The 72,089-nt window shown below is 37.7% G+C and overlaps 1 protein-coding gene across 1 annotated transcript; it reads left to right on the forward strand.

Annotated features, from left to right (window-relative positions):
- The first annotated feature begins 19,005 nt into the window (after positions 1 to 19,005).
- MMP13 (matrix metallopeptidase 13) lies at positions 19,006 to 29,322 on the forward strand. The gene is made up of 10 exons (XM_036861070.1): positions 19,006 to 19,125; positions 19,214 to 19,455; positions 20,137 to 20,285; positions 20,452 to 20,577; positions 22,534 to 22,695; positions 24,132 to 24,249; positions 25,250 to 25,383; positions 26,348 to 26,507; positions 28,357 to 28,460; positions 29,127 to 29,322. The coding sequence occupies exons 1-10, from the start codon at positions 19,006 to 19,008 to the stop codon at positions 29,225 to 29,227; spliced, it is 1,416 nt and encodes a 471-aa protein (XP_036716965.1). The 3' UTR covers positions 29,228 to 29,322.
- Positions 29,323 to 72,089: the final 42,767 nt, after the last annotated feature.

The raw sequence follows: 72,089 nt of genomic DNA on the forward strand, positions 1-72,089 counted from the left end.
CTTTCTAACCCACCTCCCTTCCTCCTTACCTTTTCTCCTTCCATCTTTTTCTATTATGTTGCCCCTTTCCTTTTTTACTCTCCTTCCTTCCTTCCTTTTTCTTCTTCCTTTCTTCCTCCCTCCCTCCTTCACTCCTTCTCTCCCTTCCTTTCTCACTCTATTCTTTGTTTCCTCTTTCCCTCCTTACCTTCCTTCCAATGTCAGAGGGCAAATTACAAGATCCCTGTTGCTCAGCCAATTTTAGTGATAAAATCCTCAAAAAAAAAAAAAAAAAAAAGAACAAAACTTACATTCTACATTTAAACCACTAAACAAGGAGTGAAGCCTTTGCTTCTATCCATAAACTTTTACTTTGGACAAAAGAATGGGTTATACTTGCTCTGTCCCTGAACAGAAAATAGTGCAAAAAAAAAAAAATAGTGATAAATGAATCATCTGCCAACATTTTGATCCTATAAAAGAGGCTCAGTGAGGCAGAGGATCAAAGTATCTCCCTCCAAACCCCCACCCTCAAGTGAAGGTCTCTGCAGAATCCCAAGCATCAGAGACCACCATATTTGTGCTGATGGCCTTTCTGTTCTGGAATCTCGATGTCTGCAGGCCCCTATCAGTCCCAAATCTATTATACTTGTAGAGAACAAGATCTCCTCACCAAGGCAGAATTGCTTCTCACAGAGGTAATATCTCCTTCTCTTTTAGTTTTCCAAATTTAGCATGTAGTTGTTACATTTAATGGGTAAAATTGTGTGCTTTATTTCTAGCACTATTTGAAAGGCTTTTATCAACTCCCCTTGAAATGAACACATGGGAAGAAGAGCTCCTGGGGAATAGACTTCAGCACATGCGAGCCTTCTTTGGTCTACAAGCAAAAGGCTAACTAGATGCTGAAACTTTAAACCTTATGAAGCAGCTAAGGTGTATGTGTATGTGTGTGGGGAGGTTCCTGGCATAGTCGAGTATAATTTTTTCCTAAGAAAATGAAATGGCTAACTGATAATTTGACCTACAGGGAAAAAAGTGGCTTATAATTTTTTCTTTGTGCAATGTGTAATATTACTTTAGCTGGCAAGATCAGCTTTAGCAGTTTAGCATGTATTAAGAAGTAGTTGGAGGAATACATAGTATCCTAGACTATCCCAGCCAGCAGTCTGAGATTCTAATCCTAGCATTAACTTTGTCTTTTGGTGTGGTTTTGAGGAAGTTTCTCAATGTCCTTGAACCTGTTTTCCAGTGTAATATAAAGGGATTAGGTTAGATGATCTCTAGGTGTACTTTTGGGGTCTATATAAGTCTGTTATCCCTAAATCACATTCTTGTGTGTTCCAGGCCAGGCTAGTCTGGTCTGGAATATTTGAATATTGACTTAGTAAATCAATATTGACTTAGTAAATATTGATACTTGAATATTGACTTAGTTACTTGAATATTGACTTAGTAAATCTTCTCGAAAGGGCTTAACATATCTTAGAAGAAAATAATTTTGTAATTAAAAAATATGATGGAGAACTAATGATTTCATTTTTTCCTTGTGTAATAATTTTAAATGAAAATTGAATTTTAAAATAGTTAAAATCAGTTGTTTCTTGAAAACAGTAGTGTTAAGAATTTTCCTGCAAATTTAAAGAGCTCAAAAACAACAAATATTGAACCTATGTTATTGGGCGGAACTGATTCTTTTTTTTTTTTTCACAACTCACACACACACACTTTATTTTATTTTTACAAGAGATAAATAAACTGACACCAAGCATTGTAAATGGATGACCACAACAAAATCAACAATGATTGCAATTACCAAACACGAAACACACTCATACTATGTCATAATATTGACATTCAGTCCAGTAATCCTCCAATGTAACAGCTCCTTTACTTTGCAGTGAAAATTGGTTTGTATATTTTTTGCCTTTGAGTCCTTGTGGGATTTTTTTTTATTCAAACAGTCACAAAAATTATAATCATCCTCATCAGTTCACTCAGTACCATGTAATTAATTTTTTTTTAATCTTGATCTTTTGTTAGCACTTTTATGAATTCATCAGTTTTCCGTTAGAGTTCTGAAAATGCTTATTCATTCAGTTCAGCAGTATAGTCAGTTACCAGAAACCTGTACTTGTCAGAGTCTTTTCCATGAATTCCTTGAAGATGAAACCATTTTATAGGAACAATTTTGCAAAAGCATCAGAGTACACCCAGAACTGTCTGTAAATGACAAAAGACTTAAAAATGACCATGGTTAACAATTTGATGAAAGTTCATAATAATGCAATTGACAAGGAAATTTAGTTATTTCTGAGATATACATTTTAAAGTAATAACTAGAATTGTGACTTATATAACATTATACCAGACCATATAAGATTTTTAGAAATTTCATGTAACGTCTGAAACATTTATATTAACATATTTCCATACAAATAACCCAAAGAAAGTTTAGTATTAGTTGTTGGTTTTTTTTTGTTTTTTTATACTGCAGGTTCTTATTAGTCATCAATTTTATACACATCAGTGTATACATGTCAATCCCAATCGCCCAATTCAGCACACCACTATCCCCACCCCACCGCGGCTTTCCCCCGTTGGTGTCCATAGGTTTGTTCTCTACATCTGTGTCTCAACTTCTGCCCTGCAAACCAGTTCATCTGTACCATTTTTCTAAGTTCCACATACATACGTTAATATACAATATTTGTTTTTCTCTTTCTGACTTACTTCACTCTGTATGACAGTCTCTAGATCCATCCACATCTCAAAAAATGACTCAATTTCGTTCCTTTTTATGGCTGAGTAATATTCCATTGTATATATGTACCAGAATTTCTTTATCCATTCGTCTGTCGATGGGCATTTAGGTTGCTTCCATGACCTGGCTATTGTAAAAAGTGCTGCAATGAACATTGGGGTGCATGTGTCTTTTGAATTATGGTTTTCTCAGGGTATATGCCCAGTAGTGGGATTGCTGGGTCATATGGTAGTTCTATTTTGAGTTTTTTAAGGAACCTCCATACTGTTCCCCATAGTGGCTGTATCAATTTACATTCCCACCAACAGTGCAAGAGGGTTCCCTTTTCTCCACACCCTCTCCAGCATTTGTTGTTTGTAGATTTTCTGATGATGCCCATTCTACCTGGTGTGAGATGATACCTCATTTTAGTTTTGATTTGCATTTCTCGAATAATTAGTGATGTTGAGCAGCTTTTCATGTGCTTCTTGGCCATCTGTATGTCTTCTTTGGAGAAATGTCTATTTAGTTCTTCTGCTCATTTTTGGATTGGGTTGTTTGTTTCTTTAATATTGAGCTGCATGAGCTGTTTATATATTTTGGAGATTAATCCTTTGTCCGTTGATTTGTTTGCGAATATTTTCTCCTATTCTGAGGGTTGTCTTTTCATCTTGTTTATGGTTTCCTTTGTTGTGCAAAAGCTTTGAAGTTTCATTAGGTCCCATTTGTTTCTTTTTGTTTTTATTTCCATTATTCTAGGAGGAGGGATCAAAAAAAATCTTGCTGTGATTTATGTCAAAGAGTGTTCTTCCTATGTTTTCCTCTAAGAGTTTTATAGTGTCTGGTCTTACATTTAGGTCTCTAATACATTTTGAGTTTATTTTTGTGTATGGTGTTAGGGAATATTCTAATTTCATTCTTTCACATGTAGCTGTCCAGTTTTCCCAGCACCACTTATTGAAGAGACTGTCTTTTCTCCACTGTATATCTTTGCCTCCTTTGTCATAGATTAGTTGACCATAGGTGCATAGGTTTATCTCTGGGCTTTCTATCTTGTTCCATTGATCTATGTTTCTGTTTTTGTGCCAGTACCATATTGTCTTGATTACTGTAGCTTTGTAGTATACTCTGAAGTCAGGGAGTCTGATTCCTCCAGCTCCGTTTTTTTCCCTCAAGACTGCTTCAGCTCTTCGGGATCTTTTGTGTCTCCATACAAATTTTAAAATGATTTGTTCTAGTTCTGCAAAAAATGCCATTGGCAATTTGATAGGGATTGCATTGAATCTGTAGATTGCTTTGGGTAGTAGAGTCATTTTCACAATATTGATTCTTCCAATCCAAGAACATGGTATATCTCTCCATCTGTTGGTATCATCTTTAATTTCTTTCATAAGTGTCTTACCGTTCCTTGCGTACAGGTCTTTTGTTTCCCTTGGTAGGTTTATTCCTAGATATTTTATTCTTTTTGTTGCAATGGTAAATGGGAGTGTTTCCATAATTTCTCTTTCAGATTTTTCATCATTAGTGTATGGGAATGCAAGAGATTTCTGTGCATTAATTTTGTATCCTGCAACTTTACCAAATTCATTGATTAGCTCTAGTAGTTTTCTGGTGGCATTTTTAGGATTCTCTATGTGTAGTATCATGTCATTTGCAAACAGTGACAGTTTTACTTCTTCTTTTCCAATTTGTATTCCTTTTATTTCTTTTTCTTCTCTGATTGCCGTGGCTAGGACTTCTAAAACTATGTTGAATAAGAGTGGTGAGAGTGGGCAATCTTGTCTTGTTCCTGATCTTAGAGGAAATACTTTCAGTTTTTCACCATTGAGAATGATGTTTGCTGGGGGTTTGTCATATATGGCCTTTATTATGTTGAGGTAGGTTCCCTCTACGCCCACTTTCTGGAGAGTTTTTATCATAAACGGGTGTTGAATTTTGTCAAAAACTTTTTCTGTATCTATTGAGATGATCATATGGTTTTTATTCTTCAGTTTGTTAATGTGGTGTATCACATTGATTGATTTGCATATATTGAAGAATCCTTGCATCCCTGGAATAAATCCCACTTGATCGTGGTGTTTGATCCTTTTAATGTGTTGTTGGATTCTGTTTGCTAGTATTTTGTTGAGGATTTTTACATCTATATTCATCAATGATATTAGTCTGTAATTTTCTTCTTTTTTAGTATCTTTGTCTGGTTTTGGTATCAGGGTGATGGTGGCCTCATAGAATGAGTTTGGGAGTGTTCCTTCCTCTGTAATTTTTTGGAAGAGTTTGAGAAGGATGGGTGTTAGCTCTTCTCTAAATGTTTGATAGAATTCACCTGTGAAGCCATCTGGTCCTGGACTTTTGTTTGTTAGAAGATTTTTAGTCACAGTTTGAATTTCATTACTTGTGATTGGTCTGTTCATATTTTCTGTTTCTTCCTGGTTCAGTCTTGAAAGGTTGTACCTTTCTAAGAATTTGTCCATTTCTTCCAGGTTGTCCATTTTATTGGCATAGAGTTGCTTGTAGTAGTCTGTTAGGATGCTTTGCATTTCTGCCATGTCTGTTGTGACTTCTACTTTTTCATTTTTAATTTTATTGATTTGAGTCCTCTCCCTCTTTTTCTTGATGAGTCTGGCTAATGGTTTATCAATTTTTTTTATCTTCTCAAAGAACCAGCTTTTAGTTTTATTGATCTTTGTTATTGTTTTCTTTGTTTCTATTTCATTTATTTTTGCTCTGCTCTTTATGATTTCTTTCCTTCTGCTAAGTTTGGGTTTTGTTTGTTCTTCTTTCTGCAGTTCCTTTAGGTGTAAGGTTAGATCATTTACTTGAGATTTTTCTTGTTTCTTGAGGTAGGCTTGTATAGCTATAGACTTCCCTCTTAGAACTGCTTTTGCTGCATCCCATACGTTTTGGATCATCGTGTTTTCATTGTCATTTGTTTCTAGTTATTTTTTGATTTCCTCTTTGATTTCTTCAGTGATCTCTTGGTTATTTAGTAACGTATTGTTTAGCCTCCATGAGTTTGTGTTTTTTACATTCTTTTCCCTGTAATTCATTTCTAATCTCATAGCGTTGTCGTCAGAAAAGATGCTTGATATGATTTCAATTTTCTTAAATTTACTGAGGCTTGATTTGTGACCCAAGATGTGATCTATCCTGGAGAATGTTCCATGCGCACTTGAGAAGAAAGTGTAATCTGCTGTTTCTGGATAGAATGTCCTATAAATATCAATTAAATCTATCTGGTCTATTGTGTCATTTAAAGTTCCTGTTTCCTTATTTATTTTCATTTTGGATGATCTGTCCATTGGTGTAAGTGAGGTGTTAAAGTGCCCCACTATTATTGTGTTACTGTCGATTTCCTCTTTCATAGCTGTTAGCAGTTGCCTTATGTATTGAGGTGCTCCTATGTTGGGTGCATATATATTTATAATTGTTATATCTTCTTCTTGGATTGATCCCTTGATCACTATGTAGTGTCCTTCCTTGTCTCTTGTAACATTCTTTATTTTAAAAATCTATTTTATCTGATATGAGTATAGCTACTCCAGCTTTCTTTTGATTTCCATTTGCATGGAATAACTTTTTCCATCCCCTCACTTTCAGTCTCTATGTGTCCCTAGGTCTGAAGTGGGTCTCTTGTAGACAGCATGTAGATGGTTCTTCTTTTTGTATCCTTTCAGCAAGCCTGTGTCTTTTGGTTGGAGCATTTAATCCATTCACGTTTAAGGTAATTATCAACATGTATGTTCCTATGACCATTTTCTTAATTGTTTTGGGTTTGTTTTTGTAGATCCTTTTCTTCTCTTGGGTTTCCCACTTAGAGAAGTTTCTTTAGCATTTGTTTTAGAGCTGGTTTGGTAATGCTGAATTCTCTTAGCTTTTGCTTGTCTGTAAAGCTTTTGATTTCTCCATTGAATCTGAATGAAATCCTTGCTGGGTAGAGTAATCTTGGTTGTAGGTTCTCCACTTTCATCACTTTAAATCTATCATGCCACTCCCTTCTGCCTTGTAGAATTTCTGTTGAGAAATCAGCTGTTAACCTTACGGGAGTTCCCTTGTATGCTATTTTTCGTTTTTCCCTTGCTGCTTTCAATAATCTTTCTTTGTCTTTAATTTTTGCCAATTTGATTACTATGTGTCTCGGCATTTTTCTCCTTTGGTTTATCCTGTATGGGACTCACTTCGCTTACTGGACTTGGGTGGCTATTTCCTTTCCCATGTTAGGGACGTTTTCGACTATAATCTCTTCAAATATTTTCTCTGGTCCTTTCTCTCTCTCTTCTCCTTCTGGGACCCCTATAATGCGAATGTTGTTTCGTTTAATGTTGTCCCAGAGGTCTCTTAGGCTGTCTTCATTTCTTTTCATTCTTTTTTCTTTCTTCTGTTCCGCAGTAGTGAATTCCGCCATTCTGTATTCCAGGTCATTTATCCGTCCTTCTGCCTCAGTTATTCTGCTATTGATTCCTTCTAGTATAGTTTTCATTTCAGTTATTGTATTGTTCATCTCTGTTTGTTTGCTCTTTAATTCTTCTAGGTGTTTGTTAAACATTTCTTGCATTTTCTCGATCTTTGCCTCCATTTTTTTTCCGAGGTCCTGGATCATCTTCACTATCATTATTCTGAATTCTTTTTCTGGAAGGTTGCCTATCTCCACTTCATTTAGTTGTTTTTCTGGGGTTTTATCTTGTTCCTTCATCTGGTACATAGCCCTCTGCCTTTTCATCTTGTCTATCTTTCTGTGAATGTGGTTTTTGTTCCACAGGCTGCAGGATTGTAGTTCTTCTTGCTTCTTCTCTCTGCCCTCTTGGAACTGATTCTTTCTCAAGTGAGGTTCTAAATTACAACTCAAGTGAAGCAAAGGATTAAGACATGAGATAATTCCAGCATGAAATCTGTAGATACTCACATTGAGCCTGTTTTTATTTGTATCTGTTCATTTAATCATTGGTTTATCCATTCAACACATTTTAATTGAGTAACAAGCATGGGTCGAATCTCTAGGTATATTAAAATGAATAAGAAGCATTTTTGCACTCAACCTCTAGTACATCAGAAAGATATTTCTCCATTAGTGAATGCGTTTTAAAGTAAGACCTCACTGATTAAAAGCCTGCTGATATAGTTTAATATTTTATTTAGTATACGTAAATCTCATCTAGCAAAATGATGGAGAAAGGAAACAATTTAATGTTTTCTGTGCTAATGTTTAGTTTTACTTGAAAGGCAAATCCAGTTAGAGTGCAGTAGCTAATTTTTCCCAAGAATCTATGAACTTAATGTTTCTTTAATTTTTTTACAGTAATATTTTTTAAATGTTTTGCCTCTGAACTATGGGACCACCAATTCAATCATTTAGTGTGTTACTTATTGATATGTAGCATAGGCTGAATGTTAATTTATTAGTTGTACTGAATTATCTCTTGCCTGGTACTCCAATGAAATAAAACAAACATTCAAATATTTTATATTAAGTGGAATTTTGCACCCTTATTTAAAATTATTAATGTCTTATAGTAATTTTTAAATATTAGCTGATTATAGTGCAATTTAGATTTTTTTTAAGTGAGGATACTTGTATCACATAAAAATTAAGCCTGTCTCTAAAGAAATTTTAATATATCATAGTGTACCTTAGATTTCTGATTCTATAAGGAAATAAGAATCATGAAAAGGCTAGATCCAAGAGTACAACAATCTTTAAAATGTCACATTTTAATGTCTCTGTGTGTTTATCAGAATAGCAAATTACACTCCAACTCTTTTCCCTAAAAGTGTGGACCATGCTGTCCAAGCAGCATTCAAGGTTTGGAGTGATAAGACCCAACTCAAATTCACTAGAGTTTTCTGGGACACTACTGACATATAATTGTCTTCAAAAGCAGAGTTAATAATGATGAAAAGATTGTCTTTATTGAGGATGTCTCATTTTTTAATACACTCTACCTGAAGTGATAGGGTTTGTTCTTGTCTTGACAATTTTTCCACAATTATTTTCTGAGTTGTTTCCCTTTTAGAATATGGAGATTTCTTCCCCATTTGATGGGTCATTTGGACAGCGAGCGCATACTTTTTCTCCTGGTGAGGGTCTGGGAGATGATGTTCACTTTGATGTTGATGAACTCTGGACAAATGATTCCAAAGGTAAAGGTGAATGTCCTTCAATTAGAATTGATGTAATCCTATTCACTGAACTTGTGTAATCACTGACCTCAAAGAGTGGTGAAAGTTACAGAAATCCCCCATTTGGGAGAAAATTGCTTTTTCCATTTTATGTAAATAGGTTGTCAAAACATTGAGTTTTCCATCTCATATCCCCAACAGCAATTAAGGCAATAAAACAGAATCAACCAAAATGCTTTTTTAGGTCTTCGATTGTTAAGCTGACACTGCAGGGATTGTGTGGTAACACTACAGTTTGAATTGACCCAGGTTTTTTCGCTCCTATGGTTGAAGAAAGTGTAATATAGTTTGCTAATTGATCATTTAAACTTCCGTATGGTGGAAATAATTTATAGTGATTTACAAATAAAACATATTGTCATATATTCAGATATAAAGCAATGATCTTTATTTCATGTTTTGCTGCTTTATATTATATTCCTATTCTTCACTAACACTTTGACTAAATATCATATCAAGGGGTAGAAAACACAGGCATTAAATATCAATCTATAATCTCTCTTCTTTCTTATTAGAAAAACAATGTGTCACTCTGTCCCCGAGCTGGCATAGAAAATATATCCTTCATAGTAAACTAATGAACATTAGAAAAGCTTGCTGTAAAAACTTCTCTAACTTGGGCAAATGTGGAATTAGGAGGGTGTGTGTTTATATCAACTACATACTAATAGTCATGTTTGCCAAGTACTTTCTGTCGGAAGGCTTGCCTGAATCAACAAGAATTACCGTAATTGGCATGTTTATTGATTTTATGCAAATATTGCTAAATGCTTTAAAACAACCTAAAGCTTTGAACTTGAATACCCCTAGTGTGTGCATTATAGCTTGCAGTTCAGCAATTGTTTTCATAGTGCCAAAATAAACTCTGGATAAACTCCATTATCATTAATTCAGATTTTAATCTTTGTAGCTACTGTACATTAGGCACTTACTATTTGCTGGGTCCTTTGGATATTAATAATATAAACAACAACAAAAGCTAATCTCTAGTACAGTGATTGAATTCTTATAATGTGCCATGTGCTTTACCATTAAATTCTCTCACTAATCCTGTAAGACTGGTTTCATTATCCCCACTTCACAGGTGAGGAATCTGTCTGGCTTTGGGGCCCATATCCACTACCAGTACAGGATTCGTTATTTCTTTTACATATTCCAAACTGATTAAGTTTTTTTAAAAAAATATCTTTATTGGAGTATAATTGCTTTACAATGGTGTTTTAGTTTCTGCTTTATAACAAAGTGAATCAGCTATACATATACGTATATCTCCATATCTCCTCCCTCTTGCATCTCCCTCCCATCCTCCCTATCCCACCGCTCTAGGTGGTCCCTGTGCTACGTGGCTGCTTCCTACTAGCTATCTATTTTACATTTGGTAGTATATATAAGTCCATGCCACTCTCTCACTTCGTCCCAGCTTACCCTTACCCCTCTCTTTGTCCTCAAGTCCATTCTTTACATCTGTGTCTTTATTCCTGTCCTGCCCCTAGGTTCTTCAGAACCATTTTTTTTTTTTTTAGATTCCATATATATGTGTTAGCATATGCTATTTATTTTTCTCTTTCTGACTTACTTCACTCTGTATGACAGACTCTAGATCTGTCCACCTCACTATAAATAACTCAATTTCGTTTCTTTTCATGGCTGGGTAATATTCCATTGTATATATGTGCTACATCTTCTTTATCCATTCATCTGTTGATGGACACTTAGGTTGCTTCCATGTCCTGGTTATTGTAAATAGAGCTGCAATGAACACTGTGGTGCATGACTCTTTTTGAACTATCGTCTTCTCAGGGTATATGCCCAGGAGTGAGATTGCTGGGTCGTATGGTAGTTCTATTTTTAGTTTTTTAAGGAACCTCCATACTGTTCTCCATAGTGGCTGTATATACTTGTACAGTTGTGTGGTGCCCAAAAGTTCTTTTTCACTGAAAGTAAAGTGACCATAGTTTTTCTCTTATTCATTACCACCTAATAACACAGCAGTCAAAGGGCACAACAAAATCAGTAATGGAATCTCAGTGGCTCCAACCTGCACCCCTTGGGCACTTGCTGTGTCAGGGTCACTGACGAAGGTATCCTTACAGATTTTGGTTTTTGTCCTTCTTCATTAAATATGCAACAAGGGAGAGATGTAATTAATAAGGCTTAAAGAATTTGTCCAAAAAAGTCTTTAAAAAAAACTGATTTTGGTGTGGTTCTACTTAACATCATCAACACTGTGTTCCTTCATAGACATTAACCTGTTTGCTGTTGCTGCACATGAATTTGGCGACAACTTGGGCCCCCATCACTCCAGGGACCCCAAGGTTCTGATGTACCTTATCTGATATACACCCACTTTAGCCAGAGGAAGATCTTCTCTGAGGATGATGTCAAAGGCATCTGGACTTTCTGTGGTTTGCTGACATTTGGTTTTCTTCTCATTCTAGAAGTATTCATTTGCCCTGCTAATCTCCTAAAACAGCTTTTCTCAATCTGTGTACTGTGGAATTCCAATGCTGCAAGAAGCAACTGAAAAGACTGTTCCAAGTTCAAATAACTGAGGGACTCATTCGAAGCTCTAGCCCTTTTCTTAGATTTCATAATGTCATGAAGCTCTAGGAAGTCCTCCAGGAAAGAAACGGTTCACAGTTGTTTAACCCAATGTCTCCTAAGTTTATTTGACCATAGACATTTCCCTCTTTTTCTCCCTCCTTCCCTCGCTACCTTTCTTCATTCCCACCATTAATATTGGTGGAACACCTCTGATATATTCCATAGAATGAGGTTTCACATCACCCCCTTTGAAAAATGCAGTCTTAAGACACATAACAGTGAGGAATGATTTTCTCCATGAGTTTGTGGAAGTCCAAATCTGACAGAATCAGGATTACCAGGTTGGCCTCCATTTACTTTTCACCCAAAATTTCAATCTTATTTCAAAAGGCATATTTTATAGTAATTTAGTTATCTCTGTACCTGTAGTTTACGATTCTCCAAATCTTTTTCCCATCTCAGAAGAGAGGCTCATAATTGTATGCTGCACTTTAGCAAATACATGGCTGGTGCAGACTACAGAATACCATTTTATAAAATCCATTCTGTTAAAATTCATATAATTTATATTAAATTCATTCCAAATTTTGTATGAGAAGAAATTTCTGGGAGCTCCCTGGTGGCCTAGGGGTTAGGATTCTGGGCTTTCACTACCGTGACCCGGGTTCAATCCCTGGTAGGGGAACTGAGATCCTGCAAGCCGTGTGGTGCATCCAAAAGAAAAAAAAAACACCCAGAAATTTGTATTAAAGGTGGGGTATTTATTAATTGAAATACATAATCTAATTAAAATATAACTTACCATAGAATCTAATTAATGAAGGACATGGCATCAGTCTTTGGCCAGACCTAGGAGAAAATGTTCCTTACCTATAGGTCCTGGGGACCGGGTAAAATAATTATTACATTTGCTGTCAAACTACAATTTGCATTTCATTTTCTCACTCTCTGTGAAATTTAAAAATAGGGAGCTATTATTATCCTTGTATCTGAAAATAAATATATAATTTATACATGAAGATATACATTAAACTATACAAGAAGATACAGTAAGTCAGTGCTGATTGGGACTGGAAAATGTATTACAGTTTTCCCATTTTAATCCTTATATTGTCAACTTTATCAGTCAGGATCCAACCAGGAACCAGAAATCACTTTAGGTATTAAAACAAGATTAGGAGAGAAACAGAAACAACCCACAAATTAGCAACACCGAAAACCTCTACCAGCCCCTGGGGCTAGAGGGACACAGGGAGCAGATGATGTGACCAACCCAGAACCCTGAGTGATGAGGAGTTAGAAAGCATGGTGGGGCTGCCTGGGAGGAGCTGGAACCACAGAGGGAGGGGCTGTCTACAGAGAACTGGAGACAGCCACCACTCTTCCCAAGGAAGAGAGAGGAGAGGACAAGAAATACTGGCTTTTCTCCTGCTCTCCAGTGCCTCCCTTTGGCTGACCCTACCTAGAAGCCATTTGGCAAGAGGGCCCAGGAAAAGTACTAATTAACAGAGGAAGGGTTGAATATAGGAAGTTAAGAACATCAACTTCACCTTAAAGCTAAGCAGTGGCCCTTCCCCCAGACACACGGAAACACAGGTCAGTATTTGAGACTAAGAATTAGGAATAAGCCACAATATATGATCTGAAGACGTTTTCCTATCTCATTTTAATCTAGACATCAAAACTAGAATGCTAAGGTTATTTTACTTTTGAGAAGAATCTGAAGAAAATCAAGGGACCATGTTGGGTCATTATTTTCTTACTTTTAGGTCCAAGAAAGAGATCATTCGGTGGGCAAACTCCGAAGAAATGTGATCTAGACTTCACACTTGATGCTATTATGCAGTTACGAGGAGAAAAAATTATCTTTAAGGACACGTAAGTCAAATTTGGGGCCTAACATCAGTGGAATACCTGGGAAACACCCCAGGTTGACAGTCTTCAAATTCCCCAGTTCAGCTTTTCCCACCACTCTCCTTGTTGGCTACAGTCTGGCACACGTTTTTCCTCTTCCCTGAACAGAAGCTTTCTTCCATGCTAGTGCCTTTGTGCTTGCAGTTCCTTCTGCCTAGACTAATACTCTGCTCCCAGATATTTTCATGGCTGAGACTCTCTTGTCATCTGGTCTCAGTTTTAAGTGTATCTCCTTGGAGAGGCCTGCCTTGACATTCAGGTGAAAGTGTCCATCCCCCCAGCCCTGCCTCCAACCATTCTATAGCATCACTTCTTTTACATTCTTAATAATATTTCTAACTAGATAAACTTGCCTTTTTTTTTTTTTTTTTTGCAATGTCTACTTTCTCCTTCTAATATCTAAGAGTTCTCGTCAATACTGTTTATGCAATATCCTGTATGCCTATAAGAGTGCCTGGCACAATGGATTTGCTGGGTGCTAGGTAGGTTAGTTATTGTTAATTAATGATATATATCAGGTGCTTCCTGTGTGCCAGGCACTGTTGCAAATGCCCTCAGTCCTCATATAACCTATAACACAGGTACTGTGATGATCCCATTTGTATAGTTAAGATTGAGTAACTTTTCTCCTCACTCTGCTCCAGCCACACTGGTCTCCTTGCTGCTTTCCCCAATTATACCAGCACATTCTTACCTCAGGGCTATTGCACTTGCTGTTCTCTCTGCCAAGAGCATTCTTCCTCAGACAGTTCCATAGCTCATGCCTTCACTGACCTTCCCTCAGGTCTTTTCTCAAATTTCACTTCCTCAGTGATCCCTTCCCTGTCACCATATATAAATTACAACAGTCCTCCCTGAGCCCTCAACTCTCTATCTTGCTCTATTTTTCTCCTTTTCTCTCTCTCTCTCTACTAGAGTGTTCGCTTCATGAGGACCAGGATTTTGATGTGTTTTGTTCACTGTTGTATCATTGAGATTAGGGAGCTAATAAATGGCAGAGTTGGGATTTCAGTTGGTGTAACTGATGTCAAGCCCTGTGCTATCCATCTCTATGTGAGCTCCACAGACTTAGCTAAGGACTGGATCCTGGAGAGGTAAAAGAAACAAACACACATCCTGTAGTCCATAACTTAGAAGGATTTCTTTGTAATTTAGTTTATATTCAGTCAGTTTATTACATTCTTAGCCTTAGACATGTCCCTTGCTTGGTCATAACTTTCCAACCAAAAATAAGGTCTTTCTTTGATTCATTGTTATTAACAAGAAAAAACTTTAGGGCCTTCATGTCGTGCTAGATGAATGTCCCAAGGGAATTAGTGAGCTTGGATTTCCAGGAGACACCTAAGAGATTGATACTGCTGTCCATGAACCTAACACTGGGATGACCACCTTTTTCACTTGCAGACCAGTGCTGAAGGGATGAAATCATCTTAGCAGCCAGGTTGAGGTAGAAGCCTTTGTTGGTAGTTCATGGTTGCAGTGAATTCCTGTCTATACTTTTCTGAAATTAACTAACTAGAGCATATAGAAAAAATTTAAATGTTAACCTCTTTAATGTATAGCATTATTAAGATACATTTTGTGCATTTTTAGTTCATTCTCAATTTTATAATAGACTCAATCAAGAAAGGCAAACTATGGAAGATGGCTACCCCAAATTTATTAAAGATAACTTTCCTAGAATTGAAAATAAAATAGATGCAACGTATGACTAACCTGGCAAGTTTTTCTATTCTAGAAAGTACTGTTTTTAAAAACTTTTAAGGTTGACTGTCATCTAAATAAATCAATTTAAAGGATATATATATCCTTAAATTTTATATATATATGGGGTTATCTAAAAAATCTTGGGGTATTACAGTAAATTTTGTCTTCTAGTTTTCTCCCTATTTTCCAGTCATTATGCAATAAGTTTATTACTTTTTTGTATTTTACTTTTTAAATCAGAAAATTTATTGCTTAAAAATATGTAACAACTTCTACTTTAGTGAATTGAGGTAGCAAGGTGAGGTTAGGTTGTTTTAAAAATAGACTTTTTGATTCATTGTTTAAATATTAGGGATTTTAAAATACACTGAAATTGCTTGTTGTTAAAACCTCAGGCCCCATTTCTCGAGCTGGTTTTCATTTCTATTATTCACTGCCAAACCCTGTTTTTTTTCCTTTTCAGAGACATTTGGACATGTATGGGCTTGAATGTGTGTTCTATTCCTGGTTGTTTTCTCTTACAGTATTTGGTTAAAGCTAGCAGAGGTGGACATTCAGTGACCACCCTTTTGAACAAAGCACAATAAAAATTAAAATTCATTTAGGAATAGAGCCCAGGAAATTGTGTCTTGACTTTCAGATGTCATACTCGAGTAAGAACTGAAAAGACTTTTATTTTTTCTTGCAGATTCGATTTATTTTTTTTGTGGATCAACCCAGTATGAATGCAGGATCTCTGAAGACTATACTATTCAAATGTTAAAAGTAAATGACCTCCTAAATTGCTGACCTTCTGCTTTGTAGCATCTAAAATAGTGGATTATGTCATGATTGTGCATAAGTAGGTTAGGTGGGGCACTCTTACACCTTAATCTAGGGTGTAAATATGATTAAATGTTTAAATTCTAGTTTAGTTTTCTTTTTTTAAGAGCACGTGAGCCCATTTCATGGGGTCATGGGCAAAAAAAAAGGACAGAATGAAAGAAAATCAGAGACTAGAGCAAAGCAACCATCAGAGAGTGTTTAAAAAAATCATTTATGCAGTTACAGAATTAAATCTTTTGCCTTTTAGAAAAATAAAGATACTACTAAGTGTCGTTGTCAACACTGATAATTTACAATGCTCTAAGCTGAAGCCAAATTTTTTATCATAAAGGTTCTTTGATTTACAGAATTTTCATAATTTTAACCCAACTCAAATGGCCCATTGTTCCTATTATTTCATTATTTCTAATCAGGAACACCCCTGTGCTTTACTCAAGCGTTGTTCATAGACATTTTAGGTTCTCTTCTGGGTGATGTTTTGAACTTAGAAACTGATGATGACATATGTTTTAAAAAGTCCCACATTGCTTATATCTGAATCAGCAGTAGATACACATACCTGCACATATCTAATTTCGTCTACAGTTTTGCTTGCTTGTTCTACAGGTTTTCAAATTTCCCAGTGATTCGTAAGCTGCTTAGAACCATTTGTATATACCAGTTCAGCCTCTTTGTGTTTAAGTTGTCATTTGAAACCACAAACCACATCACCAGTGATAACCAGAAGGCCTGGCTTTCATTTTAATAATTAACCCAAGGTAAGAACTTGTGTTGACAAGCAGTTTGTCAACACATTTCCATGTGTGACACATCCTGATCACTGTGTAAAACCAGTCCTCCGTGAACAATAGCCTACAGTCGAGCAGTCTGATGATTTTCCTAAGAAATCAATTTCTACTTTAATCTTCTGAGGAATTTTTATTTATTCCACTAGAGAAAATTGTGAAATGTGTGACAGCATGTTCTCATTAAACTTTCTGTGTTTTATCTTTTGCACTGTTTATATTCTTAAATGAAACAAGAAACTAATAAAATATTAAAGCGGTTTGACATAAGCATAATTTTGAAAGTTGAAAATGGTGACATTTATTTTTATTGTTCATTAAAAATCCTTCTTTATGGGGGAGATAATATTGCAATCACCGCAAGTAAAAGGCTCTTATCTGACCCTTCATTCCATCTTCATAGCGACTAGCATAGTATCCTGCATAGTTGATGCCCAATCAGCATTCATTGATTTAATAATGAAAAGGGCTTTAAAAAAATTCTAGTTTCAGGTGGTAACATTTCTATAAATATATGAAGATCTATAAGTAGAGTTAGCCTATTTGATTCTTTTCAGCCACTTTCAAACATAAAACAAAATGACACTTGTTTTTAAACTTCTTGTTCAAGGACTTCTTTTTTATTATCTAATGTGACCTTAAAAGACTATAAAAATTTATTGGTAAAAGGAAATGCTTTCTAATGAATCGATTTCTTGTAAGCTAAATAGATGAATCAAATTTGTGGATAATTTTCACTTAATCTCAAAGTTAAATGTTATACATGGAAGAGGCTTAAATCAAATTATTATTTTGTATTGCTGATTGAGCCCAAATCTAATATTGAACTCATTGGAAATAATCTATTGTAAGGATCTATTTGGCTCTATTTTGGATAAAAGCATAATGTTTCCCTCAAGTGATTGCTTACATGTGATAGGTTTTTCTGGTTTTCTCTGAGGTACTGGCTAATTTAGATTATAGCATTTTACCCACATGTTGGGATACCCCTTCCCTACTCACCTTAATCTGTCTTCATGCTCCTCCTGTTTGTCTTAGTATTTTCTGACCTAAACTTCTCTCTGACAATCACTTAAATTAACTTGCGTTTTCAATCATTCAGTCAATCTGAAGATCATGGTCCATATTTCTGGTCCATATTATAAAATGGTCCATATTATCCATTTACATCTGCAAGGGACCAGAGATGGCATTCTGATTTTATGGTATTAAATGTGTGAAGTTCTAAAGGGAATAATAGACTAGAGGCCCCTAAAGGACAGTTTTCTGGAGTTAGACCAAAGGTACTTCTATTATTCAAAATTAAAAGTGAAAATCAAGAAACTTGAAAATGGCCATAGAGTCTTAGTTTTCCTGAGCACTCCCAGAGGTGTGGGCACTAAGCAGCTCTGTTTTTGAGAAAATATCTGAGAATGGATGGAGTAGAGGTCATATTCCATGGTGGTCAAAAACATGAAGTCTACTGGCCTGGATTCAAATGCTGGTAGTAGCATTTATTAACCATATCACCTTAAACAAATATTTAACTTCTCTGTGTCTCAGATTATTCATACATAAAGTGAAAAACAAGCCTTCCTACAATACCTACTTCATAAGACTATTGTAAGGATTAAATGAGGTAATACCTTTTAAGTCTAGCATGCAATAATCCCTCAATATGTGTTAGCCATTATACTGTATTCCAATATACTGTATTCTAATACATTCTTCTACCTCTGCCTGGACCTGTAGGGAATTCATGCAGGGCTCCATGTTTGTTGAGAGGTCACACCAGTGCTTTTAAATTTGAGCTGCTGCACTCAATCCTGTGATGAGTCTCCAAGCTTGGTTCTGGTCCATTTCTGTGGCCTTCAGGTATATATAATATTTCCCTCTTAGGTTCTCTGGAGAAAATGAAGTTTAAAACTCACCAGGTTATAAACATTCTGGAAACAAGACTAGATTTCTTCTTACAGAAGTAAGTGTACCATCTTGATATTCTTATCTGAAAACGTAGAAGTAGCTACTTTCCTACAAAGGGGAAAACATTTTTGCCAAGTGAAGTGAAAATTTTACTCTTCCCACAATAGCCATAAATATGCTGAGGCCGTTATTTTGCCAGATGGTTTTTGAGACCCTGCTGAAATAAGAGAAGCCCTCATTTTATATTTCCCTCAAATTCTACCACAAACCACACTTCTTGGGAGGAAAAAAAGTCCCCATGTAAACATGTTTACCTTTAACTGACTAGAAAGTTGAAACTTGTCCACAAATGATGACTCACCATCATAGGCCTATAAAAGTAAAGGTACTTGCCTGTGGAAAAGCAGCAGCCTCCAGGCACAACCATTCAAGATGCACCCAGGTGTCCTGGCTGCCTTCCTCTTCTTGACTTGGACTCATTGTTGGTCCCTGCCTCTTCCCAATGATGGAGATTCTGACGATTTGTCCGAGGAAGACTTCCAGTTTGCAGAGGTAGAGTATTTTGCCAATCCCAATGGTGTGATACATTTCATAAATGTCCTTTTCTTTTAAAAGAGGATCATTTTGGTCTCTTTCCTAGAACTACCTGAAATCATACTACTATCCTCTGAATCCTGCTGGAATCCTGAAGAAGACGGCAACAAGCTCTGTGGTTGACAGGCTTAGAGAAATGCAGTCTTTTTTCAACTTAGAGGTGACTGGCAGACTTGATGATAACATCTTAGACATCATGAAAAAACCAAGATGTGGGGTCCCTGATGTGGGTGAATACAATGTTTTTCCTCGAACTCTCAAATGGTCCAAAATGAACTTAACCTACAGGTAAATCATAGACTATCTTTCTTTAATATTTGTTATATTTTGTAATATCAGATGTCTAATTTTCAGCACAAGCTACAGGTGACAGAACATGTGTGGTCCCATTGTTTTACGTAGGCCTTAGATATTAAACTGGAAGTTAAGTAGGTCCAGGAATAACTTTAATACTGTTGATGAGAATATCTCATAGCATCTATTATTGTTACATAAACCCAGCATTACTTCTCACTGCAAATCTCAATTTATTTCTTTCAGATATGAAATCAAAATAGAGGTAAAAGTAGTTTCAAGAAAATTTGCAGATGCAGTAATCAGGCATATTTATTATAACAGTGCTAAAAATGGAGAGTTTCATTCTCTATGAACTTTACAGAACTATTTCATTTGTTTAGGCTATAGTGATACAGAACTTTTAGCATGCAGTATAAGCTTTATTAAACATCTAAATACTTTAAGATGTCAAATGGTCAAATATTTGGAGATACTCAAATATCTGATTGAATTCTTCATTTTATAGTCTTTCTATGGCATCATAATTAATAAGTTCTTGGAAACAATGGACCTTTAGTAGAACTTTTAGAGAAGCCATTGCATTTTGAGTAGAAAAGCAGTATTCCAAGAAAATATATTCTAAAATAGCTTTCACCTTCCAAAATTTTGATTGAAACTTTCTCTGTTGAATAGAATTGTGAATTATACCCCTGACTTGACTCATTCTGAAGTTGAAAAGGCATTCAAAAAAGCCTTCAAAGTTTGGTCTGATGTGACACCTCTGAATTTTACCAGAATTCACAGTGGCACTGCGGATATCATGATCTCTTTTGGAACTAAAGGTAATGATGCAGAATTTTTATATTCTGCTCCTTAATTGGCTCCATTCTTTTATTCCTTCTTTCAGTTATTCATTAATTTTTACAGAATTCAACAAAAATTCACCAAGCACCTGTGCTAGGCACTACTTCATATAATTAGAGTCTTAACTCTTGTTTTTGTGTATAGAGCATGGTGACTTCTACCCATTTGATGGACCCTCTGGTCTATTGGCTCACGCTTTTCCTCCTGGACCAAATTATGGAGGAGATGCCCATTTTGATGATGATGAAACCTGGACAAGTAGTTCCAAAGGTAGTATTTCTTATAAAGATATAATTCATGATTATCAGATTAGATTAGATTATTAACCCATTAATAAGAAGTTTAAGCATACTGTAAATTATATTTGGTATTTGATCCTATTTTCCAAAAAAGTTTAACAAGTATGATAATCTTCCACTTATTAGTCTCTACAAGTGACATTTCTATAAGCCAATATGAAACATTAAAAATGAGCAAAATCTACTAAGTCTAGTGGCTCAAGGGATACTAGCTAACTTTGAAACAGGATCAGAATGCTTTCTGTCAACCAAGGTATTATTATTGTGGATTACCTTTGACATGTTGAAGAAGTACAGTTTATTACAAATATAAATCTAAAAACTATTAAGGCTAAATATGTAGATCATAAATGAGTTGGATGTGAGTTGGAATTTTTTTTCCTTGTAGAAATATTAATGGCACAAGTGCAGTCAAATTTCTGTTCTCTGTTATATGTTACTTGCTTTAGACTTGTCTATATCACTGATTTTACAAATACCACTCTAACAAATCAATATAGTGTCTTACTTGAGAAAGCATGAGACAAAACAGATTAAATTGTATTTACAAGAGCAAAATGAAACTGACTGTTGAGTGAATTCAGTCAGTAGTTGAATCGTCAAGGCTCAAAAGAATTGGGAATGTTAATTTAGGCAGAAAAGCTAGATTATCCCAACTAGGACTTAATTTTGGAGCTATATGGACTCTTAGTTGTGAAAATTAGAGGGTAGCCTTCAAAAACAGCTACTTTTTATTATTCATTTAAATAAAAAGAATTATTTTTCCAAGAAGTAAAACTGGGCCTTGAATAGTCAATGTCTCAATGCTTACATCTCCAATCTGTCTTTGGAAGGAAAGGTGAGAATTTATATATTTAAGGTCTGAATATTTCACAGGTAAGAATGATTTTAGGAGGAAAGAACAACACATAGTATTGTTAAGACATAGTCACAGTAAGCTTCAGTTTTTGGTTCCTGCATAAATTCTGGGTTTGAAATATTTAAGTGAAATGAATGAAAACATCCACAAGTCAGGATTAATTTTTCAACTGAAGGCCAGGAATGGTACCCACTGCTAGTTATTTCAATGAAGAATTACTTGTCATTCAGATTATCATGAACTTTGATCACTCTTATGGTCTGCACAATTCACTAAATTTGTTATACATTTTCTTCATGTATAGGCTATGATAGCAAAGTGCATTCAAGGTCAAATTGAAACCACTGGCTCCAGCTTTCATGTGTTCTTTTTCTTTTAATATTTTATTATTTTTTTCCAATTTAAATTACCAGTATTAGGAGGCTCAAAAATTGGTGGAAAGAGTGACTAGAGGAAATAATGTAAATACATTGACATAGTAGTCTTCGAGAATAGAGGAAAGTTGGCCAATCACGTCCAGAATTTCTGTTTCTTTAAATTCTAGAGTCTAGAGATATTCTGGAAAGGATCATTTGGTTGGAATTTGCTCCCAAGTAGATTCCTGGAGATCCTGTTTAATGCATCCTCTATGCTTGGTCATTATACCTTTGGATGATGCCTCCTATTTAGATGATGTTCTAGGCAGTACCGTAGATATGTATCACCCTATATTTTTTCCCATGAGTTTCCAGTTAAAGTCATCACTGTCTACTTTCCTCATCTGACATGAGAAAACAAAGAGCAAATCAGGATTACTAGTGTCTTCACAATAAATCTTTTTTGATTACTAATCAATGTGTTGGTACTCTGTGTAGGCAGCTATAATCAAAGACAGCACCAAATTATTTATAATGATTAAATCAATGTTTTAAATCTTCCTTTAAGCCACTGAATATTAACTTTAAAATGTGAGTTAAATAGCCAAGAAAGAGAAATGGTGACATACCAGATAGATGAGGAAAATAATATTTATTCTGTGAATTGGTCATTGGAGGACATTTTTTTCTCAATTTCTTTGTTTTCTTATAGGCTACAACTTGTTTCTTGTTGCTGCCCATGAGTTTGGCCATTCCTTAGGTCTTGACCACTCCAAGGACCCAGGGGCACTCATGTTTCCCATATATACCTACACTGGCAAAAGCCACTTTATGCTTCCTGATGATGATGCACAAGGGATCCAGTCTCTCTATGGTAACTATTAATTTACCAGTTTAACAGCAGAAGAGATATATACATTTATTTTCTAAATTATTAGTGAATTTACCATTACCAATATTGCTGTCCTGGTTTTGTTATTAAAACCTGGGGAAACACGCTCATTTTTTCTTTCCGAATCAAACTACCTGCTCAAGTAGAAAATATTCCATTCTCCAAAGTTTTTGCAGAATGTAACTCCTCATGTTTGTATTTTATACATTGCAAGGTACATTTGATACCCTCACAATACCTCTGACATCAGAAAGGGAAATATTTTATTCACCATTTAACCAATGAAGAAACTAAGCCTGTAGAGTTTAAATAGTGTATCGATAGCAGCACAGCTGGGTGAAACACAGCTGGATAGTAACACAGCTTTTGGGGTAGCTTTTACCCAGCTTATACAGGGAGAAAGTGAGATTTTAACCAGCTTTTACAAAATCTGGGTATTCTTTCAACTACTCCTGTTTGCCACAGTAGAAACCATTCAAGTGGCCTGTGTTAGTTTTTAACCAACATCTACAGTGGCCATTTGTAAGAATCTGTTCCTTTTTTTTCTTCCAAATTTTCAATAATATTTTCAAAATAATTAAACTTCAACCCAAACAAGCAAAAGTACCTACCATAAATGGAAGTAAAACCACAGTACACAGTCATCAGTGTAAACACTTCTAGAACACAGAGCTCAGAAAACTAGCTCAGGCCACCCCAACCTATTATTTTCCCTTCTGGATTTAAATCTACTACAGCAGCTAGTGTAGCCACAGGCAAGAATTTTGCAACTTTTACTATTTCTACAATATCTTGACTGAGGAACTTAATGATAGAACTAATAGGACCTATTTAGGGAAAAATAAGTTTAGAATTATTTTATGTACTGCACCTCTTCTGCACTCACGTGAGCTGGTGGAACATTTCCCAACATGTGGCCAGTCATACCAGAGTGGCTGAAGACCTAGCTTTTCACTGAGATGCAGTTGTGATGTGGTCAACTGATAAAGCGACATGAGCTGATGCTGACAGCTGATAAAATAGGCAAGAGAAAGACCCCAAATGAGGGCTCCCACAGAGATAACATACCACCAGAAATGACTTTGAGAGGAACGTGTTTCTCAATAGAAGTCCGTCAATAGGTTGTGCAAAGCATGGGGAAAATTTCCTCAAAGTCTTTTCTTCCCCCCTACCCCATTTCTATCACCAACCTCAAGAAAGCTAAATTTGTAGCTGAGATGATTCTCAAGGGTCTTGAAAGATGAAAACAGAAGGAGAAGTCCCGTAGGCAAGAACTTGGTAACCATGGAGGAAGAAAGTAGGATTACAGGTTCTTTGGAGCATTATGTAAGGGTGGCAGGACTTACTGACCTTTCTGCTCTCCATTGGCAGAATCAGGTCATCCTCAGTAACTTCCTTCACTCATTTCATGACTGCAGGTCCAGGAGATGAAGACCCCAACCCTAAACATCCCAAAACGCCAGACAAATGTGATCCTTCCTTATCCCTTGATGCCATTACCAGTCTCCGAGGAGAAACAATGATCTTTAAAGACAGGTACTCTTCATATTATTTTATAAAACCTGCATGTAACAAACATTTGTGAAGCCATGTCTTCAAATTGCCAAAACATGTGGTCAAACTTCCAAAGAAAGGTGAAGTTAGTGAAAATAATAGAACTTTGGGTAGTTTATTTACATATATGAGAGGAAATAAATAACTGATGGATAAATGTTTTACTTTTCAATGGATAATCTTGGCATTGTATAGCTTCCTTTTACATCTTTGGTTGTAGTTTTTCTTATAAAGACATATTTACAAAGTAAATATAAAAATACAATTTATTTATTTAAAAACGCAGTTATTGAAATCAATTACCATATTAGTAAGCTGTTACTCATAATTCCACATGAATTCCTTTTGATATGGAAAAACTTTGGTTCTGGTAACATATATTGGAACTTAAGAGAGGAAGCACTGTACAACCTAAATCTATAGGTGATGAAAAATGAAATACTAATTTTTAATTTTGATATTGTTTTAATATCCTTACTTGTTCATTTGTTCATCTATTCAATGAATTAATTGTTCCCTCATCTGTGATCCTATAGCATTCCTACCTCCTCTACTATAGCTTTAATTTCATTGTGCTCCAGTATTTTCTCATATATCAGTTTCCCCAGGCCATGAGATCTTGGGAGCATAGTTTGTGTCACTCATGTTTTCTTTACAGAGCCCAGCACAGTGCCTGGCGCATTTGCTTGCCACTTGCAAGATATGCAAAATTGAACAAAGCATGGTCCCAGCCCACAAATGACTTGGAGCCTTCACAAAGGCTCTGTGAGATTTTAGACTTCAATACTATAGGATAGAGTTAAGATAGCAACAGCTTGTTTAACTGGCACTTAAGGGAAGTGGAAATCTTTCCCCTTCACGGATGCTAGGGAATGGTTGTGTCTAACTTACCTGTATTGATGTGGAGACAGGTGGCTAGCAGGATAGACATATTGTACTTGAAAAAATGATGGCAAACTCTGCATTTTTACTTTTGTGTTAGATTCTTCTGGCGTCTGCATCCTCAGCAGGTTGACGCAGAGCTGTTTTTAACAAAATCCTTTTGGCCAGAACTTCCCAACCGTATTGATGCTGCATATGAGCACCCTTCCCATGACCTTATCTTCATCTTTAGAGGTAATCTTTCCACCAGTGAGACCTCCCACATGTCCAGAGCAGGCAGTGATGAACTTGATGCTACCAGAGACTTAATAAAATGATTGTTGTCAAAAATACACCTAAATTAAGAATCGAGTATAACAAAATGGGAACCAGAAAGCACCTGAAACCTTTCTACCAAGTGTCCCCAAATTTGATAAGTAAAAAGTCTACGTTATTACTTATCATATCCACTCTTTATTTCATACCAATCATGTCAGTTTTTTTCTCTTATTTCCTCTTAAAAATTATTTACTAAGCAAATGTTATAACAATGTACATTTTGAAAAATTGAAAAAAATTATCCGTAATTCCCCTTCTGAAAAGTCAACTTATTTTATTTTCTCACTTTATTTTCTAGTCTTTCACCATATGAAATATGTATTTTAAATATTTATATTCATAATGTATATACATTTTAATATTCTACTTGTTCCCTTGACATAGGTTCTCAAATTGCTATTCCAGCTTCATGATCATAATTTATAATGGCTACATAGCATTTTACTGACATTGTTTCTATTGTTTGACTATTTTAATTAATGCTATAATGAAGTCACTTTTTAGAGAAGAAAATAATTTTCTACTGGTATAAAATTTGAGTTTTCAAGTTAATTTCCTATTCCTACTGTGCTGCTTATTCATACAGAAATCTTAATGTATTTTTCACCCAGTTCCAAACTTAATATTCAGAGGTAACAAATTGTCAAACTAATCATGATATTTAGTTGGCTATACTTACAGTTAGGAAACTGGCATCTTAAATCCTTTTTTTTTTGTTTGAAGAATGTGCATATTTCTTTGTTTCATAAACATGGTGACCACAAACACTGACTAATTTATTTCTAAATGTGCAAAATGAGTCTTTCTTTGTTAAATATCTACTTATGTGAGTTTTAATAGATTCCCTTGAATAATAAAACAATTCTTTTACTTATTCTAGGCAGAAAATTTTGGGCTCTTAATGGTTATGATATTCTGGAAGGTTATCCCAGAAAAATATCCGAACTGGGATTTCCAAAAGAGGTTAAAAAGATAAGTGCGGCCGTTCACTTTGAGGATACAGGGGAGACGCTCTTCTTCTCCGGAAACCAAGTCTGGAGGTATGGCAGCCATATTTACTGACCCATCATCTTGTGTCATAGAGGCAAAGTGAGTCTCAAAAATCTCTTGCTACTTAAAATTATCTCATGCAGTATTTTAAACGTCATACCAGTCATTCATTTCTCTTCCATGCCAGCTCCAGCAGGTAGCTCCTAACACAGGTATTTAAAAGTCTCAAGCTCTCTTGAAAATACACATATAATTCTTGCCCTTTCTGGGCCACTCTTCTCTTTCTTAGGCATTTGTTGTACTTCAACCATGGCACAACTCTCTCTCTTATTTTGACATCTTAATTCCTTGTAATCTTTCTCCTGGATTCTCTTTCTTGTCATCCTCTCCTAATTTACATGGAGCTTCATCTTCTGTGGCCAGAGAGGACACAAGAATAGGTACAGGAAAAGACTGAGCGAGAGAAGGCTACAATTTCTAGTCTGTTGATTCATTGGAGAGGTTGGCCAGAAAGCTGCTAGGCTTGTAGTTTGTGAAGCCAGCTCCTTTTGAAGAACAAGTAGAACAGGAATATTGAAAACACGTGTAGAGCTCAAGGCAGCATTGACATTGGCAATATTTATGAGCCCAAATCCACGTCTATATTCAGGGATGATTATCTCATAGGTACACAATAGTTGAAATTTTTAAAATGGTAACTTTACTCCCTCTATACACACACACATATATATACACTCACCATATATATATATATATATATATATATATATATATATATATATACATATATACACTCATGCATGCATGTGTACACACACACACACTCTTACATATCATCTTTACCCTTTGGTTTCTTTATTTCTGATAATGACACTTACAACGTTAAATATTACTGCCAGGTTCTACCTGCACTAGTGTTCCAGTCCGTTTACCCTATATGAGGTCTATGGCTCCGTCAAGATGGATTGCTTACCATATCTCAAATGCACTGTGCTTTTATCTCCCCATAACCTTCCCTTATGAAATTTTCTTTGCTAAAGGTCTTTCCCTACATCTCTTCTCTTTGGAAATTCTATCCACTGTTTAAAGTTAACTTGAAAGTCTTTCTTGATCACCCCATTCAAAGTTATCTCCCTTCTCATGTAACTCCCATGACATCTCATGTTTACTCTCTCATGATGTTTAGCCGCTATTGCCTAGTGTTGCAGTTTTGTGTGTATACGTCTTAGCTTTCTTGATAGTGCAGTGGTTCTTACTTTTTATCTATTGAAACATACCTCAAAAATATAAAAAACTTTCATCAATAACAGTAGGAATATTACATCACAGGAGGCTGTTCTCTTAGGTTAATTTCAGAGTGTGTTTGGTTGGCTAGGGTGTGAGCATGTGCAGAGGAAGAGGAGTATGGAATATAAAGTTATGAGAGGGGAAAGCTGTGCTCCTCTTCCTAGTTTTATTTCCACTGTATGCCTCTATAACTTTTTAGTGCAGAAATTGAACCTTAAATAGTTTGGCATCCGTTACTGCACATAGCAAGTTGTCTTACACATAGTGGGAGCTCAACAGATAATTGTTCAATGCATAAACATATATTTATTTCACTCTAAGAACAATTTCCTAATAATATACTTTTATAACAGCTATGCAAATTTTGAAATGGAAATGAGCTTATAACTGTCTTTACAAAGATGGTCTTTAGGCAAGTCAAAATACCTCACCAGGTATCCACTATGTACTCAGTATTATAATTCCTAATTTTAAAAAGCTACTGGTTGTTTCAAATGGACTTAAAAATTTGAAACTTCTGTCAATTTTGAAAGCTTCCATTATATCCATTGTATTATTTCTAAAGTAATTTACCTACGACCTACTCAAGAGTTTCTTTTTCTTATTAAATAGCTATGATGAAGCTAACCGTATGATGCATAAAGACTACCCCAGACTAATAGAAGAGGACTTCCCAGGAATTGGTGATAAAGTAGATGCTGTCTTCGAGAAAAATGGTAACTAGTTCCATTTCACTGACCTTAATGGAGGGCTTCTGTAACCCCTTGAAATAATTTCCTTATAAAGGAATTTTACACAGAACTTAGATGTGCTGATAAATGTCTGGCAGTTAAGGGATTACTCATTCTTGTGTGACTACTTACACAGACAGCAAACAAAAATTAATATGCTTAGAATAAATGAGAATTTTACTTAATGACTGCTAATTCTATGAATAAAAGATGCCAAATCTTAAACACTACCTTAAATTTAAAGATATTAAGATGCAAAAAGTATAGTTCAAATCAGGGGTGGAGTGGGGAGTAATTTATATATGAAGACCAATAATCATAGCTATATAATGATTTTTTGCTTGAATTATGGAAAGGGATGTTATCTCTAACTTACAAAAAATAACCAATATCAATAATTCAAGCATCAAAACTGGAACTCCTGCCAATACAGCAATTAATTCGAGGTGACAGTTTAAGAGAGCTGGAGACATTCATACCTCTCCCCCTCTTTAAATTATAAACAATATATTAAAGCATTAGTAGTATTTATAAAGATAAACACTGGAATGTTAAAAAAAAGTGAATCTAACAGATTGGGCTTTTAAAGGTAGCTAGAGTAAAACATTATTTTCAAACTCTGAAATTTTCTTTTTGGTCTTTTTCTTATAGGTTATATCTATTTTTTCAATGGGCCCATACAGTTTGAATACAGCATCTGGAGCAACCGTATTGTTCGTGTCATGCCAACAAATTCCCTATTGTGGTGTTAAATGTTTTAAAAATATTGTTATTTAAATCCTGGAGACCTTTTGGGATAATGCTTCCAGATGTTTTTGGGGGGGGTCATGGGAGAGGGAGAGATATCAAGGGAAAGCCTAGTTCTGTGAACAAGCTTCAGTAAGTTATCTTTGAATATTTAGTATCTATACAGCTATGCATGGGGGTGGAACCACAATGAATTTTAAAGTCATGAAATTCATTAAGGATCACCTAATTCTTGTGTGCTATACAGAAGCAGTAGTTGACAATATTCAACATCAAAAATGGGATATATGGTCTGTCAAAGAGAGTTAACTTAATATATTTATAAGGAAACTTTGCAAAGACATAAAAGTAAATCACATTTATATAATTAATGAATCATCTTTACCAAATAGTATAAAGTCGTATGAAAATGCAATTTTAGGGGAGCGTATGACAGCCATACACAAACAACAATAAACCAAAGGGAAATGTCTGTAATAAATATACTGTAGACAACTTTCCAAAGAAATAACTTGGGCTTTTCACTAAAAATATTTGGATGTATGTGCCCCTCTTCATTCAGAAATATCAGAGTCACTAAAGATATGAGACAAAGACTAATGGTGAGGACAGCAGATGTGGCCTTTGTATTGTGTTTAATTTTCACTATTGACAAGGACTACTCTCAAAGAAGACAAATATTTCTTTTCATATTTATAGAAGACAAAGAGAGATGATCTCTCTTTGTATGAAAATATTTCAGGTCTTTCAAAAATATCAAAGTATATTAAAATTGTTAACAAAATGATCTAAGGCCACAGAATCACTTTTTCATAAATCATCTGATTATTTAAGGCTAAAAGTAGTGTTTTAACCCTATTTCATCTAAACAATTGTTTTAATTGTCCAGTTTACCTTGGGTATATAAGCTATTTTTGAAAGAAATAGACTAAAATATATCATAAATTGGAAGTATATATGTTAAAACAGAGATATCCTAAATAAAGGAAACATTCTACTGGATTATGGTCCTCTTGCAAAATGAAACTATGCCTTTTTTCTCCTTTTTATTTTTTTTTCTTTAATCCCCCAGAACTTTTTACAGTGCCTGGCACTTGGTACTTATTGAATATATGAATGGTCATCAAGGGAAGAACCATTGTGTTGAGAGATCATGTTCATAAAAACTCAAGCAAAGAAAAGAAAGTGTATTATATATGCAAAAAGTATTAGGAAATGTTTATATTGTTTATAATAAAAAGTTATTTTCAACAGACATTGTCATACAGTATATTTTTGTCTTTTGGTATAATTTTAAGCTTTTCCTCACACAAAGAATGTCCATTTAAATTATTCCTTTTTCTTGCTAATCTTTTTGTTTGGTTGTTTTTTATAATAACACTAAATTCAAATTTAGTATTAATTGTACCCTGCTTTGTTAACTCAAGTTCTGGTCGAGTTTGGTCAGCCTCGTGCTGATGAGCCCCCTTTTCTGGGCCAGCTTCCTTAGATCGAGCCCACAGGCTCCTCAGAATCTTCTCTGCTGAGAGTATTACTTGGTAATGAAGTGGAGAAAGCAGTATATCTAGGTTAGGAAGACTGAGTCCTAATGCCGACTCTGCCATGAACTCGGGCATGTTACTTCAGGCAGCTCATTTAATTTGTTTGGGCTTTACTTTGCTGATGTTTAAAATGAAAGGATTAGCAGCTTTGGGGAAATATGAGGAAGCAGGGAACTCTAATGGGGAAGACAAACACTACCTAGGAAACTCAGGGCCACTGAGCTTAAACATTAGGTCTTTTGTGTTTTCTTAAACAGTGTTCATCCCCAAACATTTAATAAGTATCCGTTCTATGTCAGGCACCTAAGACATTGAGATAAACTAGAAAAACTTGATTTCTACCCTTGAAGAGCTTCTATCCTACTATGAAAACAAAGCGATTAAAATTGAGTAAATAAAGTGCTTTTCCGGGGAGAAATGACCACCTGTTATGGGTGCAGAGAAGACTGCTCTTTCCTTCCTCCCAGTGCACCCCCAAAGTCAGACTATGCACTTTTCATCTTCCTTGACAATTTAATAGGATTCCTGATTTCTAAGTTTTGCTATTGGTGTAGAACATCATCCATCCATCCATCCATCCATCCATCCATCCAATAAATATATAAAGTATAATAAGTATTAATTTCTGTCCTGTGTCAGAAACTTAAGTAGATTCTGGGAGTACAGTGAAAAGCAAACCCTCATTACTTTCTTGGAGCTCACAGTGTAGTTGGGGAGACAGACATTAATCAGATAAGTAAAAATTACAACTGTGATAAATGCTACAAGGTAAGGAAACTTGCTCTGAGATCCTCTCATAAGAGGGATTTTACCTACTGTATATATTGGGGGGAGGGACACAGGAGGGTCTTTCAAGAAGGACAACACAAAGGAAGAGATAGATACCCAAACTGACATAAAAAATCAGTACAAACAATGCAGTGAAGGGAATTAGGGAAAGGGTTCCAGGCCCATGCCTTCAGACTAGAATGGGTCTGTTGGAGCCCAGTAGAGAGTTACAGAGAGGTTTTTTTTGGCTGCACCACACTGCTTGCAGGATCTCATTTCCCCGACCAGGGATTGAACGAGACCTCAGCAGTGAAAGCTCAGAATCCTAACCACTAGGCTACCAGGGAACTCCCTTACAGATAATTTTATGATGATGTTGACAGAGTATGGTTAGGTAAATCGTACCAGGAAACCCCCCTAAATCCAACCATGTTCCTCCTATCCTTCACAATACCAAATATAAATCAGAGAATCTCTCTATGATCAAGAAAAAATAAAGTATTGATTTTTAAAGACTGTTAGCACAAAATAACTGTCTATGCTAAAAATAAACATAGGTCATTGTAGGGGTTGGCATGTGAATATCGACTTCTTGGTAATTGAGTCAGTTGATGGAAATATTAACTTTTTTGAGCATATGGGTGTCTACATTATTCTGAAACAAGGTGGGGACCTGTTTCCCTCAGAGCACTGGGGAGGCCCTTCCCCAGTGAAGGCCTTGGTCCTACCTGGCGCCCAGTGAGTCAGTGCATGGTACTGGTGTGGTAAAAGGCCACTCACCATCCCCACCCCTCGTCTTAAGTGGATGACTTAACTCTCAGGGAAACCCCAGGTGGATGGTGTCTAATTCCTCTCTGCATAAGAATGGTTGCTTTAGAACAATACTTCTCAACGTGTGTTCTGTAGGCCAGAAGCATCAGTGCCACCTGGGAACTTGCTAGAAGTGCACATTCTGTGCTCCCCCAGAGCCACGGAATGAGATCTGTGTTTTAACAAGGCTTCCAGTCCCTCAGGTCCCAGAGTCCCTCAGAAAATCTCTAAGGAAGTGCTCCTTGCAACCCTTTTTCTGAGAGAGATGACATTGGTGTTCCCAGGGGTCAAAGCTTCTTAAGATCTTGGGGAACACTGTATTCTACACCCCTTCCAGAAGTTTCATAGTATATACTAGCATATTAAAGGCTACAAATAATCCTGTGTCAAAGAAACTGTTTAACCAATTGAACAAGGTTTTCCAAACATATCTGAACATGGAACATCATTTACTTTCTTTTACTCTCTTTTTAAAAGAGATGTTTAACTTGAATTCAGAAAAAATTTCATTTGCTTTATTATTTGCTTGCATGGTCTCTCTCATGGATGGCTAGATAGATAAACCAATAGATAGAGATATATAGTCAGGATTTTTCCCAACTCCCATCTCTGCTCCAGCTTCAATTTCAAATGCCCAATCTGATTGGTGTTACTTGGATCAGTGTCTTTCCACTGTGGCCAGAGCACCAAATTCAAATTACACCAAATGTCTATTTGGAGTTTACCAATGGGGGCAGGGGTACTATTTAAAAAGAACTCAATATGAGTTGAGTGGTCGGGCTTAATAGGCTATGCTATAAAATATGTTACAGTTAAAATACAAACAGCCTGTTCACACAGATATTCACGTATGATGTGAAGAGACCAAGTTAGGGTGCATTTGCCCAACACACTGCACTCAAGTCGAATTGTAGCTAGTAATAGCCTCTTCATCAAATAATAAGGGTGAAAAGTTTGAAAACCCCCTCGAAGTGAACCAGTAGTTTAAATGTTTTGAAATAGGAGCAATTGACAAGATTCTATGCTGGTGAAACAAATTTTGCCCTGGAAATTATCCTGGGAGAACTTTCACGTTAAATTAAAAATAGAGTCCTCAATCCCTGCATCCTCATATCAGAATAAAAATGCCAAGACATATATAGCAGACCTCACAAAAAGATAGCCACCATACCTCTCTACTAAATTTAAGTCCCAGTTACAGGAAATACCTTGGTATTTAAGGATTCATCATAAGGTTGAGATTCAAAATAGTTCCACTAGGTGGCATCAGCCATACTGTTTTGAAAATGATGAATCGATTTAATTACGACACAAAACTAATACTTCGTTCTTTAATGTAAGGATGAGGAATCTGGCCAAATCGCTGATGGTTTAATTCCTGACTTTATGCCGTTGACTTTCAAATAAGGTTTAACAGCTAAGGAATTCAAGAATAGCTTGCTCTAGTTTCCTTATGTGTCCCTGTCACTCATCTCAACTCTAAAGTTTTCCTTCACGGGAGGTGAGAGTCAGGAAGGTGTGTCACACCAAGCCACCAAGACCTGCTGCAGACCCCTTGGAGCTGGGGTTTGTGCTTCACCACAGGCCTCTGGGTGACAGGCTCCAACATGAACCACAAAATACACAATGTACACAGAGAATGGAATCACACTAAAAAGAAACCAAACTAGCTGGCAGCAAGAGGGAAGAAAATCCCAAATTACCAGTCCAATTACCTGGAGACAATGTTAAGCTTAGAGGAAGAGAATGTTTAAGCTTTCCAAATGTTCTTTCTCACATGGTTTAGTTTTTCTAAATTTTTTGGACTTTTATACCTGCCTGATATTCCAGAGTTCGTGAAATGCTGATTTAGGATTTCCTGGCTTTGCTCTACCTCACTGCTCACAAGGCACTCAAATGGGACTACAACTATTCTATTAATGACCTCTGGAGGATCAAAGATATGGTAGGTTTACACCAACAGCATGGCCATTTTGGTAAGAGTTTATCATGGTATCTTATTGGACATAAATGGTGAAAATTATGCCCTAAAATTAGATGCTGTGAGAAAGAAAATTTCTCTTCCGTATATTTAAAATTTGTTATAACCCAGTCCAGAAGTCCGTCATTCAATAATGTCCCCACACAACAACTGAGCAAGGAAAGATTATAAGTACTTGATATCTGGTGAGTCTGTGAGACTCTTAAATCTTGGTTGAAATGGTAATGGACTCACATTATTCAAAATTGGCTTGTTATATTTTACAATTCTTTACAAGTGAAGATATTACTCTTTTTCATTTTCATGGCTTTTTGCTGGATTAAAGGACATCATCCAAGCATCCTTAGCTATGGCCCCATCTACTATGCCAAAAAGATTTAAAATTAGTAACTAAAAGTGTGTTTTGGGTTATTTGTGTTTTAATGTTTACATATACCAGTAGGCTTCCTTTTCTTGACAACCCTCCCTTTCCTTTAACAGACTGAGAACTAAAAGCTAGCACAGTACAAGTCGCAAGCAAAACAGTTCACAGAACCCTTCAAATTCTATCTGAAAAGGACTATTGTTTTCTGTGGTTAAAGGTGTGGCCTTTCTGTGTTTTATCCTCTAGCCAGTCTGTGCCTCAGCTTAATGAGTGCCAAGTGGCTTGTGACTTTGCTTCCAAAGCAACACAAGGAAAAAGGAAATCTGTGAGTTCTAAGTACCTCTGAGCACATGGGGCACAGTGTGTATGCTTATGCTGGCTCTGTTTCTGGAAAACTCTGGTTTGGATCATTTTGAGCTGAACAGAGGGCTGAGAAACAGCAGCTATGCCTCCAGCCAAGCCCACCTTTCTGAATTCACTTATCAGGATTTATCCCATAATAAGTAAGATACCTCCTAAGTAGTTGTATTCCCAATTTCATAGGGAATGTCCAAACTGATTAATGGTTTGAATAACAGAGATAAAATAAAGGCCAAGGAACCAGGGTAATGAGGGAGTGAAATAATGGGCAATATTTTGCAGTAGTGGTAATAGAAGCAGAATACTTGTACAACAAAGTTACCCAGGGATTATGTGGCATTAACTGGAATATGAACGAAGAACTCAGAGCTATTTTACTAGAATTGCCTTATACCCTCTGTATATGTAATATGCTTCTGCTTGATATTTACATTTAAGTTCAAAACATTTCCTGAAATATTTCAATGTGGCAAATTTGGGGGCTGGGGGCACGAGGCAATATTGTATATCCTGTGTTTACTTAAGATGAAAATAACTAGAGGAACCAATTAGATCATCTGATTCATTTTTTATTTTTACGAATGAGAACTGAGACCAAGAGAAAGGAAATGATCTCTTCAAGACCATACGTAGTGTTGGAAGCTGGACCATAAAAATCCTCAAGATCTCGGGTGGCCTCGGCCTGCAGCGCCTTGAGGCAGAGTTTCGGTTCCCATCTAGTGATTGAGGTCAGGTTGTGGCGGTGAGAGCACTGAATCCTAGCCACTAGACCAGTGGTCAGTGACAAGGCCCTGGCCCTACAACTTTACAGAAATAGAATTCCCACAAAGAAAGTAGTGAAACAAGTAAAGTATTTATTAGGGAAAAAAAGAAGTACAGTATGTGTGGATAGACACACTGGCGGGCTCAGGGAAAGAGTCACGCCCTCTTGGCAGTTTGAATCACTTATATGGGGCATTTCTTCCGTGTTTCCTTTGACCAATCATTTTGATTTGCCTGGGTCAGAGTCCATATTTAGTGTATCTCAGGATCTTCCCATGTGTGCACGTGCATCTCTTAGCCAAGATGGATGCTACTGAAGAGGCCTATGGGTAGACTTAGCCACTTAGCATCACTCCCTTTTTGACCTCCAAGGAACCTTTCTGCTCATGTGTAGTCGGGGAGGTCTCCTGACTTCGAGAATGAGGGATATGTGGTCTCTTATCTTCTATCTGTGCAGGGCCCAGCCTCCTCTCTTAATTGTCCTGTTATTCCCATCTCAGAGTATCGGTCCACAGGGAACGAACTCAAACCGTTTAGCTTGAGGGCCCATCTATCACCTGCCTCAATCCCACTTTTCTCCTTCTAGCTTATTAATTCCTCTACTTCCACAGTCCACTATGTGTTTAGATGTCCATTATTTATCAAGGATCATGAAATACATTTAATTCTACCATAAGGGTACCACTAATCTGACGGTACAAGGGGAGCTGAGTCCATGTGTCTACATTATCTTGGATAACAGTCAGGCCCCCCCAGGTTCTTAGCCTTTGCTGGCCATCTTATCCCCACAGCTCAGGTCTCTGATTGACCTTAGTCAGGAGAGATTAAAAGGGCTCTGGCTCAGTTGTCTGAGATTCAGTAAGAAATTTTCTTTGCCAGGACAACTTTGGTTTTGCATCCAGTTTTGACAACTCAATTTCTGTGATTTTCTCAAGACTGAGTCCCTACCTTTGTTACAAACTGTCTCCTCCTTTAGTCCCTATGCCAGAATCCCTGTTTCTTAATACTCTGTGCCCAGAGGATACTGCCTTCTTTTTACCAGATTTTACCGGTCCAAGTTCTGGTCCTTGCCTCAGCCCAGAGGCTGGGCCCCACTGCTATTTTTTTATTTAATGAATTTTTGGGGGGCTGAATTGGGTCTTCGTAGCTGTGCACAGGCTTTCTCTAGTTGTGGTGAGAGGGGACTACTCTTTGTTGCGGTGCTCAGGCTTCTTATTTTGAGGGCTTCTCTTGTTGAGGAGCACAGTCTCTAGGCACGCAGGCTCAGTAGTTGTGGCTCGCGGGCTCTACAGCGCAGGCTCAGTAGTTGTGGTGCATGGGCTTAGTTGCTCCATGGCATGTGGGATCTTCCTGGACCAGGGCTCGAGCCTGGGTCCCCTGCATTGGCAGGCAGATTCTTAACCACTGCACCACCAGGGAAGCCCCCCTCCCCCACTGCTTATGGATGAAGAGCTGGTCTCTTCCTTCAGTGAAGGCAGAAATATTGACAAATACATACAACTATCTCAATTTTCTTCAGTCCATCTCAAACATCTTAAATTTTTCTTCCCCCTCTCACTCTTAGCCATCCAATTGGCTTCTTCAGGAAAAAAAAAAAAGTACAACTACAAAGATCGCTCCTTCACAGCACCTGAGCACCCACCCCATAGCCCCACTGGATATCATCAGTACAAAAGCTAGTCACAGCTGTCTGTCAGGAAGAAAGTAATTTTCCTCTACCCTTCTAGGTTCTTCTGGCTGGTGTAAGAATTAAATTCATGTGAGACAGATTAAAAGAAAATCAAACAAAAGTTTAATAACATGTACAGATGGGAGAGACCCAGGAGAACTTAGTAACCTGCCAAAATGGCTGAAACCCTCACCTTAAACACCATTTTCAGCTGAAGACAAAAGAGGATGTTGGGGGCAGTGGTCTGGGACTTCAAAGCAATTCACATGGAGATGGAAAAGCAAATGTTTGGTAAGCAAATGTTTGCTGGCCCATGCAGAGACAGTGGGGCACAGAGAGGAATTTTAACAAGCGACTTGACTTTGTGGGGTGCTTCCCTGTGTGCACCTAGTTCATACTATAGTTACCCATGGTGGCAGCTCCCTTCCTGGAACAGGTGCTCTACCTTCTTTCAGGCAGTTAGGGGAAGGTCAAAGTTTCTTCCTGAGTCTTTCGGGCCTTGACTGTTGAAACAATCCATATGCATATGAAATAATCCATATGCCAAAGAGACATTTTGAGGTGGGAATTTTGCTGTAATCTGAAAGAATTCATGTAGAGCCCTTAGCAGAATCCTAGGCCTGTAGCAAGTGCTCAAGAAATAACAGCTGCTAATTCAACAATTCTGAAGATGGAGGTAGGGGTGGGTCGTGGGAGGGTAGAGGTATGGAATGACGGGTCTAACTAAATCAGAGACAGGAAGCACATCCTCAAAATCAGTAGGTGAAGTCATTCTTGTTTTTTTGTCTTTTTTTAAAAAAAATACAGTATTATTTATCTTCCCTCTGTTAAACCCTGAGTCAACCACTTTCCCCAGACTGCCTGGAGGCTTATAGGAAAAAGAACATACAATACAGGGCAGATGAAACATGGGAGAAAGAACTATGGGAGAGGAGATGGCTCCTTCACATGGCACAGAGGATGAGAAAGGCCACCATCAGACAAAAGAGCCCCTTGCCTCTAAGAGGACGAAGTCCTTCTCTGTTGCTTCAGAGAAGGGTTCCTGGCATAACAAATAATGAGACTCCCATACACAGTCCCAATTCCACCCCCAGAGCCAACCACCCCTAACTTGGAAACCCAGCCCCAGTGAACGTGGCTTCTGTGTCAATGTCCCTTGAAATGGTGTTGGTTTGGAAGCCGTGGCTAGGAAGGACTGAGATCAGGATACCTGAGCAGCCAACCTGCTGGGGCTCCCATCAGTCATTTCCGCACCACTGCAGACAGTGATGGGCGCAGTGGCTGACCAAGGAGGGGGGTGGAGATGGACTTAGTGCAGGCACACATTTTCAGGGGATGAGGGGCTGTGGCCGGAGAGCTGTTCTCAGTGCAGAGAAGACGGTGGAGGGGGGAGGCAATAGTGAAAATGAAGTCATTTTTTCAGGTTTACAGCTGTAATCCTTAAGTACTCCCTTGTTCACACAAACTAAATGTTACTTCTCTTCAGTTTAGTCAAATGACTAAGTGCTTGTATGTCTGCTATTTTTCTTGAGAATATGGAATTCTTTTTTTTTTTAAGACTTTTTTTGTTGTTGTTGATCATTTTTAAAGCCTTTATTGAATTTGTTATAATATTGCTTCTGTTTTATGTTTTGGTTTTTTTGGCCGGGAGACATGTGGGATCTTAGCTCCCCAACCAGGGCTCGAACCTGCATCCCCTGCATTGGAAGGCGAAGTCGTAACCACTGGACTGCGAGGAAAGTCCTGAGAATATGGAATTCTGCTATTAAAATTCCTAGAAGGAGCTCTCTGGAATTGAAAATAAAAAAATATCAGTCATCCATTTCTTTACAGCTAATGAGCCCTGACTCCCTTTCTTTGGTTCTGGGCCAACAGAGGATTCTTCTTATGTGGGTGGTAGCATCAAAAGGCCCTTCTGTCCTTTGCAAGGATCATCTAGTCAACTATTGTACTATCTATACTAACAGTAGATATCAGCATGTGAATACAGTAGTTTAGAAAAAAAGAAAGAGTACCTAATAAAGGATTTATTATTATTTGTCCGTGAAATACATTTTAAGGTTTATTGGAAGAAATAGATTTTCTTTACTAAATGTCTTATTTAGGTTAGTTTTAAAATTTATCCATATTTCCTCAGTATGCGCAAAGCCTAGTGGAAAGACCCAGAGGCTTCTAAATTGCAAGGAAGATTAGCCAGTCATCAAGGATTTCTCCCAAGGAAAGGTAAGGTCTAGGTGGGATGACAGAGACACTGCACTCTGGGGTATAGCTCATCTGAGACTAAAGTCCTGCTGGATCCTCAGGATGAGCATGGACAGAAATTGTTGATATCCAGCCCTTTCTTAAACCTATTTCTTCTGATATGTTATACAACTTAACCATGTGACATGGCCCAGTCAGCTGAAGCACAAGATAGTCAATTTTTCCAGACATGTGCCTGACTTTATTTCTGCATCAGTAGCTGAATCAACTCTGAGCATTCATATTGCAGCTGAAAACGCCACATCCTCTGGGCCTAAACCTATTGTTTTAAAGCTATATGGAGTGGATGTACTCATTCCATAGACAGTACATCTACGTGACCACACCCTTAGGTTACAGCATTACACGTGTGTTTCACGCTACCCGGATATGCTGACTTATCTCTGCCCATCTTCAACCCCAACTGACAGCTGATGTTATCAACTCCCAGTCCCTCCTCCTTGGGAAAAGAAAGAAAATGGATTAAGGTGTTCCCTTTGGTGTGTTCCCTTTCGTGGTATAATCATTGATGATTCTTTACTTAGTGAAGAAGAATTAAGACTTTGGGCCCGGGGGGCAAGACACACCCTATAGAAGCATGGTTTTATACCAGCTGAATGACTGTTACTGAACATGAAGTCATGATAATCAGAGTTGAGTCAAGCTTGAGAAGGCTTTTGCTATATGCCCTAGAGTAGAATTCTCACAGCTGAAGCTCTCAAAGAGACTGGCAAGCTTACCATTGATAAGGTTGTCTTCCAAATTTCTTAGAATAAAATTTAACTGTTAGAGTTTTCATTCATCACTTCCTCATTCATTAAACAAAGTAGTTTTGAGTATATTGCAGCCTAATTTTGCTAACTGAGGTTGTTGGCGTATTTCTCAGGGAGGAAGTGAAGTTAGGTTTAGGTGTAAAACTGGGCCAGGGCCCCTAGGCAAAAAATTTCAGTAATAAGTGCCAGGACATGAAACTGAGTCCCCCTAAAACCAAGTTCACCTGTGAGTTTATGATTAATCTCTCTATCCAAAACTTTATTCACTTTCTTGTCTGACCCCTGTGACCATCAGGATTGAGGAGTATCAAAAGAAAAGGGGGATTGAAACCAAGCAGAACGCTGCAGGACCTTCCTGGTACAAAACCGCTCCATATTCCCCATTTGTTGTTTGTAGAAAAAGGTTTTAGTCTCCTAGGCCTTCCCTGAGTTACAAAGAGCAGACTCAAGCAGTTAATGATTAAAACAGTAGAGTCACAGGACTCCTAGATCTCCCTGAAGGGATATAGGTAACAATCTGATGCATATCTTTGAAATGTTCTGCAGAAACTAGGACCCCCGAGGAGGATGGTGTCTAGTAGTCTAGTGTCACTCCAAGACGCTGCTCCTATTTTCAGCAGGCAAACATTCATTAAGTGTCCCCTAGTTCATTCTTAAGCCTAGTTGAAGGAGCGAGACAGGCAGGACCCCTCAGCCCATTAACAATTACGAAGTTGTGCTCTATCAGCTTTATATGACTGAACAGGAGGGCTTGGCAAAGTCCTACCCAACCTTCTAAATGCAGCTGAAATGCCACAGTTTGTTGAATTCAGCTAGAGCTCAGTTAGAATTGAAGGCTCCCTCTTCTGAACTTGCAAACACATTACTTTTATTTTTCTTACAGTATTTCTATTTCTTACTAACTTGTAAAAGTACTGAGGGTTGGGACCATTTCTAGTGGCTAGTGCTACAGCTTTTGTATAGAAAGTTCTGAATAAATGTTAGTCACATTGAATTGAAGGCTGACCCCCATATGGAACTGTGGGTTTTCACATCACACAGGTTCTATAACACAACAATTGTGCCAATGTTTCTAAATGAGCAAATGCTCTAACAGAAATTGTGTCCTGAGCAGTTTCATCTTTGACACATTTAACATTAAACTTCTGGTGTGACTGTGAATACACTTGATTTCAACAGACTGTCACACTGTCCTAGGATGTTTGTTTCCATATCTCTTTCACTAGGCAATACTGGAGTGTAGGGTCACATTTACTTATCCCTTTTCATTGACAATTCTTTATTATCTCTCTATCTCCAATACCAAGTGCTGCTATAGCATGTGTAAGTACACAGTACGTAATTTATAACTGCACTGAGTTTTACTGATACTTCTGATTGAAGTAATTCACTCCTCAAATCCTTGCTATTTGACTTCAACCAAAAGCACCATCATACTATGGAGACTGTGTTTCAGGTCACCTGGACAGCTGTTTTCCTAGTTGCCATGCCCAGAGTCTTTATATCTAGTGTCTTTGACTTTTTTTGGGGGGTGGAAGCATTTGACACTGCTGACATCCTCCCCAATTTTGAAGGTCATGGCACCCAGGGCTTCTGTGAGAATGTGCTTAACCGGTGCTTCTCTTAGCTCTATTCTGTGATTTTTCCCCGTTTCCATAAATGTTCCCTAAGTTTCTCTTGTCAGCTCTTTTTCCTTTCTCCTTGCATTCTTGCCTTTGGCTGCCTGATGCACTTCCAGAGTTTCCCTGAAAAGATGCAACCTTGTAAACATGTATCTCTACCCTGAACTTGATCCGAATTTCCAGTTTCTGCTAGACCTCTCTATTCAAACATCTTGCTGGTAAACCAAACTTCACAAAGCAAAGGCATGCATGACTGGCCCCAGTTTGCCTCTCTGACATCGTTCACCTCTTATCATTTATCTCATTTATTCACTGCCTTTCAGATACACTGATGCCTTTCTGTTCTTCAAACATATAGAGTTCATTTCTTCCTCAGGGTCTTTGCAATTGCTCTTCCTTTCTGGAGCCCACTTCCCCTGGTTCTTCACACAGCTGGCTCCATCTTACCCCCTACCAGTCCCAGCCTGGCTGCCCTCTCCCACAGCAGTCTGTTCTGTTTCCTCCGTGGGGCTCATCACTCTGAATGTATCACTTGTTTGTTTAGAATATAGGTTCTGTGAAAACAGACTGACTATCTCTGTCACATTGTAGACTTAGCACAGGGCCAGGCACACATTAAACATTCCATGAGTGAACTGTGCATTAGGAAATCTGGGGTTTTGTCTTAGATCTTTTATTGACCAGCTGTGTGCTCTTGGGCAGTTCATTTTCCTCCTTGGACAGCAGTTTTCTCCATCTATAAAAGAGCGAGCACTTTCCAACTATTTTCCATGCATCATCTAAGATGCTCACTTAGGTATGTGTCAAGAGTGGGGACGTAATAAGAGCAGGGTTGAGTGGGAAGGCTCTGGGACCCTCCTACCCACTCCTACCTCAACAAGAATATTTTTACTTTTATTTTGCTTGACATATTGGTCTTCCACTTATGATTTCATTTAAAGAAATATGTCCACATTAAAATTAAAAGTATAAACTTTTAAAATGTCTGATTCTGATCATAGCAAGGCAACTTCTGTCTTGAATGATGACTATGTCCTAAGCAGAATTCATCTCTCCTGTCCTCCCACAAACCGCTTTGAATTTCCTATTACTATTTTTGGAATTGTCACACAAATTCAAAACTTCAGAGTTATTTTTGACAGTTCCTTCTTCCTCCCCTCCTCTATCCAATCTGGTGCCTAATTATTCTAAATGCCTTCCTCATCAATTTTTCATTTCCATTCTCCAAGGATGGAAAGGAGGTCCTGCCTAAGCCCTAGGTCAGGATCTGGTAACCTTTTACTTGGACCCTTACAGTAGCCTCCACACTGCTCTCCCTGCAACCTGTGCTGGCAATTCTTTCCCCACAAATTACTAACAGATTTTTCTAAATAATATTCTAATAGTTAGTCTTTCTTCAAAATCTTCAGTGGCTTTTTATTGCCTATAAAATGAATCCAAAAGACTTACCTTGGAGCCTCTCCTGGACACAGCCCTATTTGAGTCTACCGTGTCCACAGTCTTCTTCTCACAGTTCCATACACAGGGGTTACTGTTCTCTGTGACATAGGATCCCACTCTCCTGGCCAACGCATCTGGCCAGACATCTACAGTCTGGGCAGTGGCCTCTAGGTCAACCTGGCAAAAGAACCTTGTCTAATAGGTGTTCTAAACTGGATGGCAGTTGACTGACCAATCGATACTTACTCCTGGGAAATTTAAATGCAAGATTTGAGAGAATCTGCAGATATTAGGTTGGAAAAGAGTGAAGAGAAAGATAGAGAAGAGGCACTGGGCAGAAGTCAAGAGGCAGGAAAAGTTGTGAATGGGAAGAGACCATCATGCAGAGAGCAAAGTTCCTTGACAGCAAGCGTAGAAGTGGAAATGGAGATAGAAAGTGACTGATCCACCTGATGGATGCCTGTTGGATATACTACCTCCTCCATGAAGTCTCACCTTGTCACGCTAGGCAAAGTCATCTGCCTTCTGAACCCAGCACTTAGCCCCTTTATTTTGGCCTTATTGCACTTTGTATCTCTCTCAGGGCTCTTTGAGTGTGAGAAATATAGAACTCAACTCTGGCTAAGGATTCTGGGTAGTTCACAGAATTGAAAGAAAAGCTAAACTCCTAGATATCAGAAAGGACAGATTCCAGCCCAGTCCTGATATCTCAAGAGGAGGAATCCAGACTTTCTCTGGGCAGTTCCATTGAAATGATTCTACTTCACTGCTTCCATTTTATGTCAGTCCACTCAAGAGTCAGTTTTCAGGAAGAGAGAGTTGTGTTCTCTCAGCTCAAGACCGCTGGCCACCCTTGGTAGGGGCGAGTGGCAATGGGCCTGAACTGGACTGACAGTTCCACAGCACAATCATCCCGTGGGATAGAGAAGAGAGAATCAAAGTAAAGGAGGATGCTTTTTACTAAAAGAAAGAAGAGAGAATATTGTGCAGGCAAACAAACAAAACAAAACCAAAACAGATGTGCAGTACACACCCTCCTCTATTTTACAATTATTTGCAGAGTTGTCTTTGTCACCTACTTAAATGGGGCAAGTAATACATTTTCCTCTTCCAGGCAGGGTCCATTCATTAATTTTATTTGATCCTTTAATAATCAGAATATTATTATCAATGTCTAACATTTATTGAGCAAACACAGTGATATTGTGTTGAGTGTCTTATATGCATTATCTCATCTGATTTTCTCAGCAGATGTATACAGTAGTTGTCTTATTAAACTCACTTTACAGACAAGAAAACCATGACTTGAAGAGGTTAAGAACTTTCCTAAAAACACAGCCTGTAAGAAATAGAAAAGGCTTTGAAACTCGGTTTGTGTGACCCCAAAACTCAGGCTTTTAACCACTCTGATATATTGACTCCACATTATATGAGATGATTGATGCATATTTTAACTAATTAATTAATTAATTGATGGCTGCGTTGGGTCTTTGTTGTTGTGCTTGGGCTTTCTCTAGTTGTGGTGAGCGGAGGCTACTCTTCCTTGCAGTGCGTGGGCTTCTCATTGTGGTGACTTCTCTTGTTGCAAAGCACCAACTCTAGTATGCGGGCTTCAGTAGTTGTGGCTCACAGGCTCTAGAGCACAGGCTCAATAGTTGTTGTACACTCAGTAGTTATTTGCTCCGTGGCATGTGGGATCTTCCCAAACCAGGGCTCGAACCCGTAAACCCTGCTTTGGTAGGTGGATTCTTAACCCCTGTGACACCAGGGAAGTCCTGATGCATATTTTTAATAAAAGTATTTTTCCATGCTTGTACAAAATATCTTTTAATAATTTATGCAGCCCAGGACACAGCACCTCAATCTAAGACTTAAAAAAAGCTGGAAAAGACTTAGAGAAAAGCTATTGAGAGGCAGCATGGTAATGAAGAAATGGCTGATGAATGAAAGTCTCAAAAATCTTATGACTGTCATGTGAAAAACTCCAAAGTACCTGGTCAGGTAAGCCCAGTGTCCACGGACTAAGCGACAGCCAATGTAGGGAAAAATAAATGAGACTTTCTATGAGGACTTCTTGTAGACTGAAAGATTCTAAGTAAAGAGAAGACTTGGTTATTTTTACTCTAACCTATAGAAAATATTGAAATGTAAGAAGTAAAACCAACAAGTTTTAAATAAATTTATAGTTTACACAAAGGCTAAGGTGTTCCCTGGCTGCCCCTAGTCTTGTAGGCTGAGGTTGGTGGAGTTCTCTAGCACTCCCCTGGATACTGCTGACTGGGCTGGAGAGAATTTTAACTTGCCTCACTTTGGTAATCCTCATGTTTTTAGAATGTGACTTCTCTGCAGAGAAGTGAAACTACAGGTACACCTTGTTTTATTTTGCTTCGCAGATATTATGTTTTTCACAAATTGAAGATTTGTGGCAGCCCTGCATTAAGCAAGTCTTTCAGCATCATTTGTACAACAGCATTTGCTCACTTCATGTCTCTGTGCCACATTTGGGTAATTCTTGCAATATTTCAGACTTTTTCATTATTTTCATATTTGTTATTGTGATCTGTGATCAGTGATCTTTTATGTCACTGCTATGACTCGCTGAAGGCCCAGATGATGGTTAGCATTTTTTAGCAATAAAATATTTTAAAATTAAGTATGTACATTGTTTTCTCAGACATAATGCTATTGCACACTTAAGAGACTACAGTATAGTGTAAGCATAACTTTTATATGCACTGGGAGACTAAAAAATTTGTGTGGCTCACTTTATTGCAGTGGTCTGGAACCGCACCCACAATTATTTCTGAGGTATATATCCATACCAGGCGTTTCAAGCTAGCTACTGCTGGACACATCCATTGTAGGGACAAATTTGTTTCAAAGAGATCTCAAGTGAGTCATTCGTGTTCCTAGAATGCAGGCCTGGGGACAGGAAGAAGACATCATGGGCAAAACTGGTCTGAAATGAATGGAATCCAAATACTTTTGGAAATCCAAGTGACCAAGTCCTGTGCACTGGCCATCAAAACAAAGAGTCATGGTCTTACACTGGAGACAAAAGTCATCTAGTAGTCAGTGGCTTTTGTTCCTGGAGGAGAGAGAGAGATCTGGTCAATTCCTCCTTATTTAGCAATGTGTCACTCCCTTGCATAAAACCCAGCAATGGTTCCAGTTAGCTCTCAGGAAATAATCCAGCTGCTCAGTGTGGCTTACAGACATCACCTCGTCTGACCCCATGCCCCCACCTGACCCTCTAGCCTTGTCTCTCATTTCTGTGACCCTCCATTCCCTTATGTCCCCTCCCACCTTTCCACTGCCCTCCCTGATTCAACCATCATTCTTTCAGTTCCTTGAAGACACCAAACCCTTTTTCCTTTCTGGCCTTAGAATATGTGTTTACTTCCTCTTCAACTTTCAGATCTAATTTTAAATGTCTGGGAAGCCATCTGGGAAGCCTCCCCTGACCCTAGGTCTGGGTTAAGGACATGAGCCTCCTTTTTGCATTATAATTGTGTGTTGTTTTTTTTTTTCTGTATTCTCCCCTAAGACTCTAAGCCCAGTTATGGCAGGAAATGAAAGCCTTATTCATATATATATATATACACACACACACATACATATATATACACTTATATATGCATATATATATATATATACACACGTGTATACACACACATACATATTATACACACACAAACTGAGAGGAAAGAGGTAATGAGGTAATGTGACTTATCTTACACCTCACGATCTAGTTCCCTGCAGTTATGTTCATTCAAATACTGAGCACAAGAAAACACTGGGTTACACGATAGTGGGAGTTCCTGGTGAGGATACCTTTGCCTGCAGACATGAGGAAGATAGGCAGAAGCTCCACAGGCACACAGCCAGTGCCACCCTTTAAGCAGGGCAAGAAGGGCCCCCAAACTGGGCCCCATACTTTAGAGTGTCTTGCATATTAAAAACTCTAAATAAAGCCTCTTTTTTCCCTGTTTTATATCTTAAGAAGGTTTTCTTGAAATTTTGCTACCACCCTGAGTGAACGATATTATGGGAGGAGGATGCACAAGTTGCATTGGCCGTTCAAGTCAGTACAGGCAAGACTGAGGGTGTGGCAGTGTATATATGTGAGTGATGGGAGGGTCAGGTGAGAAGGATGTCTCCCCCAAATCACATGAAGTGGGTGTCTTTGCAGGTGAAGCTCCCCAGACATCTTTTCTCCTTTGCTCCTCTGGGGAGGTGCCTAGAACTACCTGGAAATCTTGAATCAGAAAAGTGAAGCATTGGGGAGGGCGCTTGATGAGGAAGTTCTGGCAAGAGCCCAGCTTCTGTCCTGCCCCAGAAGATGTGCACTATCAGGTTCACAGGCTGCTGAGGGATGGGGGCTGGATGGGGGGTGGAGGTGGAGAGAGTGTGGGGAGAGGTGCGAGCCCACAGCTTCTTTGGCCTCTAGTCTAAATATTTAGACATGTAGTAAGTAGATCTCTACTTGGATCCTTCCTCCTTGGTCCCCCACCAATATTTGGAGTAGACCTGTGCACAGTCTTGCTTCATTAGCTATGAAGGCTCTTGTGTGCTTCTCCTTGGAAGGGGGCATGGTTACTCCTTACTTTAACTTTCTATTCAAGGAGTCACTCAACTTTTAATGTGTGCTTATATTGATTCCTCTTCTGTCTGACCCAACTGGTTGACCAGTCACTACTTGGTATGGAGACTCTCTGTTGAGCAGACCTTTTATGTCCATGTCTCAGAGACCATCTGCCAACACATAAGTGTCTTGGGTGAGGCATCCCTCTCTGAGCTAATCATCTGTTGGCCACAGAGACAGGTCACATTTTACACAGAAGTGTGGTGATTTGAGGATGAGGAAACCACTTGGCATTGGCTCTGAAGAAGCTGTGAGCAGAGTAGGCACTCAGAGCTCCATGCCCTGTACATGCTCTTTCCCATATCCCACACTGCTACCCAGATCACTGAATGCTACTTATTTTAAATTTAATTTTATTTTTTATACAGCAGGTTCTTATTAATTACCTGTTTTATACATATTAGTGTATATATGTCAATCCTAATCTCCCAATTCATCCCACCACCACCACTCCTGCTGTTTTCCCCCCTTGGTGTCCATACATTTGTTCTCTACATCTGTCTCTATTTCTGCTTTGCAAACCGGTTCATCTGTACCATTTTCCTAGACCGAATGTTACTTTTGTACTAATTTTTAAGTCATTTATGCAGTTATTCTCATTCCCACCTAAACTACGCCAACTACAAAAATGTGTGAGAATCTAAATTAAATCATCCTGACTCTTCTGCAAAAGACAAAGAGAAAATAAGAACTCTTCAAACTTCAGTGCATGACTTAGAGTTTTTCAAGTTATTTAGAAAGATGTGGTCAGTTCTTTCACTGTAAATTTACCCTGGTTTCAGAAATGTGTTGTATGTCTGGGAATGGTTTCATTTCCTCTACAAAGGTCACTAATAGTTGTCATAAAATTAAGACTGGGAAAAAAAGAAGCTGCGTCTATATTTAGAAAACAGATCAATTCCTTTCCATTACACAACAGTTTGGGCAATTTTAGTGACTATTTTTGCATAATTTATACACAAGTTTAGTTACAGAATTTATATAATCTACTCATTAAGCTGGCCCAAACACTATGTAGTCCAGTATTTTGGTCACATATACTTAACCATCCCTCATAATGTTATGTGGCTCCTACCACTCTGAGTGTTGTGCTCTCCTTAAAAGTAAACCAGTAAGTTGACCTCAGTCTCCCTTCATGCCTGACATTGGCTCTTTACTGGCCTTCCCTCTCCATAAGTGCAGCAGGCGTGGATAAAGGGCGCCCTCAGGACCCTTTCGAGTTGTGGGTCCTGGCACCCACACCCAGCCCTAGAAAATGTGAACGTGGATGTCACTGGCTTCTCCACAGATGAACTGTCTCAAAGTCTTTGTCCCATCCTGGGAAAAGAGGAGGAAATAGATGAGAAAAGGTGAAATTTAAGTCTACTACCCCAAAGAATGCAAGTTCTCAGAATCAAGGAGAGCTTCAAGCATGGATTCTCAACTCTGATTATTCATTGGAGCTAATCACCATGTTTAAAAGACTCACACTCTACCATCAACCTGAGAATTCTAATGCCAAAGTCATGGGTAGGGATTGGCATATGTACAGGTTTCTAACAGTAATTTTGATGCTTAAGCAGGATTCAAAACCAGTGCTTTGAATGAGAGGTTTACAATTTGCTTTTATTTCCCCCTCCACAAATGAGCAAGAGATTCATTTCACCGAATGACAGACTGCACACATTGGTGCTATTCCAGTTTTGGGAGGAGAAAAGTTGGGTTCCAATAATAATCTCCTCAATCCTCCATAGGCCTTAAAAGAAGAGTGTACAGAATCATCTAAGCAAAATCACACAGCAAGAAAGTCTGTCTGACTTTGGATATTTACTTCCATTTCAACGTGTTTGTGATTCAATATGGCTTCCGTTTCTCAGGTGTTGAGTTTGATTTGGGGGAACATCATTATCAGGTATCCTTCGTACACTATTACATGAGGGATTACAACCAAATTCTTGAAAAAGTCAAAAAAAATGGAATATTACTCAACAACTAAAAAAACAAACCACTTTTAAAAAAAAAAAGTATTTATTTATTTATTTTTATTTTTTGGCTGTGTTGGGCCTTCGTTTCTGTGCGAGGACTTTCTCTAGTTGCGGCAAACGGGGGTCACTCTTCATCGTGGTGCACGGGCTTCTCACTTATCGCGGCCTCACTTGTTGCAGAGCACAGGTTCCAGACGCGCAGGCTCAGTAGTTGTGGCTCACGGGCCCAGTTGCTCCGTGGCATGTGGGATCCTCCCAGACCAGTGCTCGAACCCGTGTCCCCTGCATTGGCAGGCAGATTCTCAACCTCTGCGCCACCAGGGAAGCCCACAAACCACTTTTGATACATGTAACAAAATGGATAAATCTTAAAAAGTGAGAGAAGGCAAAAGGTACTGCATGATTCATTTCTACAATATTTTAGAAAAAACCAAAAACACAGGGATACAAATCAGCTCCATGGTTACCAGGGACTGAGTGTGGGAGAGGGGGGTTTTATGCAAAAGAGGAAAAGAACTTTCTTGAGGTAATAGAAATAGTTTATGTCTTTTTTTCTAATACATTATGTTTATTAGAGGACAATATGACCCAGACTTTTTATCTATCTATCTATCATCTATCTATCTATCTATCTATATCTATCTATCTATCTATCATCTATCTATTTACATCTTTATTAGAGTATAATTGCCTTACATTGTTGTGTTAGTTGCTGCTGTATAACAAAGTGAATCAGCTATACGTATACATATATCCCCATAACCCCTCCCTCTTGCGTCTCCCTCCCACTCTCCATATCCCACCCTTCTAAGTGGTCACAAAACACCAAGCTGATCTCCCTGTGCTATGTGGCTGCTTCCCACTAGCTTTCTATTTTACATTTCGTTATATATATATGTCAATGCCACTCTCCAACTTTGTTTCAGCTCAGCTTACCCTTCCCCCTCCCCATGTCCTCAAGTCCATTCTCTACACATGCATCTTTATTCCTGTCCTGCCCCTAGGTACTTCAAAACCATTTTTTTTCTTTTAGATTCCATATATATGTGTTAGCATACGGTATTTATTTTTCTCTTTCTGACTTACTTCACTCTGTATGACAGACTCTAACTCCATCCACCTCCCGACAAATAACTCAATTTCTTTTATTTTTATGGCTGACTAATATTCCATTGTATATATGTGCCACATCTTCTTTATCCATTCATCTATAGATGGGCACTTAGGTTGCTTCCATGTCCTGGCTACTGTAAATTGTGCTGCAATGAGCATTGTGGTACATGACTCTTTTTGAATTATGGTTTTCTCAGGGTATATGCCCAGTAATGGGACTGCTGGGTCATATGGTAGTTCTATTGTTAGTTATTAAGGAAACTCCATACTGTTCTCCATAGTGGCTGTATCAATTTACAGTCCCATCAACAGTGCAAGAGGGTACTCTTTCCACCACACCCTCTCCAGCATTTATTGTTTGTAGATTTTTTGATGATGGCCATTGTGACTGGTGTGAGGTGATACCTTATTGTAGTTTTGCTTTGCATTTCTCTAATTATTAGTGATGTTGAGCAGCCTTTCATGTGTTTGTTGGCAATCTGTATATCTTCTGTGGAGAAATGTCTATTTAGGTCTTCTGCCCATTTTTGGATTGGGTTGTTTGTTTTTTTGATGTTGAGCTGCATGAGCTGCTTATATATTTTGGAGATTAATCCTTTGTCAGTTGTTTCATATGCAAATATTTTCTCGCGTTCTGAGGGTTGTCTTTTCGTCTTGTTTATGGTTTCCTTTGCTGTGGAAAAGCTTTTAAGTTTCATTAGGTCCCCTTTGTTTATTTTTGTTTTTATTTCCATTTCTCCAGGAGGTGGGTCAAAAAGGATCTTGCTGTGATTTATGTCATAGAGTGTTCTGCCTATGTTATACTCTAAGAGTTTATAGTGTCTGGCCTTACACTTAGGTCTTTAATCCATTTTGAGTTTATTTTTGTGTATGGTGTTAGGGAGTGTTCTAATTTCATTTGTTCACATGTAGCTATCCAGTTTTCCCAGAAGCACTTGTTGAAGAATGGTCTTTTCTCCACTGTATACTCTGGCCTCCTTTATAAAAGAAAAGATGACTGTATGTTTGTGGGTTTATCTCTGAGCTTTCTATCCTGTTCCATTGATCTATATTTCTGTTTTTGTGCCAGTACCATACTGTCTTGATTACTGTAGTTTTGTAGTATAGTCTGAAGTCCGGGAACCTGATTCTTCCAGCTCGGTTTATTTTTCTCAAGATTGCTTCAGCTATTCGGGGTCTTTTGTGTTTTCACACAAATTGTGAAATTTTTTGTTCTAGTTCTTTGAAACATGCCATTGGTAGCTTGATAGGGATTGCATTGAAGGTGTACATTGCTTTGGGTAGAATAGTCATTTTCACAATGTTGATTCTTCTAATCCAAGAACATGGTATATCTCTCCATCTCTTTGTATCATCTTTAATTACTTTCATCAGTGTCTTATAGTTTTCTGCATACAGTTCTTTTGTCTCCTTAAGTAGGTTTATTCCTAGATATTTTATTCTTTTTGTTGCAATGGTAAGTGGGAGAGTTTCCTTAATTTCTCTTTCAGATTTTTCATCCTTAGTGTATAGAAATGTAAAAGATTTCTGTGCATTAATTTTGTATCCTACTGCTTTACCAAATTCATTGATTATTTCTAGTAGTTTTCTGGTAGCATCTTTAGGATTCTCTATGTATAGTATCATGTCATCTGCAAACAGTGACAGCTTTATTTCTTCTTTTCTGATTTGGATTCCTTTTATTTCTTTTTCATCCCTGATTGCTGTGGCTAAAACTTCCAAAACTATGTTGAATAATAGAGGTGAGAGTGAACAACCTTGTCTTGTTCCTGACCTTAGAGGAAATGGTTTCAGTTTTTCACCATTGAAAATGATGTTGGCTGTGGGTTTGTCATATATGGCCTTTATTATTTTTAAGTAAGTTCCCTCTATACCTACTTTCTGGAGGGTTTTTAAGATAAATGGGTGTTGAATTTTGTCAAAAGCTTTTTCTGCATCTATTGAGATGATCATATGGTTTTTATTCTTCAATTTGTTAACATGGTTTATCACATTGATTGATTTGTGTGTATTGAAGAATCCTTGCATTCCTGGGATAAACCCCACTTGGTCATGGTGTGTGATCCTTTTCATGTGCTGCTGGATTCTGGTTGCTAGTATTTTGTTGAGGATTTTTCATCTATGTTCATCAGTGATATTGGCCTGTAGTTTTCTTTCTTTGTGACATCTTTGTCTGGTTTTGGTATCGGGGTGATGGTGGCCTCGTAGAATGAGCTAGGGAGTGTTCCTCCCTCTGCTATATTTTGGAAGAGTTTGAGAAGGATAGATATTAGCTCTTCTCTAAATGTTTGATAGAATTCACCTGTGAAACCATCTGGTTCTGTGCTTTTGTTTGTTGGAAGATTTTGAATCACAGTCTCAATTTCAGTGCTTTTTATTTGTCTGTTTATATTTTCTATTTATTCCTGGTTCATTCTCAGAAGGTTGTGCTTTTCTAAGAATTTGCCCATTTCTTCCATGTTGTCCATTTTATTGGCATAGAGTTGCTTGTAGTAATCTGTCATGGTCCTCTGTATTTCTTCAGTACCAGTTGTTACTTCTCCTTTTTCATGTCTAATTCTATTGATTTGAATCTTCTCCCTTTTTTTCTTGATGACTCTGGCTAATGGTTTATCAATTTTGTTTATCTTCTCAAAGAACCACCTTTTAGCTTTATTGATCTTTGCTATTGTTTCCTTCATTTCTTTTTCATTTATTTCTGATCTGATGTTTATGATTTCTATCCTTCTGCTAACTTTGGGGTTTTTTTGTTCTTCTTTCTCTAATTGCTTTAGGTGTAAGGTTAGGTTGTTTATTTGAGATATTTCTTGTTTCTTGAGGTAGGATTTTATTGCTATAAACTTCCCTCTTAGAACTGCTTTTGCTGCATCCCATAGGTTTTGGGTCATCGTGGTTTCATTGTCATTTGTTTCTAGGTTTTTTTCAATTTCCTCTTTGATTTCTTCATGATCTCTTGGTTATTTACTAGCATATTGTTTAGCTTCCATGTGTTTGTATTTTTCACAATTTTTTTCCTGTAATTGATTTCTAATGTCATAATGTTGTGGTTAGAAAAGATGGTTGATATGATTTCAGTTTTCTTAAATTTACCGAGGCTTAATCTGTGACCCAAGATGTGATCTATCCTGGAGAATGTTCTGGGTGCACTTGAGAAGAAAGTATATTCTGCTGCTTTTGGGTGGAATATCCTATATATATCAATTAAATCTATCTGGTCTATTGTGTCATTTAAACCTTGTGTTTCCTTGTTTCTTTTCTGTCTGATGATCTGTCCATTGGTGTAAGTGGGGTGTTAAAATCCCTAATATAGTTGTGTTACTGTCTATTTCCCCTTTTATGGCTGTTAGCATTTGCCTTATGTATTGAGGTGCTCTGATGTTGGGTGTATAAATATTTACAATTGTCATACCTTCTTCTTGGATTGACCCCTTGATCATTATGTAGTGTCCTTCTTTGTGTCTTGTAATAGTCTTTATTTTAAAGTCTATTTTGTCTGATATGAGAATTGCTACTCCAGCTTTCTTTTGATTTCCATTTGCATGGAATTTGTTTTGCCATTCCCTCACTTTCAGTCTGTACGTGTCCCTAGGTCTGAAGTGGGACTCTTGTGGACAGCATACATATGGGTCTTGTTTTTGTGTCCATTCAGCCAGTCTATTGGAGCATTTAATCCATTTACATTTAAGGTAACTATCAATATGTATGTTCCTATTACCATTTTCTTAATTGCTTTGGATTTGTTATTGTAGGTCTTTTCCTTCTCTTGTGTTTTCTGCCTAGAGAAGTTCCTTTAGCATTTGTTGTAAAGCTGGTTTGGTTGTGCTGAATTCTCTTAGCTTTTGCTTGTCTGTAAGGTTTTAATTTCTCCATTGAATCTAAATGAGATCCTTGCTGTGTAGAGTAATCTTGGTTGTAGGTTCTTCCCTTTCATCACTTTAAATATGTCCTGCCACTCCCTTTTGGCTTGTGGAGTTTCTGCTGAAAGATCAGTTTTAAACCTTATGGGGATTCCCTTGTATATTATTTGTTGCTTTTCCCTTGTTGCTTTTAATATTTTTTCTTTGTATTTAATTTCTGATAGTTTGATTAAATGTGTTTTGGCATGTTTCTCCTTGGATTTATCCTGTATGGGACTCTCTGTGCTTCCTGGACTTGATTAATTATTTCCTTTCCCATATTAGGGAAGTTTTCAGCTATAATCTCTTCAAATATTTTCTCAGTCCCTTTCTTTCTCTCTTCTTCTTCTGGGACCCCTATAATTCGAATGTTGGTGTGTTTAATGTTGTCCCAGAGGTCTCTAAGACTGTCCTAAATTCTTTTCATTCTTTTTTCTTTATTCTGTTTTGCAGTAGTTATTTCCCCTATTTTATCTTCCAGGTCACTTATCCATTCTTCTGCCTCAGTTATTCCGCTATTGATTCTTTCTAGAGAATTTTTGAGTTCATTTATTGTGTTGTTCATCAGTGTTTCTTTGCTCTTTAGTTCTTCTCGGTCCTTGTTAATCGTGTCTTGTATTTTGTCTATTCTATTTCCAAGATTTTGGATCATCTTTACTATCATTACTCTGGATTCTTTTTCATGTAGACTGCCTATTTCCTCTTCATTTGTTTGGTCTGGTGGGTTTTTACCTTGCTCCTTCATCTGCTGTGTGTTTCTCTGTCTTCTCATTTTACTTAACTCACTGTGTTTGGGGTCTCCTTTTCACATGCTGCAGGTTCATAGTTCCTGATGTATTTGGTGTCTGCCCCCAGTGGGTGAGGTTGGTTCAGTGGGTTGTGTAGGCTTCCTGGTGGAGGAGGCTGGTGCCTGTGTTCTGGTGGATGAGGCTGGATATTGTCTTTCTGATGGACAGGGCCACGTCCGGTGTTGTGTTTTGGGGTGTCTGTGACCTTATTATGATTTTAGGCAGCCTCTCTGCTAATGGGTGGGGTTGTGTTCCTGTCTTGCTAGTTGTTTGGCATAGGGTGTCCAGCACTGTAGCTTGCTGGTTTTTGAGTGGAGCTGGGTCTTAGCGTTGAGATGGAGATCTCTATGAGAGGTTTTGGTTTAGCTCTTTGATATTACTTGTAGCCGGGAGGTCTCTGGTGGACCAATGTCCTGAACTTGGCTCTCCCACCTCAGAGGCTCAGGCCTGACACCCAGCCAGAGCACCAAGACCCTGTGAGGCACACGGCTCAGAAGAAAAGAGAGAGAAAAGGAAAGAAAGAAAGAAAAGAAAAGAAAGTTATTAAAATAAAAATTTAAAAAATTATTAAAAATAAAAAATTAAAAAGTATTTTTAAAAACAGAAAAAAAATAAAGAAAGAAAGAAGAGAGCAACCAATCCAAAAAACAAATCCACCAATAATAACAAACTCTAAAAACTATACTAAAAAACATAAAGTAAAAAGGGACAGAGAGAACCCTAGGACAAATGGTAAAAGCAAAGCTATACAGACAAAATCACACAAAGAAGCATACATATACACACTCACAAAAAGAGAAAAAGGAAAAAAATATGTATATCTATCTATTTAAAAAAAAAAGAAAAAGCAAGAGAGCAGCCTAATCAATAAACAATTCTACCAATGATAATAAACTCTAAATACTAAAGTAAGATAAACATGAAATCAGAAACAAATTAAATGCAGAAAGCACACCCCAAGTCTACAGTTGCTCCTGAAGTCCACCGCCTAAATTTTGGGGTGATTTGTTGTCTATTCCGGTATTCCACAGATGCAGGGTACATCAAGTTGATTGTGGAGATTTAATCTGCTGCTCCTGAGGCTGCTGGGAGAAATTTCCCTTTCTCTTCTTTGTTCTCACAGTTCCTGGGGTTTAGCTTTGGATTTGGCCCTGTCTCCGCATGTAGGTCACCTGACAGCATCTATTTTTTGCTGAGACAGGACAGTGTTAAAGTAGCAGCTGATTAGGTGACTCTGGCTCACTGAGGCCGGGGGGAGGGAGGGGTTCAGAATGCAGGGTGAGCCTGCGGTGGCAGAGGCCAGTGTGACATTGCAACAGCCTGAGGCTCACTGTGTGTTCTCCTGGGGAAGTTGTCCCTCGGTCATGGGACCCTGGCAGTGGTGGGCTGCACAGGCTCCCGGGAGGGGATGTGTGGAGAGTGGCTTGCACACAGGCTTCTTGGTGGCTGCAGCCACTGCCTTAGTGTTTCATGCGCATCTCTGGTGTCCGCACTGATAGCCACATCTTGCGCCCATCCCTAGAGCTCGTTTAGGCGATGTTCTTAATCCCCTTTCCTCACCCACCCTGAAACAATGGTCTCTTGCCTCTTAGGCAGTTCCAGAATTTTTCCCAGACTACCTCCCGGCTAGCTGTGGCACCCTAACCCTCTTCCACCTGTCGTCACACAGCCAACCCCAGTCCTCTCCCTGGGATCTGACCTCCAGATCCAAGGCCTCAGCTCCCAGCCCCCACCCACTCCTGCAGGTGAGCAAACAAACCTCTCAGACTGGTGAGTGCTTGTCGACAGCCATCCTCTGTGTGGGAATCTCTCCGCTTTGCCCTCTGCACCCCTGTTGCTGCGTTGTCCTTCATGGCTCTGAAGCTTCCCCCCACCACCCGCCGTCTCCATCAGTGAGCGGCTTCCTAATGTGTGGAAACTTTTCCTCCTTCACAGCTCCCTCCCAGAGGTGCAGGTCCTGTCCCTATTCTTTTGTCTCTGTTTTTTTCTTTTTTCTTTTGCCCTACCCAGGAACGTGGTGAGTTTCTTGCCTTTTGGGAAGTCTGAGGTCTTCTGCCAGCGTTCAGTAGGTGTTCTGTAGGAGTTGTTCCACATGTAGATGTATTTCTGATGTATTTGTGGGGAGGAAGGTGATCATGTCTTACTCCTCCACCATCTTGAAGGTCCCTCTCCTTTCCACCACTTTAAATATGTCCTGCCACTCCCTTCTGGCTTGCAGAGTTTCTGCTGAAAGATCAGCTGTTAACCTTATGGGGATTCCCTTGTATGTTATTTGTTGCTTTTCCCTTGATGCTTTTAATATTTTTTATTTGTATTTAATTTTTGATATTTTGATTAATATGTGTCTTGGCATGTTTCTCCTTGGATTTATCCTGTATGGGACTCTCTGTGCTTCCTGGAGTTGATTGACTATTTCCCTTCCCATATTAGGGAAGTTTTCAGCTATAATCTCTTCAAGTATTTTCTCAGTCCCTCTCTTTTTCTCTTCTTCTGGGACCCCTATAATTCAAATGTTGGTATGTTTAATGTTGTCCCATAGGTCCCTGAGACTGTCCTCAATTCTTTTCATTCTTTTTTCTTTATTCTGCTCTGCAGTAGTTATTTCCACTATTTTATCTTCCAGGTCACTTTTCCATTCTTCTGCCTCAGTTATTCTGCTATTGATTCCTTCTAGAGAATTTTTAATTTCATTTATTGTGTTGTTCATCATTGTTTGTTTGCTCTTAATTCTTCTAGGACTTGTTAAATGTTTCTTGTATTTTCTCCATTCTATTTCCAAGATTTTGGATCATCTTTACTATCATTACTCTGAATTCTTTTTCAGGTGGACTGCCTATTTCCTCTTCATTTGTTTGGTCTGGTGGGTTTTTACCTTGCTCCTTCATCTTATGCATATTTCTCTGTGTTCTCATTTTGCTTAACTTACTGTGTTTGGGGTCTCCTGTTTGCAGGCTGTAGGTTCATAGTTCCCGTTGTTTTTGGCGTCTTCCCCCAGTGGGTAAGGTTGGTTCAGTGGATTGTGTAGGCTTCCTGGTGGAGGAGACTGGTGCCTGTGTTCTGGTGGATGAGTCTGAATCTTGTCTTTCTGTTGGGCAGGACCATGTCCTGTGGTGTGTTTTGGGGTGTCTGTGAACTTAGTATGATTTTAGGCAGCCTCTCTGCTAATGGGTGGGGTTGTGTTCCTGTCTTGCTAGTTGTTTGGCATGGGGTGTCCAGTCCTGGAACTTGCTTGACCCAGACTTTTGAAGTGATGCTTGGTTGTTACATGTAGCTTCAAAACTGGGATTTGGATTGTATTTCATACCAGGAGGAAGGGTTTGAAATACTCTGGATAGAATGGATAGATTCTGTCCCACAGGGAAAGAAAAAATATTGTTGTGGCAGTTAATATTTTTAAAGACAAAAATGTCCTATAGTGGGAAGAACATACACACACACAGGTGATAACCTAGTTAAAAAGTGGAACACAGGGAACTCTACTCAATATTCTGTAATAACCTATATGGGAAAAGAATCTGAAAAAGAATGGATATATGTATATGTATAACTGAATCATTTTGCTGTGTGTCTGAAACTAACACAACATTGTAAATCAACTATACTTCAATAAATATTTTTTTAAAATGGGAAATGAACTTGAATAGACATTTCTCCAAAGAAGACATACAAATAGCCAACAGATATTTGAAAAGAAGCTTACTAATAATCAATGAGTAATCAACATTATTAGTTGCTAGTGAAATGCAAATCAAAACTACAGTGAGACATCACATCACACCCATTAAGATGACAATTTTTATTGTAGAAAAAACATATAACATGCAATGAATTCTTTTAACAATTTTTTTAGTGTACTGTACTGTATTGTTAACTATATCTACATTGCTGTATAGCAGATTTTTAGAAATTTTTCATCCTGTGTAACTAAAACACCATACCCATTAAATAGAAACTCTTTATTTCCCCCTCACCCAAACCCCTGGAAACCACCATTGTATGTTCTCCTTCCGACTTCGATTTTTTTTTTTTTTTGGCTGTGTTGGGTCTTTGTTGTGGACTTTTCTCTAGTTGCAGTGAGCAGGGGCTACTCTTCACTGTGGTGCACGGACTTCTCATTGCAGTGGCTTCTCTTGTTGTGGCGCACAGGCTCTAGGCGCACAGGCTTCTGTAGTTGCGGCACGTGGGCTCAGTAGTTGTGGCACGCAGGCTCTAGAGTGCAGGCTCTGTAGTTTTGGTGAATGGGCTTAGTTGCTCCAAAGCATGTGGGATCTTCCCAGACCAGGGATTGAACCTGTGTCCCCTGTATTGGCAGGCGGATTCTTCACCACTGCACCACCAGGGAAGTCCCTTTGATTATTTTTGATACCTCATTTAAATGGTATCATACAATATTTGTCTTTCTGCAATTGGCTTATTCACATAGCATAATATCCTCAAGGTTCCTTCCTGTTGTAGTGTATGACAAGATTTTCTTCTTTTTAAGGCTAAATAAGATTCCATTTTATTTATATAGCATATTTTCTTTATCCATTCATTCTTTGATGAACATTTAGTATGTTTCTATCTCTTGGGTATTATGAATAATGCTGTAATGATCACAGGAGTGCAAATATCTCTTCAAGATCCTGTTTTCAATTCTTCTGGATAAATACCCTGAATTGGTATTGCTGGATCACATGATAGTTCTATTTTTATTTTTTTGAGGAACTTCCATACTGCTTTCTATAGTGGATGCATTATTCCTACCAACAGTGTACAGGATTTCTAATTTCTTCAAATCCTCACCACCTGTTACTTTCTGGGTTTTGTTTGTGTTTTTTGTTTCGTTTTTAATTGGGGAGTTTAATCATTTGCATTTAAAAGTAACTGTTGATAGAGAAGGACTTACCATTTGCCATTTTGCTAATTGTTGATCTGTCTTGTAGCTCTTTTTCCTTCTTTTCCTCTCTTGCTGCTTTCCTTTATGTTTCACTGATCTTTTTAGTGACATGCTTTGATTCTATTCTCATTTTCTTTTGTGTGCCTGCCATTGGTACATTCTTTGTGGTTGCCATGGGGTTTATATAAAACATTTTATAGTTATAGTAATCTGTTTTAAGGTGTTAACAACTTAACTTCAATGGCATACAAAAACTACATTTTTACATCACCCCCACTTTATGTTATTGATATCACAAATTACATCTTTCTGTATTGTGACTCCATTAATGTATTTTTATAGGTATAGTTATTTTTGATAGCTATAGTTATTTTATCTTATAGTATAGTTATAGTTATTTTATAGTATAGTTATAGTTTACTTCCTTCTCCAGATTTGGGAAGTTTTCAGCCATTTATTTTTCTTCAAATAAACTTTCTGCTCCTTTCTCTCTCTTTTCCTGGAATTCCCATAATGTTTATATTGGTCCTCATTATGATCTCCCGTAAGTGCCTTAGAATTTCCTTACACTTTTTCATTTATTTTTCTTTTTCTCTGACTGGATAACTTCAAATGACTTGTATTCAAGTTCACTGATTCTTCAGCTTGATCAAGTTTGCTGTTGAACAAGTCTAGTGGCATTTTCAATTCAGTTACTGTATTCTTCAGCTCCAGAATTTGTTTGATTTCTTTTTTATATTTCTATGCCTGTTGATATTCTCATTTTGTTCATAAATTGTTTTCCTGAGTTGAGTATCTTTATGACAGTTATTTTGAATTCTTTGTCAATTAATTCATATACCTCTGTTTCTTTAGGGTCAGTTTCTAGAGGTCTACTGTGTTCCTTTGATTGGGTCACATTTTCTTGTTTCTTCATGTGCCTTGTAAATTTGTATTAGGATCCACACATTAAAAAAAACCAGCCACTTCTCCTGGTATTTATGGACTGTTTTGTATAAGGAAAAGCCTTCACCAATCTGACCAGCTAGAGAGTCTGGGAACCTCTCAAACCTTCCCTGTAGATGTGTCTTCTTTGAATTTGCACATGTAAATTCGAATTAGATGGATTTGCTGCCTTCTTTTTTTCAGGAGCTAGTTATCTCTTGCTTCCTGGGGTCTGTCTGCAGTAGTGCAGGTTCTCTGGAGCTACCTCAAGCCACCAGCGTCTCTTTTGTTTTCAGTGGTCCCCAGGCTTCTGGAGTATGTCAGGTTCTGTAAGCACTGAGTCAGATGAAACAGAATCTAGTCCCTTGGGCAGTTCCCTGAAAAATCAGAATGTTAGATTCATGCTTCACTTCTCTTCCTTCCCCCCAGAAGAGAGACTGTCAAGTTGTATCAACCTCTGTCTGCTGTACTGTAGGTCTTCTGGAGAAATAGCATGCAGCTAAGGTCTCATTTGTTCTCAGAGGTCCCTATCCATCTGTGTTGCTTGGTCCCATCAGTGCTCCAAGACAGGTGAGATGGAAACCAGTACCTTAGGCAGGCCCCTGAAAACCTAGAGGATTGGACACATGTTCCAACACTTTCCCTTCCCAGGGAGAAGCCAGGAGTTGGGGCTTCCCTCCCACTTGGTTCTGCACTGAGCCAGTGGGAGAGCATATGGTGACTGAGTGCTCCAAACCATTGCTTTTGTTTTCAGCAGCCCCCAACTTAATGCCTTTTCCTGTCAGCACTTAGATTCAGGCAAGACAGAAACCAATTCCTTGGGCAGCTCTCTGAAAAGTCTGAACATTGGATTTAGTGTCTAGTCTTTTCCTTTTCTCCTGAAGGAGAAGCATGGAGCTAGGAATTTTCTCCCTATTCACTCAACTGAGCCAGGAGGAAGCACTATGGTAAGTGAGTGCCACGAATTTTGCTACTGACTTTGGTAAGGCTAGTTTTGCACTCACCTGAGATGCAGGAGCCTCTTAACTGGTTTCTGGATTTCTCAAAACCAGAATTGGTTCATGTATTATTGTTGAGTCAGTGTCCTAATAGGGAGAGGGAGAGTCTGGAGTTTCCTATTCTGCCATCTTGCTGACATCACTCCTCAAATGGTTTATATCTTGATTAGGGGGGGGTAGTTTGCATACATTTGCCAAAACTCACCAAAATATACATTTTACTGCATGCAAATTATACCTCAATATAATTATGTATGTAAATTATCCCTCAGAAAAACTGACTTTAAAATAAATTAATTTAAAAATTAATGCAACAAATTAAAAGAAAAAAACTCTATGGCCTAAACCGCTTCTAGATACTCTACTTCAATACTCAACAATTTATATACCATTAAATTCCATTTAGAACATAGATTTATATGGGTAAATTTTTCTGATATATGGTCTGTGCTTACTTTTACTGTTTGATTTTTTTCTTAGTTTCTATTCTCAAGACTGATTACTTTACTGATAATTTGTGTCAATTCTAATCAACTTTCAAGAGACTTGAAAGGCCAATTCGACTGTTTCTTTGAAGCCTTATACTACCCTCCCCAAATCTAATTACATTACTCATTTTCATTTTTAGTGGTTGATTGAACCTATCAGTGCCTAAAATAAACTATGCTTTCAATAAATTTTGTGTTCTTTAATCACATGTTTATGGCCATTGTTTTTCATGTTCTCAAAGCTCTATCCTTGGCCGAGTGCAAAAGAACCACATTAGAGTAGAACGTTGGTGGAGAGATCTCATCTCATCTATTTATATCTTACTGCATTTGCTTCTCTCTCCACAATTCTCATCCTAATAGTCTTGTGGAACAGTTTCCTCTTATTTCTCTACTTCCAATATCTTGGATGTTGCTCCTGGCTCTAGCCTCTGGCTCTGTTCTCTTGACTTTGTTATCTTGGTTCTCCTTACAACCACCATTACTATCTAGTCATGGGACCTCTCCCTCTGTCACCTCTCACCCATGATCCACTGTTATAAAAGGCAAGCTCCAATTGATATCCTGTGAACCCAGGCAGTGAGTGTGTTATTAAATCTCTAGGTTTATTATATTTGCTTCAAGCTGTTGTTGTTGCTGTTTTATTTTTATTAACAATAATTTATTATATATATTTATGTATAATATATTATTAAATATGTATTTAATGTATACTGTAATGATTTGTTATATTTACTATTTCTGTAATAATTTCATTTATTCTTATAACAAAATTTAATGTATTTCTTATAGAAAAAATATTACAGATATCGTTGAAACTCCACCTTCCACATAAGTCTAAGAGGTTTTTTTTGAAGTAAAAGTTGACTCATTTCTCCAGAGTGATACACACTTGACTGAAAATTACTTGGTAAAATTTGAGTAACTCCTAAAGAGTATGGATTTGAAATCAACCCAGGAGTCCTCCTTGTCTTGCTTCCTTTGAAGCATGCCTAGCAGAAAGCTTACTCTTTGCCTTCTCACTCACTCAATTCTGGAAAGCCTAATGCAACTCAAATTTTGCATAAATAAAGCTTCAGAATTCATTCCTTCTGTTATCCAACAAGACCTGGAGACTGATACCTTTACCTTATAAAAGCTGGCAGAGGATTTAGGGCTATTGAACCATATACTTTTGTGACCAGACTGATTTTCTTCTTCTTCTTCTTCATTCTTCCTCCTTTTGAGAAAACAGATTTTTTGTTTGTTTGTCTTATAGTATAATATTATATCAGTTCTACCTTGAGGCAAAATCAAAATTAGCAGGAGAAAGTTTTCTTTATCTTGTAAATTCTTCATCTGAAGAGATCCTAAAGCTAGAAAGATCTGACATGTTATTTCCAGAACAGTCAGAGAACTAAGCAGGAATTGATGGGGTAAGTAGGAGGGAGAGAGAAGGAGAAAAGTACCCAGGAGATGGAAGGGATTTGATGCCTTCTCTTCTGGAGGAAATTCCATTTAGACAGAAAGGGACTGGATAGGAAAGTGGAAGAAATATTCTGCATCAATGGTTTTCAAACTTTAATCTGCATCAGAAAAACCTGGAGAATTTATTAAAACCCAGATTGTTGGCCCCAATCTCAGAATTTCTGAAGTCTGATCTAGGGCCACTGGAGAATTAATATTTTAACAGACAGGTGAGGCCGGTGTTGCTGGTCTGGGAACCACATTTTGAGAACCACTGTTTTTCATCAACCTCAGTACTCTGGGTCTCTGCATAGATGACTTTTGTGTAGTGTCCTAAATCTCTATGACTCCCAGATATTATTGTCATAACTAAGGGGTTACACATTGCAGTAGAATCCCCAAAAATATTTTAACCTGTGCTCAAAAAACAAAACTCTTGGCATCTAATTTAAGCCATCTGAGCCTCAGCTCCCCTTTAGACTCACCTTTCCTTGGATCATTTTCCAGACATTTTTAGATGTTTAAAACTACAGTGAAACACCAGTATAACAGGCTGCTAGAATAGCTAAGATTTAAATGACTTGACAGTTCTGAGGGTTGGCAATGATTTGAAATAGGTTGGAATCTCATACCTCGCTACTAGGTACCGAAGTACCACCTCGGTAAATTGGTACCACCAGTTTGGAAAATTGGTCATATAAGTAACTGAGTATATAAAAGAGGGATAAGATGAGGCATCTGCCCTAAAGAGTTCTTAGGAGAAGATGGCTATATAACCAACTAATTGTGGTGTCATACGATGAGTGCTCTAGTCTCCATTAGGTACATGCTATGAGAAGGAACATTACAAAGGATTGGAAGATTCTAAGTCAGTCCAATCTCAACTCTGAGACTGAGCAGTGGAGCACAAGGGGAGGAAGGCAGAGCTTTGGAAGCAAAACTGAAGGCATGAAACCAGAGAAGGCATGAACCCAAAGTAGCTGTGCCTATGGAACCATGAGGGGTAGTATGTCATCTTTGTGAGTAAGAACTCAGACTGGATCCAGACTTCTTGGGTTCAGATTCTCACTGTGCCACTTACTAGCTGTGTGACCTTGAGTACATCCCTCAACCTCTTGGTACATGTTTCCTCCTCTATAGAATATAGTTGTGAAGAGTACATGTGTTAACATCTGTAAAGCACACAGTATCTGGCACATAAGAAAGCATTATTACTACTGTGAGGTTCAATGTCTACGGGAGTTACAGACCATGCTTCCTATACAAATTCAACTTTATACAAATTTATAAAATAAGCAACTGGTATAATTTTAAAAGGTGACAGAAATTCTGTGTAAAATATGGAAACACAAAGGCAGCAAGTTTGCAGCAAGACCAGGATGCTATCAATAAGAAAGCTATTTTATTTTCAACCTTCAGCTGTCTCTGTTACAGTTTGATGCTCCATCAGTCAGCTGGTGGGATTTCAGTCTTACCTGTGCTTTCCCCTTTTTTATGGACATCTAAAATGTCTGGAAAATGATCCAAGGAAAGGTGAGTCTAAAGGGGAGCTGAGGCTCAGATGGCTTAAATTAGATGCCAAGAGTTTTGTTTTTTGAGCACAGGTTAAAATATATTAGGGGAATTATAATGATTTTTAGTGTTCAGAATGGTAAAGGATACCATAATATATAAAAGACACTACATATATACATATAGGTATACATGTATAAAATTGACCCAGACATTCCACTCCTGGGTTCAGAGAAATAAAATGAGTAATATGATCATCCATACCCATGTATAAGAATTTTCATACCAACTTTATTCCCAATATTCCAAAACTGGAAATAATGAAATATCCAGGAGAATGGACAAAAAATGGTGACATATTCATAATATGAGATACCACACAACATAAAGAATACATTTCAGCTACATGCAACAACATGGTGAATTTCTCAGATAAAATTTGAGTGAAAGAAGTCAAACACAAGATAGTACATGTTATGATTCTATTTATATAAAGTTCAAAATATGGCAAAACTAATATATATCAATAGAAATCATAATAGTAGTTACCTTTGGAAGTTATTACCTTTGGAGGGAGGAAGAACAAGGAAGCCTGGGAGGCTGGAAATAGTCTATTGATTTGGGTGGCAGTTACACAGGTATATACATATACAAAAGTTAACTGAGATGTGTGCTTAAGATTTGTATACTTTTCTATACATGTTATAGTCCAGTTAAAAACAAAGTTTCAAAAAATTTAAAAAACATATATTTATGACCTGTCTCCTCCAACTTGCCCCATAAGGGTAAGGATTTTTGTCTGTTTTATTTACTGTTACATCCTCAGTGTCTAGAATGTACCTATGACATGGTAGGTGCTTAATATTGAATGAACATTGTATTAATGAATGTGTGCTTGCTCAGTTTTCATATTGAAACAGTACCCTCTGGTAGTACTGCCAGTACAAGCCACATTTTGATGTTTTATCTATTTTCCTTCAAACATCTTGCTGGTTAATTAAATCACATTTAAAAAGGATTAGCCAGTAGAAACAGCCCACTTAAAGATGTATATGAGCAGGAAACCCACACTGGCATTATTCTAAGAGGCAGCTGAGCAGCTCTGTAGCAGTTCCTGGGGCTTCTGGACACCACAGCTTATTTCCAGGGAACATGTCTAGACAGCTGTGAGTAGCTGAATCATATACAGTTACAGGAACCTGGAGAAACTTTGACCTGTAATCAAAACAGGGATTTCAACAAGAGTTTAAAAATTAACCTATAAAAAAAGAATGAAAGCTAAGAGGAAGAGCCAAGTGTAAAAGGAAATTTGATATATGACAAAGGTGGCATTTTAATTCTCTTAGGGACTTGATGGTTAATTTACAAAATATTATTGGGATAACTGCCTATGAGAAGAAAAATGTTAGCTTCCCATTCACATTTATAGAATTAAATTCTGGATTGATTAAAGATCCAAATGTAAGAAAGAAAATATTTTAAATGCTTAAAAAAATTTAAGAGAATATACCTATAACATTAAGTGTATGGGAGATATGCTTAAACAAATCTAAAAACCAAAAAAAAAAAAAAAAAAAAAAGAAAAAAGATGGACAGATATTATTACATTAAAAACTTACCAAAAAAATGTTTTGAATTGTAAAAGACACCATAAACAAAGTCAAAATTACAACTGGGAAAAAATATTTGCAGTGAATATAATGGAATAATAGAGTCAATGTTCTTTAAAAATATAAAAGAGCTTTTATAGATTGATAAGATAAAAAGAAACTAACTCAATAGAAAAATTGAGATACTAAAAACTAAAGATATGATCAAGGTAGTCAAAGAAAAGCATATATGTAAAGAAGTTGACTCTCTCTATTAGTCATGAAAATGCAAATCAAAACAATAATAAGATGCCATTATTTTATCAATGAGACTGGCAAAAATGAATTAACTTTTTCATTTGTTTCATTCTTTAGGTTAGTTGGTTTTGTTTTGTTTTTTTTAATTCCTATTAAATACCTTTTGAAGGGTAAATTGAAACAATATTTCCTTTGGAAATTAGAGGACTGCTGGTTGAGAGCCTAAAATAAACAGTGTAGGTTAGAAAGCTGACAAAAAGGAAGGGCAGCTGCTTAGAAGTATGAATGCAATGACTCACACTTCCTCTGACACCTATCTCATAGGTGGAACCCAGGTATCTTTGGCTGCTGCTTTTCTATGCCCTGCCTCCAAAATAGACCCAGCAACTCATGCACATTTTTGCCTTTCATCATTTGCTAGGGACAAAATCTTAAAGAAATACTCTTTTTTACCTCTTGTTAAGAAAAATTAGACAAAACTTGTAACTAAGGAAAAGAGAAGACAGCATGTCCTTTCAATGTCCTATTAGAGCATTTTTTTAACTGGTCCACTCAAGGACTATTTAGTCATGTAGCTGAATGTATTTTTACTTGACTTGTTATTCACGATTGATTAAAAGTCTGGAGTTAGTGAAGTTACAAGTTAATTTATAATTTTCTTGCCTATCAGCAATATCAACAATTTCTGTCCAATAGTAAAGATAACCCCAATTGTTATGGTTTTATTGTCTTGTAGGATATTAACCAGTTTTGCACCTAAACTAAACTTATTCTAACATTTTTTTAAAATGCCTGTACAAACTTCATTTTTCAAATATCTTTGGACTAGATTTACCATCCTGCTGATTCTCATTAATTAATTGAATAAATCTTTATATAAGTCATGTTTTTAATTTTTTGAAAACTAGTATATTTTGATACTGTCCTTTTAAAATTTTACCCAATTTTCAAAGCCCCGCTCTATGCTCATTTTTTTTCAAAGAAAACTTGCTTAACTACCCAAGAAGATCTCTACCTGTTCTTAGCTACTATAGCAGTTGCTGACCTGAAACAAATAGACTACCAGATATTTCTCCAGCAAAGATGAATTCATTTGGGATCAGCAGAGAATTGCAATTTGGTGTCTGTGACCATGGTGAGCCATGTGCAAATCCTCACACAGCAAGGGAAGGAGAACATTTTTAAAGAGGGGAAAAGTAAGTTGAGAGGGCTTTAGTAAACAGAGTCCATGGCTTTTCATTGGCTGAGTCCTTGCCAGGAAAGAAGAGGAGTTTTCCTTCTTCCTGTTGGGCTCTGCTATCATTGTAAGGCATGAGAGCTCCCCTTTCTGGTCTCCCAACTCTATTTAATTGAGGCTTCTGTTTATTAATTTTTTATATTTACCCCTTTTGATCAAGATCTTTCTATGAAAGCATTGGTGATCAAGAGTCGGGTTTTCCAATTACAGCAACTTTTTGTCCCTCAGTGTCACGAAGGACCTTTCTTGGGTTTAGTGTCTCACACTGGAGGTAAAGTACACAGACTGGAAACTTTTAAGTTCACATTCAAGTAGCAAGGATGGTTAGGAGGAAGAACTCTCAGGCACTTTTTGTCTAAAGTCTATGTGTTATCAAGGTCATAGACCTTGGAGATCTGATCATCAAAGGTTTGGTGACAAACTTCCAACAGACCTTGTCTGGATAGCTTGGGAAAGCTGTCACATCAGATGTCATCTGCTTCAATTCAGAGAAATATTTACTTTTCCGGTCAACCAGTGATATGCAGGTCTGGTCAGGGTTTGGCACTTTCTTTAGGTGTATCACGTGAATCTAAGAGGGTTGGTTAATAGTACTTGGCAGAGGCCTTTCCAGTGAAGTTGAAGAGAATTCTTCTGGAGGTGTCTTTTTCCAATAGATGAAATCTCCAAGTTGAATGGTGTGGGGCTTAAGGTCTTTGTCTCTCAAGGGCAAACTGTGAAAGAAGTGCTCCACCAAAACATGGCTATTTTTAATAGAAACAATTAAGCCTTTGCAATATTAGAGTATCTTTCCTTTTATCAGTTGCAGGTCAAAAGAAGTAGGAGCCAAATGCATTGGGTGTCCTAAGACTATCTCAAAGCGTAAGAGTTTATGAGTTCCAAAAGAAGTGGATCTGAGATTTAGAAGCACCAATGGCAGTGCTTTTGGCCAAGGTATTTGGAGGGCCTCTACAAATTTTGCCAATTTTTAAAATAATGCCATTAGTGTGTTTGACTAAACCAGAGTACTGAGGGTGGTAAGCCCAGTGAAAATGTTGTAAAATCGACCAAATATCACAGACTTGTCAAAGCACCTGGCCAGTAAAATAGGTTCCTTGGTCACTGTGAAGTTGGAGAGGATTTTCCCAGATAGGGATAATCTTTTCCAAAAGGACTTTAGCCACAGAAGAGGCAATGGCCTGTCTGCAAGGGAAAGCTTCAGTTCACTGTGAAAGCATATAGACATGACTAAAACATAATTATATCTTCTAGGTAGAGGAAGATGTATGAAATCCATTTAGGCAGTTTAAAATGGGAATAGTGTGAACAGGCTTCTCTGGGTTGTTCTTTGGACAAGTGGGACAAGTGAGGTCGGCACTCTTTGTGGCCTTGTTAATGTTTCCCCACCAAAACTGATTCATGAAGTCTATCATTTTGTTAGTAGATCAATGGTTTAATGCATGTACAATGGTGAGGGTTGAAAATTTTAAAATCTTTAGGACTGGTTGTTACTTGCTCCAAGCCAAAGTGTTCTTATTTTATCAAACCAACAATTGCTGAATTTTCAATCTTGTTTTTTCTTTTCTGAGGCTAGTTGTTGGGCCTCTCTAGCAAATTTGTCTAAATTATCTTTTGGGGAAATATCCCTTTAGACCATGACAGAGGTTTGGCTGCTGTTGGTCCCTTTAAGGGCAGTATTCCTTGCAGAAATATCAGCAAAGTGATTTCTCCTAGCTTCCAGAGAGTCAAGTTTAGAATGCCTCAGAATCTTAATAATAGCTAAAGAAGCAGGTAAAATATTGCATTCAGTAATTCCTGAACATAAGGGCTATTTTAAATTTTATTTCCATTGGAAGTATCGGAACCACATTACTTCCACAACTTTTCAAAATTATGAGCTGCTCCGAAAGCATATCTACTATCAGTGTAAACATTGGCAGTTTTGTCCTTGACTAAAGTACAAGCTCATGTTAAAGTGTATAATTCAGCCTGTTGGGTCAAAATAGCTATAGGTAAAGATGCTGCCTCAACAACATCAAAAGGAATTGCAATAGCATACTCAGCACAACGTTCGCCGTTGTCACCTTTTAAATAAGAAACATCAGTGAACCACGAGAAGTCAGTGTTACCCAATGGGATTTCCTGTAGAACATTACAAGGAATCAGGATGTGGTCTGTCATCATTAAGCAGTTGTAAGGGACTTCACTGGTGACAGAAGGGAGAAAAGTAGCTAGATTAAAGTTATAACAACACAAAAGAGTTATGTGAGAGGCAGTTAACAAAAGAAATTTGTAAGAGGTGAGGCAGTGGACTGAGAAATGTTCAGTGTGATGAGAATTCAGGAGGGCTTGTACTGCATTAGGTACAAAAATGGTTAAAGGGGATCTCACAATAATTTTCTCAGTGACCTTAACTGAAAGGGCAGTGGCAGTAATGGCTCTAAGGCAAGAGGGGTATCACCTCACCAGAGGGTCCAGTTGCTGGCTATGGTGGTCCTTGTGTTTTAGGGTGAGTACCTCTAGGACATTCCCTCCATTTTCATATATAAAAAGGTAAAAAGGAATCTGATAATTGGGATGCACAAGGGCAGGTGGGTTTATCAAACTCTCCTTTAAGGCCTTGATGGCCATGTTATCCAGTTCTTCCCACAAAATTGGTTTGGGCTTGTTATTATTGAGTAAAAAATATAAAGATTTGGTCATAGGAGAGAAATTTGGAATCCAATTTTGACAATAACCAACTAGTCCAAGAAAACCTCACAGCTGGTACTTAGTTCTGGGTTTGGGGAAACTTAGGACACTATGAAGTCTATCTGAATC

This window comes from Balaenoptera musculus, chromosome 8 (genome assembly GCF_009873245.2).
Source record: "Balaenoptera musculus isolate JJ_BM4_2016_0621 chromosome 8, mBalMus1.pri.v3, whole genome shotgun sequence".
In the NCBI taxonomy this organism is placed as follows: Eukaryota; Metazoa; Chordata; class Mammalia; order Artiodactyla; family Balaenopteridae; genus Balaenoptera; species Balaenoptera musculus.

Excerpts from the sequence above, each read along its gene's own strand:
- MMP13 (XM_036861070.1), top strand. The coding sequence starts at position 19,006 with ATGCACCCAGGTGTCCTGGCTGCCTTCCTCTTCTTGACTTGGACTCAT. Across the intron at positions 20,578-22,533 it reads CTGGACAAGTAGTTCCAAAG|GCTACAACTTGTTTCTTGTT; the intron begins GTAGTATTTCTT and ends GTTTTCTTATAG. Across the intron at positions 28,461-29,126 it reads TGCTGTCTTCGAGAAAAATG|GTTATATCTATTTTTTCAAT; the intron begins GTAACTAGTTCC and ends TTTTTCTTATAG.